We start from the raw sequence: 72089 nt of genomic DNA on the forward strand, positions 1-72089 counted from the left end.
TTAACGAAAATGAAATGAATTTATCACCTGAAACAATACATTTATCGGACTTTTTTTTTTAGTGTAATTATCCCTTTTAAGAATAAAATGATTGTTTAAATTAGATTTTCTATACATTGAGATAAATTTCAGAAGGTTTCCTTCATAATTAATGTGAAGTCTAATCACATAGTAAGGTGAGCAAAAGAATATACGACAAACTTCCAAAATATTATGAAAAAAATTAGCGTGTGATTTAAATCTATAGAATATAAACAAATCTAAATTAAATCTAATACATCAAAACAAGAAATGTTAAAAGATTTTACTGTTTGGATTACATAATAAGAAATAATTTCAAAAACAATTTGTTAACGTATATGAATATAACATAGTAAACCTAATACAATAACACAAAATCTAAATTGCATACTAAATTTTAATTTAACCTACATCCCGTTTAGAAACCATTTGGTTTTTTGTTTTTATTTTTTAAAATTAAATATTTTTCATCTATGTTTTTTATAATGATTTGCATCTTTCTTAAATTCGGTGATTGAACTCTTAATCAAATTTTAAAATAAAAACAAATTTTTGAAAGCTATTTTTTTTAGTTCTCAAATTTTAGTTTGGTTTTTAAAATTATTGGTAAAAATTAGATAACAAATGAATAAATTTATGGTGGAAGTAGTGTTTAAAAAAAAAAAAACAAAATTTACCTAATGGGACCTTAAAAATTAAAGTTTAGCCATTTAAAAAAAATGTGTAAATTGCAAAAATCAAACCGTGTATTTAGTATTTGTTCAAAAAATAAAGTATTTGACCTATAAAATGAACATAACTTAGCAATAAATTGATACCTACAAAAGTTCAAATTTATATACTTCCACTTATTGCATAACTTAGCAATAAAGTATTTCTATATTTTATTTAACAAAAAATTCCAAAATTTGACTTATAGATAAAGGATGAAAAGGGAAGGTTTAAATTCTATTTTAATTATTGAACTTTGAATATTTTTTATTTTAGTCCCTAAATTTTTAAAAGCATTTGTTTTATTCTCTAATTTTTTTAAAAAAATTATTTTAGTCCATACTATTAAAATTATGTTAACTATTCAAACAAAATATGAGGAAACTTGTGCTTTTTTTATGATTAGGCTCTTGGTATATTAAGTAGAATGAAGATGAAGTAAAATGTCAACAACCAACACGCCAAAATAATGAACAACCAAAATTTTGAATTAAAAATATTATTTAAATTCTTCCGCTTTGCTCCCTTATTCAAAATTGGAACTCTATATTTTTTAGCGTAATTAACTTGAATATAAGTCACCACGATAGTTAACAAAATCTTAATATAACTTTGACCAAAATAAGTACTTTTTAAAAGTCAATTGACCAAACACAAATAGTTTTAAAAGTTGATGGACCAAAAAAACGATAGGCAATGCTCAGGTTCTAATACAAATATTTTTAAAAATTTATGGATCAAAATAGAATATTATTCAAAGTTTAATAACTAAAATTATTTATTTATTTATTTATTTTTAAAAAAGATAGTATGGAAATGATCTTCCTAACAAATCATATATTTTGCCTTTATTACCGAAATAAATGGGAATAGTTTTAATAAATTAAGAAAACAAATTTGTTTTATATCTCCGTTGAAAATTGAGAAGCTAGAGGAGGGGGGACAAATGTCGCCGATGTTTTGGCGATGTTGGACATTTTAGGTGGCCGAATAAATCGGGAATCGGGACACTAAGTGGGCCCCATAGAGATTTGGGATAGCAACGAGCAAGTCATTCTGGACCACGAGTCCCCGATGACTCCACCTCCTCGTCTCTGTCCTCCTCGTTCTCGTACTTCTGTCGTTATGGGAAAAGAGAATTTCTAATATTATTTTAACTAAAATCGTTTCTTTTAGTTATGTTCCTACTCTACTAGATTTTCAAAATGTTCACAATGTTACATTCTTATCATTTATTTTCTAGTTTAATTTTTATTTGACCCTTAAATATTATTATTTTACACTTTAACTTGAGTTTAAATTTTATGACATGAAATTTTAAAATTAGACTTAATGGTAATGAAAAATTATTCGGAAAATTAATTACATTTTAAAAAAAATAAAATTAACTAATCAACGTTAACACTAGAGATTGAATATGTGTATTCAAAAAAATATCAAGGTTAAATGTGTAAATCGTGAAAGGTAGGAATCAAATAGAAATTAATTCAAAATTCAAGGATAAAAATGTAACATTTTAAGACATATAGACCAAATAGAAATTAAACTCAAAATTTAAATCGTAGAATGTAACATTGTGAAACTTATGGATAAAATGGAAATTATACTCAAAATCTAAGGACCATTAATATATTTTCTACTAAATCTTGTCTTAATGAGCTTTTTGTACTATAAAAAATGAAATGTTAGTGTTATGGTATAAATAACGTTCATACTTGTGTTTGATTTAATAGATTTGTTAATGTTAACAAACAATTGGACGTCTCGAAGATCTATTATAGACAACATTGTAATTTTGAAAAGGCACACAATATTTTTTTAACTTCAATAATTTACTACACACAAAATTTAAAACATAAGAGTATTGCTAGGTATTTTTAAGTAATTAGATTGATTTTGTCATTACATAATAAATGCATTAAAAATCAACCTAACATTTATCTCTCAACCAATACCCTAGTGTGACACATAAGTAGAGTTAACTATAATAATTCAATATATTGTAAATATGGGTATGACTTAGCAGTAATTGACACATACTCATTATGCAGCTGAAGATTCACATCTCCATACACCATGTTTGTTGTACTAAAAAAATAAACTAATATTAATACCACGATGATATATTAAATTATACTAAAAACTCGATAGCATGTTAAACACCTCGGGAAGGAACACATATTCAAATCTATGAGTTTTAAGCATAGTTTTATTTGGTCTATAAATTTTAAAATGTTATATTTTTACCAACAAGTTTTAAGTATAATCTTCTTTCAATTATCGTGTCTTAAAACATATATTTTGTCATTGAATTTTGAGTCAAGCTTTTATACTGTCTCTAGATTTTATATTAATACCTATGTATTTTTGTAAATGTTTATTTTTATCTTTGGAAGTTATGTTCTAGTTAATTAATTATAAAATTATGATATCCACGCTTTTGTTTAATTCGTTTCCTTGAAAAACTAATCAATTTCAGTTTTGATGAAAAAATAACGATAATTTATTTATTTTGTCGATTTAATTCGTAAAAAAATAATAAACAGAAGTGGAAATTTTATTACATATAACCAAACAGAAATTTAACTAATACAACCTTTTTGACATGTTTAATGTCCCAAAAACAGTATTTGTGTTGGGAGTTTAAAAGTAGGGAGTAAGGTGTATACGAATTGGATTAGGTTGGGTTGGAGAGATTTTCTTTGACCAACTTGAAAATTTGGGTTGGTTGATTTGCTATCCGAATTATCGGAATAGAGCTTCTAACCCAACCCAATACTTAAAATTTGGGTTGGGTTGTCGGGTTATTTATTTATTTTGTTTTATTTTTTATTACATTTTTATGAACTTAAAATTCTTAAATTTGTGTATAACATATACTAATAACTAAAATTTCATAAAACTTAGGAGTTGTTTGGGGCATTGAGATGATATAAGATGTGGGGAGTTCTGATCGAGTATATTCAAACATTGAGATGATATACTATACACGAAAGGAAAATGACGGTGAGATATGAAACACGTTCCAAAAATGGACCCACAAACAATTAAAATCGGTGAGACAAGATAATGAGTCTCAAAACACTGAAATGATATAAGATGTGGGGATATATCATCTCATGTTGGGCCCTCAAACGGCTCTTTAAAAGTTAAATATCAAAATCCAAGACGTCTATTACAAATTCCATACAAACATCATGAAAAATAATATATGAGTTACCATATTTATAAGTTAATACATATATATGTATAATAGGCCAACCCGAATTTTAAAAAATGTAACTCTAATCCAATCTAATCTGAAAAATATAAAAAATTCAAACTAAAACTGAAATTAATCTAACAATTTTTATAATTTGGATTTGATATCTGTACTATTCGAATTGCCGGGTCATTTTAGTAGAGAAGAAAATAATGATTGGATTTACACGCTGGACATTACGGTGACCACGAGATCCAACGGCTGAGATTTATGTACTTCCCAACTTGTTTTTTGGTGGTGCACATTTGATTTTGGGGTGGGGTGGGCCCAACGGCCAACTTTTTTTCCACACCCCTGCATTGGGAGACACGTGTCAAAACAACTCCCACATGTGAATTAATATTTGTTTTGTTTTTACTTTTTCCTGAAACGACAATTTACGTGCGGGGCGCGGCACCGGTGATCGGCAGCGGCGGATAGCTAACAAACAACGGCCAAAACGAACGGAGACGTAAGAGTGAAACACGAGTGGCTCGTGTTTTGCCAAACAAGGCAATGGGGTAGCCTCATTATTTGTCTTATTCCTTTTATTTCTTTTCCTTTTCTTTTCTTTTTCGTTTTTTCATTTTTAGTTAAATGTCCCCTTCGTTTTCTTTCTTTTGGAACAATGTCCCCTTCATTTTCTAGTGATTGATTACATTTTTTTTAATAGTAATTTAAAAATATTCTCAATAGAATTATATAAATTTCCAAGTTTAGTACACGTAGGTTGTTCAAAAAATCTATCAACTAAAATGGAGTGTTTTTTTTAGTACAATAAAGGTATGATGATTCAAACCACAGACCTCGTGGTTAGAGCACATTCGGATGCCAATTGAGCTACACTCAATTTGAGTTGTTAATCTTAATTCAATATATGAGAATAATTAAATCGAATTTTTATGTATTAATATTTTACTTATTTTCATAATAAAAATTTAAATAAATAACCTAATTAACCCGAACCAACACAATGGGTTTGTTGGATTTATTTTTTTAATAAAGATTATTCAGGTTACAATTGGGATAAATCTAAAAAGTCATTCAACCTAACTCAATCCAACCCCCAAACACTCCTAAAGACATGTTTGTTTGTTCAAAAGGATTTCAAACGGTCTTTGATTACTTAAAGTTAATTTAATATTCAAATTACATTTTTAAATGCAATGTTTATATCATAAAGATTGATTTTAAACGATTTAAACCATATTTTGAAGCGACTTTGAAACTGTTAAAAGTGATTTTAACCTTTTCAGCATGACTCCTAAACGTGCCTTCAGTCTCTGAACTTGAAGTTATGTGTTGATCTAATCCAACTACAAAAAGAATATCTAATACTCTAATTCTTTTTCACATATTATACTAGTTAAATTATGTTTACTTTGACAATTTTTCATCTAACCTGTATATGACATATACTATATTTTGTAAGCGTCACATACACAATAAACAAACGATTGGAACATTTAATCTCTTAGTTGATGACATATGTTGTCATCAATTGAACTATACTAGGATTGTTGCCAAACTTGTAATTTATCACTAGGTTTGAGTTATCAATTTAACTTTAAAGAGTGTTTAAATTTTTAATTTTATGCCTCCAATATGTTATTAAGTCTCAATTTTGCAATTAATATGACCGTAGAATTTTAAGATGTTAGAATATGATAGAAGTCTATTAAAAACAAAACTAAAAGTTAGGAGCATATAATTTTTTAAACTTCAACGACTGATTAAATACTATAACAAAAGTTCACTAACTTGTTAAATCCTTGCTTTATTTAAATTTAAATATTACTTTGATCCTTATACTTCTAATTTTGGTTCGTTATGGACCCTATATTGTTAACTTTGGTTGATTTCAATCGTGGTACTTTCTTATGAGTGTTTGAAAGGAAAAAAACAAATAAATACTCATACTTGTTTGATACTCTCTATTGGGAAAAACCTCCCACTAATAACTAACGTGAAAAAACTTCAGATCGTAAAAAAAATCACGAACAAAAAAATGTCACTATATGAAAAATTATTATAATCACATATAATAATTTAATTTCCTAATCCTAATCACAAGAGCACCACTTCAAAGTTGTTATATTAATCACACTTTTTTCCACTCTCAAACTAGATAATACATGGAGGAAATTTAACTAGAGTTAATTAGTATACCAAAATTTAAAGTGTTTGTAACTGGGACAAATTGACGTCAAAGACATATGCTCCTTTTATAGTGTTTGATACTCATCATTTTCTCGAACCTTTCCAACATGAAAAACCTGCATTTTTAATATTTTATCAAAACCTAACACTCTCATGTTCATTAAGGAAATAATAATAATAACCACACATATTGGCCTTAACGTACTACATAAATTCAAGATTTATAATAGATTGTTAGGACTAAAATGGAACTTTCATGAACCTATTTAATATACGGCTTTGAAAAGTATATCATAAAGTTTCAAAGTTAAATGGATGGGATGATACGATAATCGATCAATATATATATATATAAATGTCACAAAAATAGATATTACATTCATTTTGCACATGTGCTGATTTTTAATTCACAAGTTTGAAAGAATAAATTAAATATAATTGTTTGTTAAATTGAAATAAAGTGATTCATCTTATATTTAAATTTTATGAAATAAAAAAATGGACTAAATCAGCCATATTTGATAGAATTCAAACCATTTTAAAGTAAATTACTAAGGTTCCTTTGGTAATAGTTTGAGTTCCATTTGTTAAGTATTCAGTTTTTTTTTCTTATTTTTAAAAATTTATTCAATAGACATTATTTTTATCTTCAATTTTTTTTTGTTATCCACGTTTTACTAATAATTTAAAAACAAAAAACAAGTCAAATTTTGAAAACTAAAACTCCTTTTTGATAACAATTCAATGACTTTTTTGTTTTTTAAAATTTAATCTATAAACACTACTTCGACCTTCAAAATTCTTCATTTGTTATTTAATTTTTACTAATTGTTTAAAAATCAAGTTAAATTTTGAAAAAAAAAAGTAGCTTTTAAAAACTTGCCTTTGTTTTTTAAATTTAACAAGAATTGGACAATTATATTTAAGAATGATGCAAACCATTGTAAGGAATAAAAAGGACAAAATAGGCTTAATTTTCAAAAACCAAAACAAAAAACAAAATGGTTACCCAACTAGACTTAAAAAAAGTAGCTTTTAAATTTTTTGTTTTTATTTTTTGAACTTGGCTAAGAATCCAATAATTGTATTTAAGAAATATGCAAATCTTTGTAAAAAAAAAAAAATGAGCTTAATTTTCAAAAACCAAAAACAAAAAACGAAATAGTTACCAAATAGGGTCTTGATTTTCGTTTATGATTTGTGAAAATCGTACTTGATTTCATAGAATTTTTAATTCATAGTTTTTCATATTTCTAAAGTAAACATTCAAATTTTTAACCAACTTTCAAGTCACAAAATAAAGTTATGGAGATCTAAAAACCATACCAGCAAACCTTTCTTCTTTTTTTTTTTTTGTTTTTTTTTAAAATTTTCTCTTAACATCCAATGAATATATAAATGAATAATTTTAATTATATTTATTAGGCGTGATTTCAAACTAAATGGCATAATCGACAATTGATGAAGTTTGGAGATAATTGTACTAGAAAAGAAATGAGAAGCCAAAATCGAAACTTAGTATCCAAATGGGTTTGGAAAGGGGAGGGAGGCCCAAACCCCACGTGGATGGTAGCTTCATACCATATGGGGGCATGCCCAATGCATGCCTTACTCTAAGAGAACGAGCCAATGGCCCAAAAATCTCATGCTTGACCTCGACAAACCTATTGACCCATAGGTTGACTAGGGTTAATTTAAAAACTCATGTTTTCTAACGTCCTATGTACAAATGATCACGGTATATAAGTCTTTATAACACTAAGGCAACTAAATCTACTATCACCTCTAGACATCTAACTTATTATACTTATTCACTTCTTGATTCATCGGTATGTGTGTGACAAGTACCCACTAAAATGTAGGGTTTCCTTTCTACTCAAGTCATGTTTTTTCCCTTTAAACAAATTTACTGTTGTTGTCATGTAAAAACCATACTCTTTTCTCTGTTCCAATTTTGACATTAACGATATTAATTTCAGATTTTTCTAACAAATAATTTAAAATAATAGTCTATATTTCAAACTATGATATTTTATTTATTTATTTTTTAATATAAGGTGCGGTTTAACTTTTCAAGTGTTTAATTTTAAAAACAAGTCATTTTGGAAAAATAGAAGTATTTGACAACCACTCAAGTATAGTTACTAAAGCACTTTACAAGTGTATTTTAAATAAAAACATATTTTTTATAAAAAAAAATTCTCTAATCAATCCAGTTTGAGTAATCTATTTATTACTTCTTTTTATTGATTAAAAACACATTTTAAGACACCCTATTTATAATTAGTTGGGCCAGAAACTAACGAAGCTGGACGGACCGGCCCAATTCACCTCAGAAGCCCAAATTAGTTGACGTGGGATACAGAGGGCCCACAAAAGACGATGATTCGGATGACGTGGCAGATTCTGAGGCTTGCAAAGGTTCGCTGGGTACGAATATCAGAAGCAACGAACTGAGGGGGCCAGTGAAGTGAATCGGTGGATGCAGACCAGGGAACGAATTCTTGGTTTCAATCTGGAATTGGAATATTTGCGACGATGCTAATCGGAACCATAATCGCACCTCGTAGTTTTTTCTCGAGAAACAAACAGAAATCATCTTCGTCCTCATCGTCATCGTCTTCTTCTTCGCCGGTGATTCCTCTGTGCTCGGGGAGAAGGCCTAAAGATCCTCGAAAAGATGATGATAATGATGATCAGACACGTATGGAATCTGTATCCTTTTCTCTCTTTTACTGATTTTAAGTTTGATCGTGAGTTCTGCTTCGTTGATGATCTCTCTAGCTACTTTGGATTTCAGTTTGAGCTGTGAGGGAGAGAGGCAAGAATCAACTGGAAACTTTGTTTTAAGAAAGTACTCAAAATGGCTTAGAGGCTGAAAGTAATTTAATGTTAAGAAATGTTTTCCGTCCTTTTCCTGCCATTTTGAGTCTGATCGGATGTATTTAGAATGAAGTTACATTTTGGCGTTGAGAACTAAATTTCCGTTTCGTCTAAAATTAGGTTTAGAACTTGAGTTCATCGCCGATGAAGGTCTTTAAATAATTCTATTGTCGATAAAAGCATAAATGCGTCCAAATTACAGGGAAAACTCACTTAGTCTATAAAAGTTTGTAGAACAATTTCCTTCTCAATCTCTTGTCTACGGGTATCACAAGATGAATAGCTTTCCATCTCTGACTTGCTAAATCAAGCGAAGTATGATAATGCTCTCGATCAAATTGCTTTTCAATGCTTTAATATGCTTTAGCTTGATAACGCTCTTGATCGCTCAGATAAATGCATGTTACTTCCAATTTGCCTGCTCTAACTTTAGAGAAGCTGCCGATTCTCCTTCACATGTCTTAACAGGATGCACAACAGCATTTTTTTGTTTCCTTGATTCTGAACCGAGTGTCGGTCTACTCAATCATTAAGAGCTACATGTCCTAGCATCTCAAGCAAGATGAATAGATTCTCAAGAGAAGTGATAAAACCGGGTGTTATTTTCAGTATCATCAGCTCGCTTTTGATTTACTAGGTTCTCAAGAGTAGTTGAGGATTCAACTCTCAAAAGTTAGGAGTGCAAATAAAGTCCCACATTATGTTGGCTAAAAAAGGAAGAAATTCATGGGATCGAAGTGAGGACAATCATCTCGATTTAAGTATGAAACAAATCGGGAAAAATCAAAAGCAATGCCAGGAGGGTGTAAGTACCTAGATAAGAATATCAGTAAGGTATTATTAAGGGTATAAGGGTAATTAGGTAGGAAGTTAGTTACTGAATCTTGTTATAAATAGGAGGGGGAGTGAGTGCATGGAGGCAATTTTATGGAGTGATCTAGGACTTGGGTGTGTGCACTCAAGAGGGAGGTTCCAAGTGCCTATATACTTAGGTTATCTTGTAGTAATTCATTTATATTTCAATATATTCCATATCTTAATTCTAGTTATGAGGTATCCTAACAGAGGGCTAATGTTGAAAGTGGACAATATTGTACCATTGTGAATATATGTAGAGGCTCCGTTGTCTTTGGTGTAAGTTGGTTTATATAACCCAATGAACTTTGAACATTTTTCTTAAGAAAAAGGGTTCTTGGAGGCTTTGTCTTCTCTAAGTTTAATTTCAAGAGACAACAAGAGTTCTAATTATTTTAAGCTGTCAATTTAGAGAATTGAATTTGAGACTTGAAGGGTATGTTTGAACATCCAGAGCCCTTAGATTAGGACACCATTGGGAGTAAGTCGAGTGCATTGAGTTTATAAGCTAATTATTTGATTATTTCAATATCAAATGCTGTGGGATCAATTGATGTTTAGGATTGAGGGTATTTGAATTACAATTTGCTGAATTACCAATTATGTCAATCAGGTGATAAGCTCTCAACAGATTGGGACAAGGCTTGGTCCAAGTTCAGAAAGCGAGGAAAAAAGACGATCTTTTCTGATTTCTCTCCAAACAAATACGTAAGCTGGAATCCGCGAAGGTCAGATTATCCATTGTCTGAAGAAGTAGATCCCATAAAAAGAACAGAGAGATCAAACCTAATGCTATGGACTAGTCCAAGATTTACTCTAGCTGGTGCAATTGTAATCGTCACATTTCTGTTGGTCTACACCATTCTTGCACCAATTAATAAGTGATTTTTGCTGGTCTATTGAACTTTCTTCTTATATTCTTCTAATGATGTTAATGATTGTAGAAAGGGAGATTCAGTTGAGGAAGGTCTGTAAATTTGTATGGAAATTGAATGGAATCTGTGTTATCTGTTTTGCTTGCTTTCTCTGGGAAAATGCCTACCTTGCACTAGATTATGCATGTTATGATTTGCTTTCTAGTCTTCATAAATTAAATTTAATAACAATTAAATCCTTATTGTGAAACAGTCTAACAAAAATAAGTGTCAGTTTTTACTTTCATTGAAGTCTAGAGATGAAGAGTACTCTTTTTAAGATATAAATTTTAAATCATAGCATATTCCTGAATGTTCAAATTTATCACTTCTAAAATAAAACTACTTTATTCCATTTTTGTTATTAACTTTCAAGTTTGTTATGAAATTTTAAATTGTTCATTTTAGTTCCATTTTTTAAATTAAAAAGAAAACAATTAATTTAGCCCTCATCTGTATTTTAATTCTAATAGATTATCACATGATTTCGAGGATGTGTACAAGAACACTGGACAAATTGGATTTTCTTAGATAGTAAGGACTAAAATAGTAAAATGGTTGTTTCTTTCAGATTAAGACATACATTAGGTTTTGGACCAATGTCTATATTTCCAAGTTTGGAGAATAGAATAGCATTTTGGTCAAACTTCACTTGAATATTTAGTGATACTTTAATAAAACTTAAATTTAGTTACTACTGCTAAATATATACTCTATATATATATATATAGTAATCCATTGGCCCATGAATGTTTGAAACATATTCAAATGTTATATTTTTTTTTTTGATGAAATTTATTATTATTCTTATTTAACCAATTTTGATAAAAAAAATAATTTCAAATGACTAAATTTATTAAAAATTACTAGAATTGGATATGTGAAAACATAAAGAGTAAATTTTGATAAATTTTAAATTATAGATACTAAAATAATATTTTAAGAAAGTAAAAAGATATTAAAGATTTGAAAATATAAAATGGAAATTTGAACCAATGCAAAAGTAGAAGAAAATTCAAAATAAGTTTTAACCCAAGTTAACCATAACTTTATTGCTGAAAAGTTCTTAGTATCCCATCTGGGTATTATTGAAATAAATAAATCTGCAGGGTCTTACAAGCCATGCTGTAAACCTGGAAGCTCCACTTAACCAAAAATTTCATAATTGATTCTTCAGACTCTTTCCCTTCGCTGCAGCACGTGCATCGCCCAATTCAACTACCATTCTTCTCTGTAGAATTTCAGTTGGCGGGATTGGCGAGACGCTTCTCTTCCTCTTCGTCCCCACCCACAGGCCACAACTAACTAAAACCCCTCCAATAATCTCCCATACCTTCAATCTCTTCTTCTTCAATGATCAAAATGGCGACGACCCATTTTTCCTTCACTTGCCTCGGCTTTCTGTTCTTTGTCTTCTTGATCTTCGCTTACACTTGAGTGATTCTTTGAGCAAATGGGGTTTCTTCTCCTGTTTCGTTTTCCAATCTTCTGTTAGTGAAAACCCAATGGAAGTGAAGAATCGTCTTGGAGAATGAGTGGTTCGAGAATCCATAGATGGGATTGAAGCAATTTGGTTTGTCTTTGTCCTGCTTTTCTTCTTTCTGAAGTTTGAGTATTTTGATTAATTGTTCCCCATTTTCCCCCTCCTTCAAGGATTTGCAGATTGGTTGGAGTTGGAGTTTTACATTTTGATGACGTCATTTTAAAGTGGGTTTTAATGCATTTCTTTTAGTATGATTATAGAGGGTTATGTTCTGGTGCCTGAATTTTTCTGTTGTTTTAATGGTTCTTCATTGTGTATTTCAGTCAATGTATTTATTATAGTGTTTAAGGAACAGTTATTACTTGTTTGGCAAACTTGTTTCAAGTGTTGAGACATTCTTTGTTGGGAGTTTTGCACTGTTCTTGCAGTCTAGGAAACTTTCAGCAAGAGTTTTTACTTGGTGGTTTATGATCTTCCTCAATGAAAAGATCCAACCTGCAACAATTATCAAACTCTCTGCCATTACTAAGTTGGATGAGGATGATAAGCATCATAAGCTTTCTTGATTGAAATCAATTCGCTGCTTTATAAATCATTTTAGGTTACTAAGAAGCAAATGTTGGATGCCTAACACCAACATGTTTGTTAGGTGTCAACATAATCCTACATTGGGTTGAGGTGGAAAAATTGAAGTTACAAGACTACTTGGATAGAAATTAATAATAAATGTATGTGGACTTAGACCAGAAATGGACAATATGGTAATATTGCAGAGATATGGGTGGCCATTGTCCTAATAGATGATGATTAGAAATGAATATTTCTTATATTGTGATCTACCATGAATTCAATGGGATAACATTTTTTCACATCTTCAATTATGTGTCATCTTATATAAAAGTTCATATATTTTAGGCTTTGTTATGCTTTGTACAGTTCAACGACGAACCTCATAAATAGCGCACACCCGCTTTCATTTCTTTATGACCGATCAACCTTTTTTCATGGTATATAGTAGTAGTTAAATCATCAAATGTTTTTTCTTGTCTAGAGCTGAAAAAACTAGTGTCATTAATTTCAATTGTGAACATAAGACAATACAATTACATTTCTCTGTGTATCATAGGTATGCAGTCTCGTTTGACAGCAAACAATGAAGAAAAGCCATTGCTTAATCATCCAGTCATGATTGTCTATTGGGATCTTTCAAGCTCCTAACTCCAAATGCTATTGGATACAATATTCTGGGAAACAATTATTTGGTCATCAAAGTTATCTTGAATATTCATAGGTGTATCATTTCTGAGAAAAACATAACTTCTCGTACATAATGGACAATAAAGCAGCAGAGAGAGTTGTTATTGCCAGACCAGTTGCTTCAAGGCCAACATGTTCCAGTTTCAAGTCATTCTCTGATATCCTTGCATGTGCCTTCAATACTTCTTCACCTAATATGTCATCCGAAACCAAGGTTGCTGCCATTAGACCAAAGACGGTGAGGTTTAAGCTGAAGGATAATCCTGCTCCATCATCCAGGGTGATTTGTTCCTCTGATATTTACTTGTATGGTTCTTTTTCCTTTTTAGAACTTTGCACCTCATGATTTGACATTCAACATTTTCAGGCCAAAATATCAGAAACGGCCCCTGGAACGAACTCTCGTTGTTCATCTGATAATCTTGCTATATCAGACAGCAATACCACTGTTTTATTCAAACCTTTGGCAAAGCATGTATCAAAAAGGACCGTCTCTCAGCTGTCACTCATTGTAAGTGGCTTCATAATTAGATTTGTTTATACATGTACTTCTATTTCTTTGCTGGTACATACTTGGGAAAAGATGCTAGCACATTGAGTTTGGTTCAGTTTATGTATTTGATGCTCTTTAAATAATGGTATATAAAGAAAGAAAGAGAAGGCTTGAGCACTTGAGAATCTACTGACTTCGCTGGCTTATCTTTTACCAGGGGAACACCAATTTGCAAAACCGTTTACTGCATCCACCAGTGGAGGTCTGTATTCAATGTCCGAATCAAGATGAAGACAAATTCCAATCTGCACTGACTTCAAATCTCTGTATTCAATGCCCGAATCAAGATAAAGACAATTTCCAATCTGCACTGACCTCAAATCTTCCCCAGAACATCACATCCACCGTTGAAAACAGTCAATCTATCGAAAGCTCAAGAGTGACATTAAGTTATAGCAAAAAGGATCCAACATCGCTTCGTCCTCAAATTAGTTGTGCTCAGCCTTCTTATGACGGATATAATTGGCGGAAATATGGGCAAAAGCAAGTTAAAGGAAGCGAGTATCCACGGAGTTATTACAAGTGCACACATCCAAGTTGTCTTGTCAAAAAGAAGGTTGAAAGATCATTGGATGGGAAGGTTGCTGAAATAGTTTACAAAGGTGAGCACAACCACCCAAAGCCTCAGCCTCTAAAGCACAACTCATCCGGGACACAAAGGGAAGGGTCGATATCAAATGGAACTACACGAGATACTAATCCGGAGTTATGGCTCAATTATCTCAATGGACGTATAGAAGGTTGTGAAAGTAGGCTTGAGAATCACATTGAAAACACTTGTCAAGGCAGAGTTACATTACCCTTCGAACCGGTTGCAATTAGAGAAGTGAATGCTGGATGTGGAATCTCTGATAATTCATGTGGTCTAAGCATAGAATGTGAAGAAGGAAGCAAGGGACTTGATTCCATGGATGATAAATTGCGAAGTAAAAGAAGGTAAGAAAAAGCTATTTCAACTATGGTCATTTTATACAAAATTTGACTCTGCCTTTCTGCTCCTATAGTTGTGAGAAGAACTTTGCATCTTAAATAAGGAAATTTTTGCAAGGGATCTTAATAGAATCCAGCATCTGAGCCTGCTTGCACGTCTGTCTTATAATTTCTTTTCCTTTTCTTTTTCCGGGTTCTTATGACCTATATTATATGTTCAATTTCCAATAAAGGGGTGGCAAAAATCCAACAAATGAAGCTGATACATCAATTGAAGATGTTAATGATCATCACGCAATGGCTCGAGGGTCCACTGGCATCGAGTTCTCTGGCAAAAGCATTCGCTGGAGAAAATATGGGCAGAAAGTTGTGAAGGGTAATCTATATCCTCGGTACGGAGTTAAAAATCTGCATTGATGTGTTCTGCATAAACTCGATTTCATTTTGATTTTTTTCCATATTCGTTATTTCAGACGATTTGTTTCCATCCTTGCGAAGTTGCCTGATATCACTGTATGCATCCTCTAATGCTAGTTACAATGGAGATTCTTCTGATCTTTTCTTTTCTTGTTTCTATAGATTTTAGTTTTTAATAACTTCCCAATGAAATTTGCTAGTCAAAAGGAGTAATATATTTCCGAGTCGATCTCACGTAAGCTTTCACCTTGCAGAAGTTACTATAGATGTACTGGCCTCAAATGCAAAGCACGCAAGTATGTCGAACGAGCATCTGAGGATCCAGATTCCTTTATCACTACTTATGAAGGAAAACACAATCATGGTATTTCACTCGGAACTGAAAAGCCTGTAGCTCCTGAAATGGAATAAACCAAAAAGTAGAAGCAAATGAATTGATTCAGTTGTGGAGCAGACCAAAGCCAGCATGTGGAAGTTTAAAGGAGACGTTCAAGAGCTTTTACGAACATCTGCATTGGCCTGTCATGTCGTCTTCAACGAGCAGTTCCTTTGGACTACTCTTCATTGTGCTGCTTTTAGTTTTTATGCTTCAAACCAAGTCTTTCAAGTTCCAATTCATTTTTGTTCTTAATTAATACCTTCTGTCCATTGTGATATTCATACAAGAGTTTTGAGTAAATTTTCAAGCACTTTCATCGAGTATTTTTTTTTTTTTTTTATCATTTTGTAGACATCAAACCAACATAATAATTTTATTTTTTTCTCCTCTCCTTCAATTATAGAACTCTGTGTACTTCCTTTTGAGCTTTTTATGCATATACTATTATACTATATATGTTCTTGCTTATAAGAAAATAAAATAAGTCAACTAAATCATTGCTGACATCAACTTGTCTTGGCCAGCTTTTGAAATTTTGAATCTTTATCTCATAGGTCCTTTAAAAATCAATCAAAATAATACAAGTTCATCATGTTTTCTCTCTCATATGGTTGAAATTTGAATACTTCAATAAAGAAAGAAAGAAGACAAGAAAGCTAAATCCTTTCTGGGGGAATCTTCTTGATTTGAAGCAAGAATTCCTCTTTCTTTGAATCATGTCAAATACATTTTTTAACACGAAAAATGTCTAATCTTCACATGTATTCTTGAATACCGATATTACAAATAAATAACATTGAACATTTTAAAAGGGAGGATTTCATAAATAAAAAAATAAGGAAAATTATTTATACAATATAGTAAATTTTTTTTTTTCTTTATAGAGACCGGTAGAGGTCTGTTATTGTTTATCAGTAATAGAAATTGATGAAAATCTATCATTGATACTATGTGATAGATGCTGATAGAAGTCCAATGTTTTTTTCTTTGCTATTTCTATAAATACTTTGATATTTTTCTATGTGTGAAATTATCCATTTAAGAATTTATCTATAATGAAAATTGAAAATCATAATCATATTACAATGTATACTTTAATATTCACATCCACACGTTTTTTTTTTTTTTTTTTTTTTTTTTTTTTAATTTTAAAATTTTCAACCTTCTTTGGTCAAATATAAGACATTCAATAATAAGATACTGTTGCCATCCCCTCACATTGAAATACATGCCACGTTTGTTTCAAAAAGGCAAAAAAAAAAAAAAAATTTGGTCATGTATTTTTTCTAGAGTTATTCCATTTTAATCTATGTATTTTTAAATGTATGATTTTAGTTCTTCACTTTCAATAAATTTTAAATTTAATCCATATTACTAATTCATTTTTGATTTTTTCAAATCTTTGTATTATTCATTAACATTTTCATTATAAATTTTTAAAATATATTTACGTATTATTTTGTATTGTATAAAAAATTCAAAAATTAAGATTTAAGGTTCATGGAAAGTAAAGCAAACTCGAAAGTACGATATTTTAAATGAGAAATAAATACATGCCACGTAGGTTTGTCAAATGAAGCTTCTAAGCAATATTTTAATCCAACGTGATCTCAACTACTCCGACAAAACTGGAGATGACCCATACGACACGTCGGCTGATGTAATTCAGCCCAACAAAGTCCAAAACCGACCCAACAAAATAAGAAAAGCCCAATTGAGAATCAGATTAATACGACCTCGTTTTCAACGTCCGGATATCAGCCTATAACTAATAGGGAAATTAGCGTGTATAGCTTTAAAAAATTAAAAAAATGGGAAAAAAACTCAAAAAATGGGAAAAATTCCCCCCCAAATTTTATTTTAAAGAATACATGTGTTTTATCCCTAATTTTTTAACCTCTACATTTTTCAGTCTTCGAGTTTTGAAACATAAATGTAGGTGTAATCAATTTTTAAATTTTGAAAATGTAACTTTTTTAGTCTCCTAGATTTTAAGGATAGGTTAAAAAAAATTGAGTGATTGTTTATTATACTTTTAAATAATTATATGATATTTTCAAATTAGAGAAGTAATTTTAGCCATAGAAGATAATTTCTTACCATTAATTTTAAATGGTAAGAAAGATAATTTTAGGTATCTTTTAAACCTTCTCATAACAACTCAAAGACTATAAAGATATATATTGAGAAAATTCAAAAAGTGTTTGACCACCAACTTATTTCATAAGTCGGTGTTAAATAACTCGACTTGAATAATTAACGCTGAAGAAGTTTACATATTTAAAAGGAACTTCATCTTTTACTCTTTTTCTATTTTGTGTTTTTATTAAAAAACTTCTGCCCTCTATGGTAACCATTTCTTTTTTTGTTTTTATTTTTTAAAATTAAGCATATGGATACTACTTTAACTTCCAAATTTCTTTTTTTGTTATCTATTTTTCTCCAATTATTTAAAAAATAAGTCAAATTTTGAAAATTAAAAAAGGTAATTTTTGTTTTTGAAATTTGACTAAAAATTTAACTATTGAACTTAAAGAAAGATGCAAATCATTGATGAAAAATGTTTAATTTTAAAAAACAAAAACAAAAAACTAAATGATTATCAAACGAGAAGTTCATCTTATAATCTGTAATCTAAACATAGGCTTACTAATTCTAACATAGTAATTTCGTATGAACTAATTCTAACATAGTAATTTCGTACTTCATAACTTAATTTATCGGGAAATGAACTCAATTCTTTAAGACGAAAAGAAGGCATTTAAAAATATATTTAAAAAGTTGAGGACTAAATGTATATATATCTTGGAGGGATACTAAAGTAATTTTTAGAAGAAAATATTGACGAGAGAGAGAGAGAGAGAAAGTAAACGGGAAAAGACAAAGTAAACATTTCAAGGAGACAGCTGAAGGCCATTTCTGATTTCAAGTTCCTCGGAGCTTTCTAAAGAAACTGCTGCCTTTTAAATTGATTTTGGATTTTCGCAATTTTTTTTTCATACTTTTTTCCAATCTGTTTTCCCTCTTTTTGGTTTGATGCTGCTGCGGAAGTTCATCAAACACTGCGAAAAAGGAGATTGAATTCAGCATGATTTGGATTCCTTGTTCTGGAAATTCAAACAGGAAACTCAAGTCTAAGAAATTGAAGAAGTTGGAATCTCAGAAGACTCGAGTTGATCCGATCAACGGTACGCTTATGTCTTCTTCTATTCTTTGATTCAATTTGTTTGTTCTCTGCTTGTATTTGGAATTCACTTCGTTCGGATGGATTCGGTCGAGTTTTTCGATTTCTTTCTTTGACTTTAGTTTCCGTTGAATTTGGTTAGCGATGTATGTAGTTCGTTCTTTGATTTTCAAACGAACTGCGTTTCTCTAGAGTATAAAACTAAACCAGGTTCCTGTTTAGTACAAATCGTTGGACGTCTGATTTGCATTGAGGGATTTATGGTTGCTAAACGTCCTTTTAGTAATGGTATCAACGATCCAGTTAGGCGGTACTTCAATCAGCTATCTGGTTTTCGAAATCTACTTTGAATTTTGCTCTGCATTGAAGCTGTATACTAAAATTCTTCACTACAATGGCGATTTCAAGACTGACGATTTGAATATAGCTAAAAAACTATATCGCATTGATCCAGAAATACACAATCGGATCCTGACATACTTACTTATAGAGTCCGGTAGCGAGATGTTTATCTATTTGCTAAACTGGAGTACATCATGTCCGCGAGTTTCCTTGATTTCTGTTCTTCGCTGTCAACTGATCCTCACTTGTTTTCTATTCTGTCTTTAGATTAGTTTTACAGGAGAATTTAGGCTTACTGCCATCATGTGAACCAGACCCAGTGACTGTTCTAAAATTTTGGGAATTTTCTTGTCTGATCCGTTTTTCATTTTGTAGGGAAACTAAAGACAAGTTCCTCTTTCAGTGAAACTTCCAAAGGTGGAGGATCTGATCCTATCAAGGCACAGATATTTTCCTTCCGGGAGTTGGCAGCTGCTACCAGGAATTTTAGGGCAGACTGTCTTTTGGGAGAAGGAGGTTTTGGTAGAGTTTACAAAGGAAAATTGGAAAGCATCAATCAGGTTGGTCTTGTTTAGGGGAGAAAAAGAAGATTATTTGTATAATTATCAAGGACACATGCATGATTCAAAGGCTGAAAATTTTTTATTACCCAAATATTGAACCCATTTTAGTTTGTGGTACTTCGAAAGGAAGTTGGACATTCGACTTAAAATCACTCTTTTCATTCATTGTAGGCCGTGGCAATCAAACAACTTGATCGCAATGGATTACAAGGGAACAGAGAGTTTCTTGTTGAAGTGTTGATGTTAAGCCTACTTCATCACCCAAATCTAGTTAATCTGATTGGTTATTGTGCCGATGGAGATCAAAGGCTTCTGATATATGAATATATGCCTCTAGGATCTTTAGATGACCATTTACATGGTATAGAAATTTCTACATGCCATGTATACTTCTAGTGCATAGAAAAATTCCTCTGCTTAGTCTTTGTTATCTTTTATCTGCAGACATTTCACCTGGTACAAAAGTTCTAGATTGGAATACAAGAATGAAAATAGCTGCTGGGGCAGCACGAGGATTGGAATATTTGCATGACAAAGCTAGCCCGCCGGTTATTTATCGAGATTTAAAAAGTTCCAACATTCTGCTTGATAAAGGTTATCATCCCAAACTGTCTGATTTTGGATTGGCCAAACTTGGGCCTGTTGGGGATAATACACATGTATCTACCAGAGTTATGGGTACTTACGGATATTGCGCTCCCGAATATGCAATGACCGGTCAGTTAACTCTCAAATCAGATGTTTATAGCTTTGGCGTTGTCCTTCTAGAAATCATAACAGGCAGGAAAGCAATTGATGATTCAAGAGCTGCAGGGGAGCAGAATCTTGTTTCTTGGGTACGAGATCTTACATTTACTTACCCATATCTACATATCTACATCACTCTTTGGCTTAAATAGTCTGATAATACTAGGACTCATTGTTTTTCGTTTTTATATAACTTTAGAGGTAACAGTAGTTGAAAGAATCTATCATCTTTCATATCTGGAGAAAGTTGTCCCAGAAAGTAGAAGGTATAAATAGGTTGTGTGTTTGATAACCTCTTTAGTTTAATATTTTTATCATTTTGGCCCCTATACTTTTATCTATTTTGTTTAAGTAGCAGTATAATTATCTATATTAATTATCCAGATAAATAATAAAGAGCAAGTTGAAATGAACATGACACCACAAGAAAATTAATATGACACTTTAATATATGGTTGCATAATGCCTAAATTGAACTGCCGAGATGTTAGTTTCCATGGTTCATCACATCAGGTTTTTCATATAATTTAACCATAATATCATGAACATTCACAAAAGTAACAAAATATAACAAAACAAATTACATAGACTATATCGTTAGGAACTATATCTATACATTTATATAACATTGATACCGATTAGGACACTAATCTTGTAGCACCATTACAAATGTGTTCAGTATGTGATAAATTTTAATATGTTGAAGCTTATGTTCTAATAGATTAATCATATCTGTTATAAAATTTCTCTTATTGCAGGCAAGACCATTATTTAAAGACCGTCTGAGATTTGCTCGAATGGCAGATCCAATGCTTAGAGGCCAATACCCTTCAAGGGGTTTATACCAGGCTCTTGCAATTGCAGCAATGTGTGTTCAAGAGCAGCCAAATATGCGACCTGTGATTGCCGACGTCGTCACAGCTTTATCTTATCTTGCGTCTCAGAGATATGACCCTGGTACGAACATACCCCACGACTCCCCTGGATCTACCTGTACTCCTCCAAGAACCAACAGAGATTCTGATAGGAAGCTTAATGGGGGTAGAAGATACGACAGAAATCCAACTAAACGACTATAATGATGCTCATCTTCGCTCTGTGACAAGCTTTCCAGCCATACCCGTTGGATATACTACAACGAGGAGTACCGAAGGTGATTCAAAAGCTCGATTGAATGCACTGGATGGTGCCTGCTCGATTATTTACACAAACATCATCAAGTCAGGTGCATTTCTATGCTCCATTTTGCATTTGTTTATAGAATATAGATAGAGTATATATATTTTTACTTGGTTTTTGTAAGAAAAATGTGGATTGTTATATATATAAATTCTTCCCTTCGATATTAAGTTAGGTATAATTACTTGATAAATGGACCGAATTCACGATGCGTGGTTTTTTTTTTTTTTTTTTTTTTTTTTTTTTTTCCTTCTTTAATTGAAGAGTTATTTTGTGTATTGGTACGAGAGATCTGTAAAAGTGAAGTGTTGAACTAAAACAAAATTACGTATTGGGCTGGTTTATATGGTTTGGTGCTTTATTTTATATGTTGCATTTGTTCTATCTCCCCACGTAATTGTTCCATTCAAAACAAAAGAGTTGATGGAATCAGTCGATTGCGGATTAAATATGAAATTGAAGATATAAATAAATGAGTGATATTTCATAGCTCACCTGAAATTCAAAATTTAGTTATAACTAATTCTTTTCGTCCTCTAAGAAAAAAGGACCGGCAAAACCTTTCTTCTACAAATACTTTGGATTTAGTTTCCAAAAAAAGGAAAAAAAAAAAAAAAAAAGAGAAGTATTTTGGATTTATATGTAATTCAAGACTCTGAGGCGGTACCCAAGGAGTGAAGATTTTATGATAAATCATTTTTCGGTCAACATGATATAGTAATAACATTTACTCATTTCATAAAATGAATTGCGGACTAACATTTTCACAATTAACGGGTTTGATTCGTTTCAAAATCATGTTTCAACAGAGTTATAATTGCATATACAAAACATGATTTTATTAAATGTACCTTGATATAATCAAAAGCCGTAAAAAGAAAAAAACTTGATATAATAAAAAAAAAAAAAAAACAAACAAACAAGAAAATAACATTTCAAACAATTTTCAAAATAGAAAACAATCGAAAATAAAAATGTCAGTCCAGGCAGAATTTTTTAAACAAAGCCCCCAAACCCCTCTAAAGATTTTTAAAACTTGTTTTCTCATCGTTTATCTTTTAATTAAATATAAATTTAAATACTACTTTTATTATTATTCTTTCAACTTTAGTTTATTATGATCACTACCAAAATATCTATTTTGGTCCTTATACTTCTAAAAGTGATCATTTTGATCACTTCATTTTTCATACTTATCTCATTTTCAAAGGACTAATATTGACTAAAATGAACAAAAGATGAAAGTAGACCAAAATAAATAATTTGAAAGTGAAAGTTGAAAATCCAAAGTTCAAAATGAATATTTTAAAAGCAAAGACCAAAATAAACTTAAATAAAAAAAAAGCATATGGTTCAAAGTAGTACTTAAACCTTAAAAATAAAATATTTATTATATACTAAAATGCCCGTTTTTTCAAAAACAAATTTGACGAAATAATTTTCACAAAAGGCGGGGGGGAGAGAGAAGGAAGTGAGTGTTAATAGAAGTAAAAGTACTTGTACTTGGACTGATGAAGGTTAATGGGATATTTAAGGTGAATGTTCACACAGTTGAATCCAGTATCTTTTAGTGGGTCTCCTGTGTAAAAGGTATATTTGTTCATCAAACATTAATAAAAACTTATAATTGAAAATAAATAATTTACATCGTTACATTAAATCCCCGCCTGTCCACAACACTAAAAAAAGAGGGAAAAAAAACCCTACCATATTATAATTTAAAACTACCTGAACGGGTCACTGTGTTGTTGAACTTCACTTTGAAATGAGGTTCTTCACCTAAAGAAAAAGCCTTTCCCTTCTGCTAATGTGAAGAAAACTAAAACAAAGATCCTCAAAGCTACGCCTGTCGACCCATCTGAGAATAGAAATTCAAGCTGGAAAACAAACCCGAGTTTGCTTCAGTATAGAACTAACAAGGTTGGAATTTCTGACCACTTAGTTGAGGATATACATATTAATTAGATGAGCCATACTTATGTCGACAAAATACGAAACTAAAATATCGCTAGCCACTGGTTGGTTTGATTTTCAAAAAGTTGATTTCAACTACAAAGTTGGTCAAAATCCAAACTGAACCTTCCCACTTAACACGGATTTGGGAATGACACACGTCCATTTTGAGCCAAAATTCAAGGATGAACAGCTAATAAATAATTTCGATTGAAGTATAGTCAGATTTTAACAGCATTTTATAGAAGGAAAAGATCGAAAAGTGAAAAAGTGAAGAAAATATATGTTTCTTTTAACGATGTGATACAAATGGGTGGTGTTCTGTTAACACTACTGTGTATGCATAAACGATGAGTTTCATGGCTTGGAAACTACCTTTATTTGCTTTTGATTCCATTGTGTGCCACCGTCTTCTATTCAGAAGGTTCTTCGGTCGATTTACCCTGCCAAATACAATGTAATCCATACTTAGCGGAAAATGATTTGTAATCAATACTACAAGTAGCGGAAAAACACAAACAGCGTTCGTCGTTAGTTCATTATTTTGCTTGAGTATATATGGTGTTGTGTAATTCTATGGTTAAACTAAAATTATACCTTGTTTCGATCTCGCCAGCCTAGTGCAAATGGCAGCAAACCAACCTTTCTTTGATTTTCCTGTGCAGATCCTTGATTACGCGACCTACAGAGCAGGCAAACCTTCATAAAAATGAAATCCTTAAGGGGAAGTTTGGCGTGCACAAAATGAAACATTCATAGCATTTATAAATTCTTAGTACACTATCCAGAAAACATAATATCAAGGAAAACTGATCTAGATTTTGAAAGCTTTTCCATCCCTAGTTTTTAGCATAAACAAATGCAAGACTATAAGAATTAAGAATCAATCTCATGCATGTAACATCAAATATTCTTTTAAATATCTTTCATACCCGGGAGATGCCATTGCTTTAACTTGGCCAGATTCATATTGTAATGTAGCTTCCAACATGGATTCGGCCATCACCACCCTTTTCTCCATCTCAGCAAGTGAAGCCATAGCTTTCTCGTATTTATCCTGTATTTAAATTATAGAGAAAGATAATCACAGGAAAAAAAATTCTCGACATGATTATGGTGATGACTGGATGAGCTTCAGAATTTATCAGATTAGTATTTGTTTGTATCTTGTAGTATCTACAGATAACAATCAGCACAAACCAGTAGCATGTACTTTATCAATTAAACAAACTCAAGCAATCGAGGATTCTAGGGTGCCAAAAAAAATTTGAACTTTGCTATATCAGACTCCAGCCAGTAATATCAGAGAACAAAAGATAATCTGAATAAAGACCAAACCTGAAGCATATGAACAGCATATTTCTGAGCTGCTACGTCTTGCTCGGCATTTATTCTAGCTTCCTCAGTTACTCTTTGCTCTTGTTCAACACGCATCAACAACTACAATGTAGAATGATCGAAATCAATTGTTTACAGAAGTAGTTCAACTGGTGGTTAAAATTTAAGACACAGTTAATTATTGGTTTAGGATCAGGCTTCCCCATCAGAAAGTGAATATGATGTCAGGTAACACACACCTGAAGCATTGCAACTTCTTGCTCTTTCTTCTCTGCTAGAGTTTTCTTTAGCTCAGCTACCTCTATCTCCAGTTGTTCAACCTGGAGAATATAAGCAAAATTGTAAGTATGGACAAGAAACCTAACGGAGAGTTATAGAAGCAAGTCCACTATTCACACTTCAATAAACCGAGCCTCCACTTGTGTACCTAAAAGATTATAAGTCAAAAGATAAAAGGTTCTCCATGATAAAGGGTGCAGGAGGAATCACTTTTTGCTTGGTTCTGATGAAGAAATCACTGATTTCATGGGTAACCCCTGGGGATCTAGAACATTGCAAATTAAAGAATGCAGTAGTTATTGAAGTATATCATCAGGAGAGATGCAACTTTTAGGTTAGAGCTTTTATTTAATATTTTGGGACGTCAAAAATTCTTGCAGAAAGAAAAAACGCCTATATTCAAAATTTAGACACAAGATGACTCAGGTTTTCTTTTTCATTGTAACTAGAATTGGTTCATCTTGATTGTAGTTTTCAAAATGCAATCACGACAACAACAAGCATTAGGAAGCTTTCCTCACAAACAAGAAATTTATACCCTGGCACTTAATAGTCGTCGATTATCTTGGGTAACCATTTCCATGAGTGCCGTTTCTAGCTCCTCAGCTCTGGGAAAGATTAGCAAAAGAAACAGAAGCTTCAATAACCATCTTCTTTAAAAAATCATATATAGAGTTAGTTCTACAGAAGAGGTAGGCTTGTTTTGCTAATAAGCCATAATCCATGCAATACACATTAAAAATGGAAAATATCTTGAAAAGCCCTCAAGGAAGCAATATTGAAGTAATCGTGCTGATCGGATATAATGAGTAGGAGGCGAATAAACATGGCTGGAACTCAATAAGAGAAGGTGATGCAAACTCTCAAGAAATCAGAATCATTGGATCTTTTTTCTTTTTTTTTTTTACATATTTTTTCCTAAAGTGAATATCGGTCACTCCCTCATGGAATCTGTGGTGATCACCCAGGAACCAATATAAATCCTCAGATAAGAAGAAAAGCCAAGTCCAATAAACATAGTATTATAACCTTAGAACCGCAGATCTTTTCTCCTCGAGCAACCTGCACAACTCAACCTTCAACCATACTACCTGCACAAAAGCCGCTTGTGATTAAAATTAACTCAAACGAGGGAAACCCTTAAATTTCTAGTACCATTTTATAAGCATTGCAATTGGAAATTACACTCAGTGAATTAAACGCAATAAACGATGATGAACTTCTTGGTTTATGATTATAGGNGGGGGGGAAATTAAAGAAGGCCTTCCAAATTGAAAAATACACCTATAACATGGACTTGAAGCAGACCATATGTGATGGGTGTAGATTATTAGTCAATTGGCAAATAACCTCCAGATAAATATAAATCCTACATGGAAAGGAGATGCACCAAAGATAAATGGATAACATTTTAACTTGACAAGTCCTTGTGAAATAAATATCATGACACAAGAAATATCAAATCTCTAAGAGCTCCTACAAATGTTCCTAAAGGATCCACATTCTAAAATTACAAGGGACGAGACTCTCCTCAAGTGCAGATTGAAGCTAATCGCTAACAATCACAATCAAGTTATTTATTGAAGCACACATCCTTTTTGTTGTATCATTAACCTTCAGAATGAAGGAAGCTTGAAATAAATATCAGCAAACAGATATTTGGGGACACCAAATTACCAATGAGAAAGATAGTTACTTGTTCTTGAAGGTCTGGGACTGACTCTGTTTCTGAATCACCGGCTAATCCATTAAGGAAGTCATCAAGATTAGGGGTGCAGGGTTCTACATCGGCTCCTGCAGCTGTCTTTTTCCTCTCTACAGGTGATCCAGGATCATGCTTGAAACTATAAAGCTTGGAAGCTAGCCCTTTGGAGTCCTTCCAAACCCGACCCTTCTTTGTTCTTTCTTCAATTACAGCTAGTACAGATGGCCGGAGCTTTTCTCTCAACTCTACTAGTCTTACTTCAGTTACAGTCAGAAAGCCCATGCAAGCAGTCAACACAAGCTGGCTACTATCGAATGTGGAACCAGCAAGGGATTGTAACAGAGTTATGGCATCCCCCGCATCTTTTGTAGTAACTAGTGCAGGACCTGAAGGAAGAGAAATATAATAGAAGTATTATACTACACCCTCTTCTCATGCATCTGCGAATTGATAAAAATTGCAGTCAATATTTTTTTACAATACCAAAGTACCATATAATTCCATCAATGCAAGTGCTGTCCGGAACAGCATGACCCTGTTGCCTTCAAACAGAAGCACATCCCAAACTCGGAGTACTGTCAAGAGCAACACTTTGAAAATAAGTTATGCAAAACCATGAAATCATCTGGTCAACCTAGAATCCAAATATTAATAGAAAATAAACAGCAATCTCAAAAACAATAATAAAAGAAACCCACCACTCTCCCACGGAAGCATATTTACAAAAATGGAAAGGAACCAAGGTCCTGTGATCCATGCCACTTGAACTCCCAAGTAATCCAAATGTTTAACTGCATCAGAAATATCAACAAATGAGCAAACTGACCCTGACGTCTCGTAGTGAAAATACATGCCAGAGAAAAATGAAAGATGTGGAAAAAGATAAAATGCATGACCCAATTTAGGAAATCTTTCACGCATTAATTCCTCGAAAACAAGCTGGTCCACCTGACAAGAGAAACAATATTGAAGAGATTAATATAAAAACCAAGTAGGCCAGCACAATTCAAATGAGGTACAAATTAGCAGAGCAGATTTTCTACACGTGAAATGAAGATCTTGGCTATTTTATTTCAATTGTAACCTACATAGGAAGCACGAGCTTGGATATAGGATATATTACAGAAAAAAAAAATGTAGCTTCTTAAAAAAAGTAGAATATATGTCGGGTTATATTGTATATGTATAAATTTTAGATTACCAAACTATAACGCCATGCCTTATATACTACATAAGTACATGATTAAATGAAGTTAAAAACCACATAATTATGTATGAAGTAAAAGTCTGGAAAACAGTAGAAGATGCCTTTGGTTGGGTGCCATAATGTTACTCTTATTTTTATAACATCAAAACTCTGAACTCCCAAATGTTTATTGAAACTTGTGAAATATTTAAAATTCAACCATTCTGGCCACCGAGGTGTTTTCAACACACGGCCTTTTCTTTCTTAAGTTCAACAAGAATTGCCTGTGGGAGGCTTCAAATCTAAGCTCTTGATTCAGGCAATATGCCTAAACTTAAGTAGCAAAACACGAACACAACACGTCATAGACACAACTGCATGCCATTTTCTGAAAATGTAGGACAGAGTCACGTTGAGGAAACATTATTTTTTTTGTTTTATTAGATAATATTAAAAGACCAAACACAAAATACTTGATCTTTTATTACCAACTATTGAAAATAATTAAAATAAAAAAAAAACGTGAATAAAGATTTAAATAGCTATTGAATTTAGTTTAAAATTTAAATGGTACACATAAAACCCAGTAAGCCACATGAGCCTAAACCCCCAAAAACAGAAGTCAAACACACGAAAAAATGAAACTTTCATTGATGTAATGAAAACTGAAAAAAGACTAAGCTCAACCCCCCAATTCTCCTTTCCCTCCACCTCTCCCTTCATTCGATTCCCTCCCTATACCTCCAATAGACTTTGCCACCACCAACTGATTGAAGGATTTGAGTTTTTGATGTACCATTTAAATGTTACTATGACATATGTCGTGTCCATAGCGTGTCCACCACGTGTTTGAGACTAAATAATAATAATGAAAAAAGGTGACACGTAATTCACGTGTTAGACATGAGTCTGGAGAATGTTCAAAGGTATCCGTGTCCAACACATGTCTATGTTTTCTTGAACCTGTTAAAGTAAGCTTAGGTTGGCAACCCATGACCCGATTTTACCACTGAGCATAGAAGATTTGAGAATATTTCAAGGTTACAATGAAATGCTAACATCTAATTTCGTGTGTGAGATGAGGATGAATCTCTTGTCAAATACATGAATTGCCAACTTCATGATCCATATTCAAATACATTGGCTCAATCACGTTTATACTTATTGTCCCCAAAACTAAGTGAAAAACACACACAAAAAAAGGTTTCACTCTACACTTAAGTCACGTATTAAACAACTGAAAATTATAGCTGATAATCACACCAATGCTAACTAAAGCCTAAAGACTTCGAAGCAATAGCTTAAAAAAGCAAAATAATGAAACAATTATGAATTCTTAAGCAATACCTGTGATTCTATCATTTCCTCGGTGTAATATCCATCAAAATAGTCATCTATTATTCCAACCAGAGTCCTGAAAATTTTTTGTAATTAGTTCACCCATGATATCTTTAGGCACCAAATCACATTAGCATGTAAATGAAGAGATGATCTTAGAGGGACACAGACATTCAATTGTAGTTGCCTCCTAAAATCAGATTGAGAACTTGTGCTTTTGCTTAAAACTACCTCTCAGGTGCATTCATTTGCAACTTGCAAGTTCCATGTAATAAAAGAACATATATAATATCGGATTTACATTTAAAAAGCATTGGTTTACATCAGTTGATTAAGAACTCTAGAGTCTACCTAACAAAAATAAGTAAATAAAGTTATAAACAGAGAAGAATAAAGATTATGCATCTGAAACACCTCAAACAAGTACGCTCAAACAGGTAAACGAGAATCTATTTAGAGCACATCATTTAAAAAGTAATGTGAGAAGAAAGTTTCTGGTATCAATTACCAAAAGGCATTCTCCTCGGGCATGAGAAGTAGTAATATGCCCGCAAAGAAATTCATTGCCTGCATCATTTTGGAAAGAAGAAAATATTAAGTAAAAAAAAATTAATCATAATGCTAACACCTACTACTACTAATAATAAAATAATAATAGTAAAGGAATAAAATAAGGCTACAAACAAATTTCATTCAAGAAATAAAAAATTAAAGAATAAACTTCCCAATATATACAGCAATAGAAAAATGTACAAACAAACATCCAAAACACCTAAATTGGTCAAACAATATATAATGTCAACAGAATGCAAATTGTTTCGGTTATTGCTTAACATTTTTCTATCGTGTTCAAGCATTGCAATGTGTCACCAAAAGCTTAATGATAACACTCACAAAGACTAGTCGTATCTTGTGGATATTTTTTATTTTATTTCATAAACGTACACTGATGAATATCAATATGTTAAGTTTCTCTTTGCTTGCCAAGTGGGACTTGTAACACATGAATTACCTGACAGTAACCAACAGAGGGATTGTGAAGAGCGTATGCTAAAAGTAAACGCCTCAAGGAGTCTCTACCATTCTCATCCAGGGCAGGATGACCAGGAAATGTTCGTGGTATATCCTGCAAGCAAAAAGCAAGAATTACAGCACCGTCTTTGCCAAAATGCAAAATAAGGAAAAAGAAGTAGCACCTACAAATTAAAAAGATTGAATGATAAAGTCCAAGGCGCATGCATCTAATGACCTTCTCAATCTGTTTTTTCAATTTTATTGGTACACCAGATGGGATATTGTTCTCATTATCTGCACTACAATTAGTTTCTTGATCCAACAAATCCTGGTAATATTTCTCGATTCGACGGGTCTTTACACCTACAAAGGCTTGCCACACCTGTAAGGTATTATTAGAGCTACAAAAATCTTTCTAAGAAAGGAGCTTGAGATAAGTCAAAATTCCAACTTTACCTCTCCCCTCAGATCTTTAGGCAACCCCCCACGAACAAGGCATTCTAATTCTTCCTTCCATGTAAACAAGTGAGCTTGTGAAACTCCATCACCCACAATGCCATCTCTCCGGGAGGGCTTCATGCTGTTAGAAATGCATTCATCCACCCTACTTTCTGCCCCAGTAGCAGATGGGCTACGATTCAGTGATCCACTAAAGCAAGCTTCCTCATCTTCAGAGTTTGCCACAGATGTTCCTTCTAAAGATTCTGCCTCCTCTAGCGGTGGAAGATGATCTCCACCATTAATTGTCTTTTCATCTTTCATAATCTTCTTTTTAACACGAGAGCTCATCATAATCTCAATGGCATTTAGAGATGGCCTAGTTTGACACCAAGTCTGAACAACACGTTTTTGTGTTTCAATTGGAGGCTCTAATAGTTTTGTAGGACCACTATCTGTTGTGTCAACAGAATCAGATTTTGAGCCAGTTGAGTCATTCCCTGTGCTACTCCTCCCCGATTTGGTTTCTTCTTGATGCTCGGTAGGTTCAGACTGCAGTGTATTTTCCTCGAGAGGACAAACTTGAAATGATATAGCTACTCGATCAAGAAAGTTCTTCCACTTATCACACCTTTCCTCTTCCTCCTCCTGATACCATAAATGTTAAAATTGCGAGCTTAGATAAAATTATTGGAGAACTTCTTGAGCTTAGGTTGTGTCCACCATAAAAGATATATATACATATATAGATAGATAGATAGATAGATAAATATTTTAAAAAAGGGTAAACTTTCTAGCACATGTTAGTCTCCCAGACCCAAACAAGACATGGATTTAGCTAGCTGCCTATTACTGCATCCCCAAACTCAATTTCGTAGACCATAACTTCTTGTATACATATATATATATATAAAGGGTAAACTTTCTAGCACGTGCTGCAGTCTCCCAGACCCAAACAAGACATGGATTTAGCTAGCTGCCTATTACTACATCCCCAAACTCAATTTCGTAGACCATGACTTCTTGTATACATATATATATACATATATAAAGGGTAAACTTTCTAGCACATGCTGCAGTCTCCCAGACCCAAACAAGACATGGATTTAGCTAGCTGCCTATTGCTGCATTCCCAAACTCAATTTCGTAGACCATAACTTCTTGCAGAAACCAATTAATCATAATAATAAGTCCTTTAATATCAAAATTTACATACCACATGCCTCTTTTAACCAAAAGATCAAAGGAAAGAACTAAGATGTTAAAACAATACCTTGTAAATGTTAGCATACTCTCTATATCTATGAGTGTGTTGAGGTCTCAGAGCAAATCCATAGGCATCCCTGCTCCCATAGAAAATTTGTTGATTACGAGTGAGCAGATGTAAATAATACACCCGATTCAAATCTCAAGGAATACAGACAACTTTTTTTTTCAAAAAAGAAAAATAGAAAATTAAAGATCGCCGAAACTGAATTTGTAAAATATTTACAAAATGCACAATTAAGTCTGAAGGATCGTTACCAAAAGCCTACCCAATATACCGACCCACCTGGAATCTACCTCCAATAAGCGCTTGCTCAACAAGGACAACAACATGCTTCAAAAAAACTTGCAGTTCTACTACCCATAGTTATAGGATGCATCACGCCGGACTCAGAATCATTCTATTCCATTCCTCAGTGCATCCCTAACACTAGCATTTACTCAACAATGTGCATTCTCGCTGAATCTAACGTCACTAGTAACTACTCCTAACTGAAGTATCAATAAATTCGAACCAGAAAACACACACAATCCTAATCCATCTTTACCAGCAATGTCATTGAACATAAACAATAGAATCTAAGACGGTAAGAACTAGAATTCGTCAAAGTTCAATTGTACGAAACTTCAGCAATCGAGGACACGTAGAGGCAGAGCATGAAAATGAAAGGAATTAAACCGTCGACAAGTAACATATTCGCTTCATTTTTTCTTTCTTTTTTAATTTAATTTCAATATTACCTTCTCGGCTCGAGAATGTGGAGCATGTGAATGCTCCTCTCCGCCATTAGCGGGTGGAGAAGGTCGGCAAGATTTCGGGATTTTCTCTACGAATATGGAGGATCCTCAAATGGAACTTGATCTTCGCTAACAGATCGGTTTCTTCGGTCTCTTCTTCTTTCTCTCTCTAAAGCTCTGAAAAAAATTCATGGCGCGAAGATGGAAATGGACGGCGTTACAGCGTTCATCAGGAGATGCGTTACTGTACGGAGGGTTTTGCTAACGTTACACTGTGCCCTTATACGAGACATAAAACAGACAAATCAAAAGCTTGAACTTTTATAGAATGCCACGTGTCGGGTTCTAGTGCCTTGAAAATCTTTGACCGAATAATAGTATATGTTTAATTAATTAACCGGTTTAAACTTTATTTCGATATCTGGGCATTAATTATGGATGTTATATGAAAAGGGTAGGTTATAAATCCTTTTATCATAAATATTACGATAATAAATACCTGTTATATGTTCATACTTAGCATTCATATATCATGTGCCATATCTTCATTTTTGCAAGTGTTATCTACGTGTATCAAGATTATACACGGTTAATGTGATCCACCTCTTACTTGTCAAATTATCCGTATTTAGTAGGTTTTATAAGACACGCATATTGCTAAGAAATCCAAAAGGCTGGAAGGAAATTTCCATATTTTCACATTTCATATCATTTCTTTATTTAATTTAATTATTTAGTTATTTATTTTATTTTAAATATATTATATTTTCTCCATATCTGGATTTTCATTGTGCTCCTCAAATTCACAACACGTTATCAACACGAGCTCTTGTCGTTTCCCCGTTGAAGGTAGGTCCTAAAGGTATGTTGTTTTTCTCCTCTTCATTATAATTAATGTTTAATGTTATTTTGCATATTTAATATTTATTAAATTTTTAATATAAATACAATATTTTGTGACAAAATTACTATAACAAACCTTACAAAATTAGGATTCGTAGTCCTTGACATTAATGACAATAGTTATTTGTCATGGGTGCTCGATACCAAAATTCACCTAGATGCTATGAACTTAAGGAAACAATTAAAGAAGGAAATATGACATCTAGTCAGGACAAAGCAAAAGCTATGATTTCCCTTCGTCATCATCTTCACGAGGAATTGAAAATTGAGTATTTTACAATAAAATATCCATATATCTTGTGAAAAAATTTGAAAGAAAGATATAATCATCAAAAAGTAGTTATTCTTCCCAAAGCTCGTTATGAGTGAATGCATTTGAGGCTACAATATTTTAAATCAGGCGTGTTTGGGACTAAATACTAATTCAAAACCTCCAATTAACTACAGTCAACACTATTTCAAAACATCCATTTGCTACCGTATTTACTATTTAATGTAGTTTTTACTATTTAACATTCATAATTTTTTTTTATTCTTTGCTACAACGTTTACTATTTTATTATCAACTAAAATAGTTTACACCTAAAACATATACTATTATAACCTAAACTAAAATAATATACGCACCAAACACAAATTATTATAATCCAACTATAATAACCCAAGACTGTAATAACAATTTTTTTGCCCTAAACGCCTCCTAAGTTATTACAATTCTACATAATTTAAAATCAGATCGAAATTATTGTTATGCGAGAGAAAATTATTGATGTTGATATGTTAGATGAGACATTTTCAACATTTCATGTCTCGAATATGCTCACGCAGCAGCAATATCGAGAGAAAGGTTTTAAACAATATTCTAAACTAATTTCATGTCTTCTCGTGGTCGAACAAAATAATGAGTTATTGATGAAGAACTACGAACCTCGACCAATTGAAACAATACCATTCTTTCAAGTGAATGCTACGAATGTTAATAATCGTGGTTGAGGTCGTGGTCGTGGCAGAGGAAGAAATAATTATTATTTTCATGGTAGTTGTTATAATCATTCAAATTTCAAAAGAACCACACAAAATGATGATCATAAAGGAAAAATTCCACAAGATAAGAGTTCAAAAAATGTTAAAAACAAATGCTTCTGATGCGGAATGACTAAGCATTGGTCATATACTTGTTATACATCAAAACACTTAGTTGATCTCTATCAAGCCTCCCCGAAGGAAAAAGGGAAAAATATGGAAGCAAATTTTGCATTTCAAGATAATGACATATTTGACTCATCTCATATGATAAATTTGGTTGTGACGAACTTCTTTGAATCTCCTGAAGAGAAAATCGACACAGTTGATGGAACATTAAGTGTTTCTTTTGATTTTGAAAATATGACTTGATGTTGTTGTTTTTCTTATCCATATTAATGTTTTTTTCCTCTTAATAAATATTAATTTTTGTATAATCCAAATATTGTTTTTCTTATTGTAATTTTTTTTAATGAAGAAACCTATATCATTTTCATATGTTGGGTGATTAAAAAATAAGCAAAGTAGATCTATGTTTTGCAAACAGTGGAACTACACACACCATACTTCTAAGTAAAAAATATTTTTTTCAAATTAACAATGCTGAAAGCAAAAGTAAATACAAAATTAGGTTATGCAAACGTGGTTGAAGAATTTGGAAAAACAAATAATTTTTTGCCCAAAAAAACAAAATTTACAATTGACAGTACATTGTTCTTTAGTCAATCAAAGATAAATCTATTTGGTTTTAAAGATATACTTTGCAATGGTTATCATATCGAGACTGATAATAAAAATAATGTGGAATATCTATATATTATCTCTACTGTCTCAAATGAAAAACATATATTAGAAAAGTTGCATGTTTTATCTTCTGGATTATATTATACTCATATACGAGTAATTGAAATATATGCAACAATGAATTTGAAGTTCATGAATCCAGAAATATTTACAATTTGGAATGACCGATTAGGTCATCTATGATCTATAATGATGAGGAGAATTATTGAGAATTCACATGGATATCCATTGAAAAGCCAGAAGATTCTTCAATCTAATTAATTATAATATGATGCTTGTGAAAGAACCTTAAGGTCCACTATAGAAGCGAGGATTGGTCCCAAAAATATTTTCACAGAATAGCAAATTTTATAAAACCAAAATTATGCAGCACAACAAAAAATAATTTACAACATGCATAGAAAAAACAAGGAGAAGGGTTAAAACCGTGACTTACCCTCACTACAAGAAAAATAGCTTTCAGTGGCGAGTAAAACGTGTTGCTAAAAGTAGAAAAAAAAATGTCGCTAAAAGTATTAGAAACGCATAGAGGCATGTCGCTGTGAATGTCGCGGTAGCCGTGTAGTCGAAAGTTTCAGTGACATACTTACTACGCGCCGCTAAAACGTGACTTTTACTAATGTTATCGCATTACTAAAAGCGTACTTTTAGCAACACTCGTTTTGTCGCTATTTGTGTTATACAACGATATTGAAAATTCATCTTTAAAAGTTAAGTTTTAGCAACATATAAGATTGTTGCTAAATGTGGATCAATGGTCATTGCAAGTATATTTTGCAACATATGTAAATGTCGTTAAAGGTATTTTTTTAATTTAAAAAATAATATTCAATTTAATATAAGATATTTATATACACAACTTTCAACAAATATAATAATTAACTAATTTACTTTAACAAAAGTAATATAATTATTCGTCCCATCACAAACTATATTCAACTTATAAAGATAAACAAAATTGGTAACTATAATAAGCACAAGACTCTAAAACCTTAAAATTAACCATAAATAATTATCTTTTTGAGCTTAAATACTTCATGAAGTCTCATCGTCAGTTTCACCACACTTAGTTTTTTTCCAAGGAAGGCGTTAGCATCACCACACCCAACTTGAACTCAAGTGTCTTCTTCCTTCCATCCTAAATGTTTTCAAAATAAGAGGAAAGACTAATAAATCCCAAATTCATTTGACAAAATGCATAAACATAAACATAAACACAACAATACACATAAATGATTCAACATAAACTCAATAAGTTAATGATACTCATGAACTTAATAGAAAACACAACAAACTAGAATTTGGCAAAATATATAAACATAAACAAAAAAGACTTATAAACACATACAACTCAATGGAAACCACAAACAAACTTAACAACAAATTTACTTGGAAAACTTACCAAAAATGATTTGAGACCTTGCTAAAAAGTATGAATAAGTTTGAAATGAATCCAAAGTTTGGAACTAGACTGCACCTACAGCAAAGATTTTCAAATTTTTGGGACAATTTAAAATATTTTAAACAAGTTGGAATGAGTTCCAAATGAACTGATACTTATTAAGCATAACCAAATAGCCCTGATACCATTATGGTAGTTGTGAGAATAAACTTACTCCTACAAACTTGAAGGCATTAAAGTGATTTTAACAAACAATTATAAAAGCATACACTAAATATCAATGTTAACCATAACATAACATGTTTTGGTTGATCACAATCCAATCAATTGAACCCTTCTAGTTTCCACAATTTTTTAATTAGATCCTACGACAATAACCAAAATTAATTTTAATCTTTGGGTTCAAACTCCTAGATACTCAATCATGCATGCCAAAAATCACCAACAAAACTTAATAACTTAATTTGTAGAAATTACTCTCAACTCGTAAGAGTTGTAAAGCCTTAAATCTTACCAAAATCCATGGAAGTTAACCTTTACAGGTGTCGGACAACCCGCTTCTGTGCCCAAAAATCTCCTGAAAATTAGTGGTGGATCCAAATTCAACTCCAAACTTGAAATAAGCTTCCAATCTAAACATAACCATAATTAAAGGTTCCAAAGCTAAATTTCTAGCAACCAAATTGAATCTAAAGAGTTTCAAAATTTTAAATACTTACTAGGAACGTGCCAAAACACTTCGAGTCTTGTTAGACAGCGACCTAAAACACCCTTAAAACCCCATTTTACAAATCGAAATTCAATGGGTAATAACCAAGTAATGCCAAAATTCCATGGGCATCCAAGATTTTCCAAAGAAATCCTTAAAACTCACCTAAAACAACCATACCTTACTTAAAAACCCATAGATCAACGACAACACATGATGAAAACAGCGATGATGTGACTAGATCTGGGCGTGAACAGAGTGGCGAGAGTAATCACAAATAGATTAACAGTGGCATGATCTGCAACAGCCATCATGAAGACCAACAAATTTTCTTCCATGCCTGAATGTCGGTGACCAACGATGATTGGCGGAGCTTCAACTGGACGGTCATGGCGGTTGCGACAATCAGAGGCGGTGGTTGGCACTTGATAACGGGTAGAAATGCACGTTATCATAGTGCTAAGTTCTTAAACAATATTGGATTGCGTTGATGAAATATGCTAAATTGCGTCCATTAAGCATAAATTCTATAATATTGCGGTCGCGTGCGTTCAACGCATTAAAACAATTTATTTTTGTATTTTTGTGCAGAATATGCGTTAACGCAATGCAAAGATTGTGATCATAGGAATTCATTGGTCGAGCGCAACTTCAACGCAAAGCCCGTGCTCGCAAACATTTGCCCGAGAAGGATCGCCGCAACTTGTTCAGCGCAACATGGTGGGCGCATCCGGGTGAAAGGATAATTAAGAGCGATGAGACAGAAAGCTGATGACAGTCGAATTCAAATTAAGTTGACAGTCGATAACGGTCACAAAATACATTCAGCTTTATCGGTAACAATTATCCGGCGCATCAGTCAGGAATTAAAGTTGTCCCATCAATACAACCAGGAGAGAAAAGTCGCCTTTCACCATGGATACTCTATAAATACCAAGGGCATTCTTCAGAGAAGGGGTTGGCGAGTTAACCAGTTGATTAGTTCACGCCTCTGTCCATAGTTTTCCTTTCTATTTTAAGGTGGAGCAAGAGAAGAGTGGTGGTGCCGGAGATCGTTCAGGGCAACTCGAGAGAGAACCTTGGGGCGTAAGAGCAGAGAGCGAGATTATCTTTAGAGCACGAGTAGAAACAGTATAAACGCCTGACAGCAAGAAATTGCTACCAGGCTCTTTATTATACTTGCATTGTTATTTTGTACTTCATCTTCATATCTATTCAATGGAAGTTCTATTTCTACATCTGCTCACTCTCGTAATACGCATGAGTAGCTAAACTAGTCGAATGGGTTGAGAAGAACTAAGCTAACATGACCTAGGAAGTTCTTTGCTTGCGATTTTCTTGTTTTATGTTGTGCAAAATACCCTTTAGAGCTACTCGAGAGAGAGCCTAAAGAAAGAACCTAATGTCTCGAGAGAGCTAGGTTAGAATCTGGATTCGAGAGAGAGCAAGATTATGCTTAATAAACAAGAGATGGGGACTTAGAGATAAACTCTGTTTGTCAACTTGCATTGCATGCATTCTAGAGATGGGAATGATATTATGTGGTCGCATATTTGTGTGGACGTCATGTTGTCATCGCATAAATAGAAACAGAGGTTTATGTGAAAACCCTGTAGACTTATCGCATATATCGCATGCGTTCTAGCCTTAGAAGCCATGGTATTCGCACCGAGAGGTGGTTTACTATTGTATGCATGTTGCATGATCGCAAGCATGAACGCATTCTAGGGAGTGTTAGCCGAAACCCTTCTCAACCCGTTCATCGCATATTCATCACATTTCCTGTTTACCAACTCTTTTCAAACTCCGTCGCATTTGTTATTTATTTTTCATCAACGCAAACAACAAATCCAACAATTTATTTATTTAACCGGTTACCGCAAAATCTTCATAAAAATCACCAACGCAATTTATTTTCACAAGCTCATGTGTTCAACCCTGAACTTATCAGGAAACTCAGAGGAATTTACACTTGAATTCCGTTGGGGAACTTGAGTGCACAATGCAAATCCATCAACGCATATCATCCATATTTCCACTTCATAAATACGAGCATTAAGTTTTTGCCGTCGTTGCCGGGGACTTCGGCAAGATAGTTTGCTAACGGTAATTTTTTTTATTTCTTTGCAGAACTCTCAATCTCTGGCGAATTACGACCCAACAGCAACCACAATCAGACAAAGAAGAGATGGCGGAGCAGCCTGGAAATGGAGCACCAAATGATAATAATATCATGGTGAATCCGATTCTGTAGGAAAACGATCGCAATAGGCTCATTAGGGACTATGCATTGCCAAACCTCTATGATTTCTCTCTGGGAATCATGAGGCCTGCCCTCGACGGAAGCAGATTCGAAATGAAACTGATGATACTATAGATGATCCAAACTGCAGGTCAATTTAGAGGAAGGCGTAGCGAGGACCCGCACGCTCACCTCCGAAGTTTTATTGAAATTTGCAATACTTTTGTGTTCCCGAACATCTCTGCTGAAGAAGTTCGTTTAATGTTGTTCCCATTTTCTCTCTGTGATTAGGCTAGGAAATGGGCATATTCACTCGAACCAGAAGAGATCACTTCTTGGGAGCAGGTAGTGGAGAAATTTATGAAGAAGTATTTTCCACCTACCGAGAACGCAAGACGAAGGAAACTGATTACAAATTTTGAACAAGATATGGGCGAATCGCTAAGCGATGCTTAGACGAGGTTTAAAAGGTTGGTCCAGGATTGTCCGTATAATGGGTTACCAGACTGCCTTCAAATGGAGATTTTCTATCATGGTTTGAATCCCGCTTCGCAGACCACTACCAACAGGGTAGCCGTTGGTGGTCTGCTAGACAAAACTTATGATGAGGCGAAGAATATCCTGAATCGCATCTCCAAGAACCATGAAGACTGAGAGAGAGTGACCAGATATTGAGACTTAAAGACTCTGACGCAAAGAATGGTATTATTACTTCATTATAAAACCAAATGACCGCAATGATGAATTTGATCCAAGGAATGGCGATCAGCAGCCCAACACTGCAAGGTGGGCAAATCAACACAATCGGTTAGAACACTGCAAGGCGTGCGACTTGTGGTGATGGGCATGCGATGGAAGATTGCCCACAAAATCCAATATTTGTCTACTTTGTGAAAAATAATCCCTTTTCAAATACCTACAACCCCAGGTGGAGAAACCACCCCAATTTTGCTTAGAAGAATCAATAATAAAATTTTCAACCTGTTGCGCAAAAAGAAGGGCCATCAGGATTCTTTCAACGCAACAATGGTCAACCAAGCAATCAAGCAAGTAGCTCACAACAACCACCGCAATCTTCTTCTTTGGAGAGCCTATTGAAGCAATATATAGAGAAAAACGAGACGGTGCTTCAAAGTTAGGCCACCTCCATCCACAATCTTGAATTACAGATGGGCCAAATTGCGAATAAGCTGAAAAGTAGACCGCAAGGGTGTTGCCAAGTTCAACCGAACTTCCACGCAACTCGGGGGGATAAGGAAGGAGCAATGCCAGGTTGTGACATTGCGCAGTGGAAAGATTGTGGAGGGAGAAAAGAAGGAGCATAGTAGAACAACTTCCATTACAGCTGAACCTGAGATTGCGGTAACACGAAAAGAAGAAAAAGAAGAATAAGTAGTAGAACCGGAGGTTGCATCGACCTTGAAGCCTAATGAAACAGGAACCGTGAAAGTTCAGTTATCACCTTTCCTTCATAGACTAAGGAAGGAGAAAAACGAAGAGGTACAGTACCAACACTTCTTATCTATGTTAAAACAATTACATGTTAACATTCCTTTCAGTGAAACGATTGAGGAAATGTCTGCCTATGCCAAGTTTCTAAAGGATATGGTAACTAAGAAGAGGAGAGCTGGAAAATTTGCCACGGTGGCATTAACGCAAAGTTCCAAATCCATAATTCCACCGGAGATGAGCGATCCTGGGAGCTTTACTATTCCTTGCTCCATAGGATGACTTTATATTGGGCAAGCCCTGTGTGATTTGGGAGCCAGCATAAATTTGATGTCGCTATCAATTTTTAGACAATCACCACTATTGTGTGCATGTTGCATGATCGCAAGCATGAACGCATTCTAGGGAGTATTAAACCCTTCTCAACCCGTTCACCGCATATTCATCGTATTTCCCGTTTATCAACTCTTTTCAAACTCCGCCGCATTTGTTATTTATTTTTCATCAACGTAAACAACAAACCCAACAATTTATTTATTTAACTGGTTACCGACATAAAAATCACCAACGCAATCTATTTTCACAATTCCCTGTGTTCGACCCTGGACTTACGAGGAAACTTAGAGGAATTTACACTTGAATTCCACTGGGGAAACTTGAGTGCACAACAAAAATCCATCAGTGCATATCATCCATATTTTCCCTTCATAAATACGAGCATCACCACTCGAGAATGGAAAGGGGGAGATGGGTTCGGAGGTGGCCATGGTGGTTCCCAGGCAATGATGGGTTCCCACGTGAAAACAGAAGGAGATGGGTTCGGAGGGGAGCCTGCATGCGCTAAGCGAGGGAGGAGGTTGGAGAAAATGGAAAGGGGAAAGGTTTCAAGGAAGGGGAAAATGAAAAGGGAGAGGGGAGAACAAAATGGGAAAGAGAGGGAGCTAAAAAATAGGGGGTGAACGGTGGAGGGAAACAAAAGGGCTGAAAATTTGCCCTAGTTTATAAAATTTTGTGCATTTTTAGTAACACTATACTATGTTGCTAAAAGTTATAAATATTTAATGGCATGAATTGACACGTTGCAGAATCTTTTAGTGACACAATTTTAAGTCGCGTCGCCGATAATAATATTTTGTGGCATTTTTTTAATACGTCGCTATAAATCAACTTTTACCAATGAAAATTGTTATGTCACTAAAAAAAATGTCACTATTTTTTTTTTCCTTGTAGTGCCTTGAAGAACTGTTCTTCACGAAAGCCTCATGTCTAGCCAAAATGATCACGAACAATCACGATCCAAGATGGCCACAACCACAAAATCTTCCTCAATATTCTCAATAGGGAAGAGAATTCTCAAGAGTTGTGTGGACTCTGAGTTTTGGGAGAGGGAGGAAAGATTATAAAGGGGAAATTTTCTTCTATGTGAATGTTGGTTAATACAAAGAGATCGATTACTTTTGTAAAATCTTCCTTGTGAAGAAGATGATAGGTCTACTAAAAAAAACCACCCATACCACCCACATAATACTGAGAGAGAACAGAGGGGGATGGAACTCCCTCCCATATTGATTTTAAAAAATTAATGTAACAATATAAAAAACAATTTAATAAATAACAAATTATTTAATAAATTATTATATATATCTATATATGTTATACCAAATATAATACATAACTTGTAGTTTTTATATTGTATTAAATACAATATAACCTATAGTTTTAACTCTCTCAATCATTTGTGGTATTTAATATAGATCACATTTATATTAAATTGATTACATGAATCTCATCCATATAACTCGTATTTGAATCATATTCAAATATTTATTTCCTCTAAAAATAAACTTTATATTATAATGTATCAATACATTATATTAATTTTATCATATATAATTAAGTTAAATTGATTATATCACATATAATTAATTCCCTCAATTAATTTGAACAATTCAAATTAGTCCAAAATTGATTCTCAATAATTCATGTTGAGTTACAAAGGGGACCTTATGAACATGTAGATTGAAGCTCCAATGGTACTTGAATAATTAATTAAACTCCTTTAATTAAATGATCCAACATTTATTAACTGTTGGTTACTCCACTAAAGACCGACAACTACACTCTTCGTACTACAGATATATTTCTGTGTCTATTGAATATAACCAGTCAACAGTTCAATGACCCTTCACAAATTGCTCGTAAGTACAATTAGGCCAAAATTACCATTTTGCCCCTATAGTTACATCTAACTCCTTAAGTACCACTGATCCCTCTAATGAACAATAAGTCATAGTCCCACTATGACCAAATCCCTCTCGGACCAAGAGAGGGTGTAGTGCCACATTGTTCAAGCCATGAAATCAACCCTTAAGGGAGCAATCTATCTACTTACTTTAACATTGGGGAAGGAGTGAATTTATCTTGTGTAGTTGTGTTTTCGGCTCCCCAATCAGACGAATCCTCAAAATGGTAGGCTTATTGAGTCGACGATCTGGCCACTATCACTCATACAAATTAAATTACTACCTTCATAGGCAGAAGTTCACAACTCACTCAGGATTCAGGGTCATGTCACCTATGGTCATCTTGGTGAAATGTAAGTTTCTATTATTAAAGGTGTTATATAATGAGACTAGTCATTTCGTGGTCCGATCTTATATAAACTTCTTTGTATAGAACACCCTCATTCATATGTCTCTACATGAATGATCATGATCAGATCATCTGTAGCACTTACAATAATTGTAACATCTACAAAGCTACTCGTATTCACAGTATCACTAGAATAAGACATCCAACCTTATCCATCTACTACAGTTTATTTAGATTATCACTTAAACATGATCCACCTGTATGTCTTTACCTACATGTTTAAGCTACAGAAGATAACCTTGGATGTTAGTTTATTGGTTTGTGGATTAATGCTACTGGATGTCGAATAAAACATCTCATATTTTATTAAATAAATAAATTGTTTGTACATTACAATTACAAACTACAGGACCTACGAGATTTAGGGCATCAACCTCAACAACTTGCTTTCAAGGCAAATTAATAGTTAGACCATCACTAGCCAAAATGGGAATTGAACCCTCCGCATTATTGGAACAAATTCATGGTTATATGTGAACCTATTGACCTACTAAGTAGACCATTTAGATATTTTATGGTATTAATAGACGCTTCCAACAGATGGTCATACGTGTGCTTATTATCATGTCGAAATCTTGCATTTGTAAGATTATTTGCTCAAATAATTAAGTTAAAACACATTTTTTTGATTATATAATTAAGACCATTCATCTTGATATTGCTGGTGAATTTACATCCCAAGCTTTTGGTAATTATTGTATATCAATTGGGATAAGTTTTGAACATCTTATAGCTCATATTTATACACAAAATGGTTTAGCAGAATCATTCATAAAACATTTGCAGTTAATTGCTAGACCATTGCTTATGAGAGCTAAGCTTCCTATATCTATATGAGGGACGTGCTATTTTGCATCTGCGTCACTTGTACGCATTAGATTAGTAGCTTATCATAAGTATTCGCCATCACAATTAGCTTATGGCCACGAGGAAAATATTTTCCATCTAAGAATTTTTTAGATGTTGAATATATATTCCAATTGAAGGAACTTTATGGGGAAGAGAACCTTGAGCGGAAGCGAATCGACCAAATTCCATTTTCATTGAATATCAAATTTTACAGTAAACAATAAACAAGATATGCATTTTGTTGGGATTGGTGTCCTAATTCTCCCAGAGTCTCGTTTTTTGTAAAGATACACATTGTTTAATAAATAAAATAAGTGTTATTTAATTCTGGCATTTACTCATATCCAATAAACAAAGCTCCTCGGTTATCTTATATGAACTTAAGCATGTATATGTGATTCATGCCTTAAGTGATAACCTAAATAGGTCTGTAGTATAAGGATTAAGGTGGGATACCTGATCCTGGTGACTCTACGGATACAGCCCGCTTTGTAAAGGTTTGCAAGTATTGTAAACTACTACAGATGGTAGGTCCTGACCATTCATGTGGAGACGTGCGAGCGGGATGTCCTATACAAAGAATTTGTATAAGACCTGAACCACGAGATGATTAGACTCTGTATATAACGTCGTTGATACTAGAGACTTACATCTCACCTAAACGACCATAGATGACATGACCTCAATCCTAAGTGTTTTCGGAACTCCTGCCTTTGAGGGCAGTCCTTTGATTAGTATGGGTGAAAGTGACCAGATTTCCAACTCAACATGCCTACCTTTTTGGGGACTTGTCTGATCTGGAAGCTGGGAACTCAATCCACAAGATGGAATTCACTCATTTCCCGAAGCAGGGATAAGTAAAGAGATTACTCCCTTAAGGGCTTATTCAGGGGATTGAACATAGTGGCTACAACTTCTCTTTAGAAGAGAGGACTTAGTCATAGTAGGACTATGACTTATGTTCATTAGAGGGATCAGTGGTACTTAAAGAGTTAGATATAACTATAGGGATATAACGGTTATTGGCCCAACTGTACTTACGAACGATCTGTAAAGAGTTGTCGTACTTCTGATTGGTTAAGATGGATACATAATATATCTGTGGTAAGGAGATTTCAACTGTCGGTCTTTAGTGGAGTACCTGGTAGTTAACGGATGGTGGATCTCGTGACTAAAGAGTTTAGTCAGTTATTCACGTACCGTTGGAGATTCAAGCTACAGGTTCATGAGGTCCCCTTTGTAGCTCAATGGATTCAGTTGAGGATTAGTTCTTGGTGTTGATTTGAAATGTTCAAATTGACAAGAGATATTTTGATTGTATATGATATAATCGGTATGATGTATGAGATACATCTAGTAGAGGATTGATGTAAATGAGATTTACATTAAGTACCATGGAATAGAAAAAGAATTATGGTTTATATGTTTCATGAGATGAAATATTAAAACTATAGGTTATAAATATAATATGATAAGTTGGTTTCATTTATATTCATAATAATAATTATTATTGGATAATTAATTCTTTTTCTTTAATAACCAATTAAGTGGGTGGTTATTGATAATTCATGGTAACCGTAAGTTAAAAGAAAAATTGTTTTTCCTAATTTTAGTAAGTTTTTACAAAATGTTGAAAATTGATTTTGAGTTTTTTTTTCCTCTCTCGCAAAAAGAAACTCACGGGCACTTGTCAAGTAAATACCAATTTACTAAGCAGCAATGTGTTTTAGTAAACGATCGTGTAGTGTTTTATAGGGGACAGACACTGAGCTAAACGATGAGCTAAACGATTGGGCATCGACCTATGCGATATATTTTTATCTTCTCCTACTTGCCTAATCATGTACATGATTGTTGAATCCTATTTCGTCTGCCTCATACCAAGTCCACACAGAGCCCACCCTTTGGATTCTCACACCGAGAATACCAAGGTAACCTTTGTGGTGGTGTCATACTTAACTTGACACCGTTGAGGTTCTGTGGAGACCGTTCATATTGCTGGGGAGTTCGTGACCAAGACGATTGCTGAGGACGAGTGCGAAGTGTTCGTGCAGCATTGCAGTCGTTTTTTTTTAGCGTTCGAGGTTGCTGTGTTCGAGAGCAAAGAGCGTAGAGACAAGTCTACAAATGTTTGTAGCTTTCGCCTTGTTTATTTATAGTTGTTCAAGCTGTAACTTCTGTATTGATTACATAACTGTATGTTTTGTGTACGACTGTAATTTGTAATGTTCATTCATGATTATAATTTGAAGATCTATTTTCCGCTGCTCATGGAAATCTCGAGTTTAATTTCCTTCACATTTAACTATAAAATACAACATGCTTTAAAATGGGTTTCAAGAAACCTCACATTTGAAAACCTTTTTTCACGTTTTCCCTCGAACAGATCACAAACAACTTGAAGACTTTCTTCAAGATTAACCTTGAACAAGATTGAACAATACCACAAATGTTTCCTCGATATTCTCAGGGTGAGAATCCAGGAGTGATGGGCTCTGGCTATTTTGGTTATGAGTGAAAACTTAACGGGGATGGAGGAAAGATTAAGAACTCTCTACAACAAAAAAAAAAAAAAAAAACCACTAGAATACTTATGTTGTTTCTCTTCACTATTTCAATTGTTCAACAACACTTGCAAGAAGAAGAAGAAACTTTTTCTTTTTCTACTTGCCAAAAATAACCACCACTTGGGTGGAGAGAAAATAAGGGGAAGGAAGTTGTAACTCCCTTCCTTATTATTAAAATAATAATAATATAAATATAAATACGATAAGTTATTATATATATATTATTATATATATATATTATATATATATATTAAATTATATGTTATATCAAATATAACATATATCCTATAGTTTTAATATTGTATCACATACAATATAAGCTATAATTTCTTTTCTCTATTATATAACATTTAATATAAATTATATTTATGTTAAATTTAACAACTATGAATCCAATTCATAGAGAATATATTTAAATTTCATTCAAATATTTATTTCCTCCTATTAAGCTATAATGTATCAAACACATTATAACAATTATATCACATATAATCGAATCAACTTAATTATATCATATATAATTAAATCTCTCTATTAATTTGAATAATTTAAATTAATCCAAAAATTAGTTCTCAATTAATCATATTGAGCTACTAAGGGAACCTCATGGACCTGTAACTTGAAGCTCCAGCGGTACATGAATAATTAATTAAATTCTTTAATTACATTATTCACCATTCATTAACTGTCGGACACTCCACTAAAGACCGATAGCTGCACTCTTCACATTACATATATATTTTTGTGTCCATTGGATATAACTAATCAATAGTACGATAACTCTTCACAAATTTCTCGTAAGTATAACTAGGCGAAATTACCATTCTGCCCCTATAGTTACATCTAACTTCTTAAATACCACTAATCCCTCTAATGAATAATAGATCATAGTCAGATTATGACTAAACCCCTCTCGGGCCAGGAGGGGGTGTGGTGTCTATTATTCAAGACCCAGAATCAGCCCTTGAGGGAGCAATTTATCTACTTACCCCAGCCTCGGGGAAGAAATGAATTTCATCTTGTGTAGCTGTGTTCCCATCTCCCTAATCAAAAGAATCCCCAAAATGGTAGACTTGTCGAGTCAGCGATCTGGCCACTCTCACCCATACAAATCAAAGGACTGTTCTTATAGGCAGGACTTCACAACTCACTCGGGATTTAGTTCATGTTATCTATGGTCATCCTGGTGAAATGTAAATCTCTATTATGAACGACGTTATATAATGAGATTAAACATTTCATGGTCCAGTCTTATACAAACTTCTTTGTATAAAATATTCCCGCTCACATGTTTATATATAAATGATCAGGATCAGAACATTTGTAGCACTTTACAACAATTGTAACATCTACAAAGCGGGCCATACTCATAGTGTTACCAGGATAAGGTACAACCTTATCTATCTACTATAGACCATTTAGGTTATCATATATTTTATAGACAATGAATAAAATATCATATATTTTATTAAAACAGTACGAGTTTGTTCAACAAATGTTTACAAACTATAATTCCCTACGAGATTTAGGGCATCAACCCCAACAAAAACAGACAACTTAGGTTTTTGTTGAAGAATGTCAACATAGAAAAGCTTCAGTGGAAAGAAGAAATCGAGGCAAAATTAAATTCATTTTCAAAATATTAGGTTTTTGAACCGTAGTCCGAACATCAGAAGGTGTCAAACCTGTGGGATACAAGTGGGTATTTGTGAGGAAAAGAAATGAAAATAATGGGGTCATAAGATACAAAGCAAGACTAGTTGCACAAGGTTTTTCGTAAAAACCTGGTGTTGATTATGAGGAGACGTATTCTCCGGTGGTGGATGCAATTATATCAAGATATTTAATTGGTATGATCGTGTATGAAAATATGGACATGCATCTTATGGGTGTAGTAAGAACATATTTATATGAATCTTTTGATAATTATATTTATATGAGAATCCCATAAGGATTTAAGGTACCTGAAACATATAAATTCCCGAAAATTGTATTCAATAAAGTTACAGAGATCATTATATGGTGGTACAATCTCTTGAGTGGATATTTGTTGAAAAAAGGATATCAAAATAATCTAATATGTCCGTGTGTTTTTATAAAGAAATCACAGTCAGAATTTGCTATTATAACTGTATATGTTGATGATTTAAATATTATTGGAACTCCTAAAGAACTTTCAAAGCAATGAAATATCTTAAGAAATAATTTGAGATGAAAAATCTCGGAAAAACAAAATTTTGCCTTGGCTTGCAAATTGAGCATTCAGCAGATGAGATATTTGTTCACCAGTCTACTTATACAGAAAAAATTTTGAAAAATATTTTATATGGACAAAGCACATCCATTGAATATTCCCATGGAAATTCGTTCACTAGATGTGAATAAAGATATATTTCAACTTTAAGATAATAACGAAGAACTTCTTGGTTCTGAAGTACCCTATTTTAGTTCAATTGGTCCACTTATGTATCTTGCTAATAATACAAGACCATATATTGCATATTTGGTAAAGTTATTAGCTAGATATAGTTCTTCTCCAACAAAAAGATATGGGAACGGAACTAAGCATATACTCCATTGTCTCCAAGGAACGATTGATATAAGTTTATTTTATTTATAAATCTAATTTTGATCTAGTTGGTTATGAAAATTCTGGATATTTATCTGATCCACACAAAGCTATATCTCAAGCATGTTATCTATTCACATGTGGAAGAACTGCTATATCATGGCGATCGGTGAAACATACCATAACAGTCACTTCCTTAAATCATGCTGAAATTTTTGCAATTCACGAGGCTAGTCGAGATTGTGTATGATTAAGATCACTCACTCAACATATTCGTGAAACATGTGACTTGTCTTCTAATAAAAATCTTCCAACAATATTATACGAAGACAATATAGCCTGCATAGCTCAAATCAAAGAAGGATATATTAAAGGAGATAGAACAAAACATAAATATATAGAACTAAGTATATTTCACCGAAGCTTTTCTACACTCATGATCTTGAAGAAAATGGCGACATTACTGTACAACAAATTATTCGAAGGATAAACTGACAGACTTATTTACAAAATCATTATCAACCACACCTTTGAAAAATCGGTGTATAATATTGGAATGCGACGACTCAAAGATCTTAAGTGATGTTTTCATGAGGGGGAGTAAATATATTGTATTTTTTTTTGGAGTATATATTATATGAAATATGTACTCTTTTTCCTTCACCAGAGTTTTTTCCCATTGGGTTTTTCTAGTAAGGTTTTAAGGAGACATATTTCATATACATAATGGACATCTAAAGGGGTATTATAAATATTATGATAATAGATGCCCATTAGATATTCATGCTTAGTGTCCATTAGTCATGTGTCATACCCCCATTTCCCGAGTGTTTTCCATGTGTCTCAAGATTAAACACTATTAGTGTCCATGTAATCCACCTTCTACTTGTCAAATTGCCTATAAATAGTGGCATTTGGTAGGTTTTGTAAGACACATATTAGTAAAAAATCCAAAAGGCTTGGAGGAAATTTCCATACTTTTCCACTTCCTATAATTTTCTTTATTTAATTTAATTAGTTAGTTATTTTATTTTAGTTTAAATATATTTTATTATTATATTATATTTTCTTTATATCCAGGTTCCGTTGTACTCCTCAAATTCATAACATCCTTAAATATAATGGAAAACGTTACTACTTTCTCATTCTTCCATTTCTCTCTAATTTAAACTAATATTTGCATTAAAAAAAATCTCTTTTTTTTTTTCAATGAATAAAAACATCTTATACCAAAGTTATGGATTAACTATTTTAATTTTGATGAACAATCTATACTGATTCACTTAAAAAAGTTTATTGGTTAGGTTAATATTATTAGGCCAAAATAAGCATAACTTAACTAACATACAAGCAGTTAAGTGTGCTTGGACGAGAGTAGTACTAAATTGGGTGACCACTTGGGAAGTCCTCGTGTTGCTCCCCTTTTTATCATTATTCTTTCTTCTTCTTTTAACAAAGCCGTTTTTATTAATTTATAAAATTAATAATATAAAGAGAAGGAAGAAAGAGCCAACAAAAGCGTAGCTCAACTGGTATAGTGTTCATATTATCAACCTCGTAGTTTACTAAGTATATGATTTGAATAGAAAAAAATGATAGTATTATTTTGAAGTTTTAATTATAAAGTTTATAGATATATAATGCCCGTATTATAAGTTCAGAGTTAGAGGTTCGACTCCTCACCTTAAAAAAATGGTTTAGAGGTATAAATGATTTTTTTTTCTAGAAAGTAGTTAATATATATATATATATATATATATTGGATGAGTTTTAGTTTCATTGGTTGATTTATTTTGGCATGTCTACTCCTAGTTTTATTTTTAGACCTCTAATCTAACATATTTTTTTTTAAGGAACAGAGACGAAACAACCAAAGCCAAACAAATTATACAAGTATATCACGAGACATAGCCAATGAAAACCATTCAGGATAAGGAGTAGAGAGGATTGAAGACTTCTGATCCTCTAACGCTTTATGTACAATGTAGATGTTTTTAGCTACCAGGTGTTTTTTATTGCCATTTTTTTGTTCAACCAATTTGATTAGACTATGAGGGGGTATTTGGCTCACTGACATGAGTTGAGTTGAGTTGAGTTAGTATAATATACGAACTCAATTTCGACCCACCAATTTAAAAATATTGGTGGAGTTGAGTTGGTATATTTTACCAACTCACCCCAACTCTCCCTACTTCCAATGACTCTACCCATCGACCACTGTTGTTGACTATCGCTTCTACACTCCAAGAACTAACTTTGGGCTTTGACAACCACCTTCGACGATAACTCCAACGACCAACTCTGACCACCAAGTCTAGACTTCGATAGCCACTACCGATGATAACCCGGTGACCCAACTCCAACGATCACCTTGTGTGACCAACTTCGAAAATCCATTCTGGGCTTCAACAACCACATCTGACAACAAAATCCGATGACTAACTTCGACAACTACCTTCGTAGGCTCCGACAATCACTTTCGACTACAAAAATCTAACAAAAATCATCTTCAATGACCATCTTCGACGACCAATTCTGGGCTTCGACAACTACCTCTAGCAACAAAACTCTAACAATCAATTCCAATACCACCTTCATGTGACCAATTCAAGTTTCGACAACCACCTCTGACTACAAATGTCTAGCAAAAATCATCTTCAATGATCAACTTCAATGACCACCTTCGCGTGACCAACTCCGACAACCAACTTCAGGCTCTACAAACCACCTCCAACTACAAAACTCTAGCTACCAACTTCAATACTACTGATCAACTTCAAGCTCCAACAATCACCTCCAACTACAAACTCCAACGAATATCATCTTGGACAATCAACTTCGACAAACACTTTCGACTATTATAAGACCGATGACTATTAAAGTATGTTATAGGGTGGTTGATGTCTACAATAAGTGAAACATTTATATGTAAAAATTTGTAAAGTATATTTTTATTTAATTAAATTCATGTGTCAAATGAGTGTTAATAATATTTGGAAAAGTATGTATGTAGTTAATAATATTTGGAAAAGTATGTATGTAGTTGAATAATATATAATACATAACCAAAAAAACCCCATAAAATAAAGATTTTTTTTCCTGAAAAAATTTATGGTAAGAAATAGAAAAAAACGGAGATTTGTTCTCTGATGATCCTCCAAATTTAGAGTAATTAAAAGTAAAATTGTTGAAGAAATGTGGTGACATTCCATTGGTTGCTAAGATGATGGGAGAGATTCAATTAAAAAATTCATGACAAAATAGAAATACTAAGTAACAATAGAAAAAGAAGAATGAGAAGAAGATAATAATAAAATTAATGTTTAAAAATTAAGAATAAAAAATTTTGATTTATCTTTGATTTCCATTTTATTTAACTATATTCATGCAAAAAAATGTAGTGGGTTAATTGTTGTTCATCATATATATATAAAAAAAAAAAAAAAAAAGAAAGAAAGAAAGAAAGAAAGAAAGAAAAACTTTAAAAATTAAAACAACAAAAATTACAATCTATATTTAATTCAACACAAAGACAAGTAGAATTATTGAATAAAAAAAATTTCAAAACAAAAATAGTGATAATAAAAACATATTATTTAAAATTGAAAAAACTATATAAGATATTTCAAACAAATGAACTCAACTATACACCCAAAACACAAATATATAAACTCAGACCAAATAACTCTACACCCTAAACATAGATATATGAACTCCACAAATATATGAACTTCAGATATCATATCTCAACTCAGCATCTCAAACAACCCCTTAATACATTTAAATTTGCAAATAATTAAAAAAAGGTATACAATTATTAATTTGTGTTGATATATATATGGGACCATTTCCCCCCCTCTTTTGCACCTATTTTTTAAAATAACTTTATATTTTGCCCTTTCTAGATGGGACATAACTCTTTTGTAGGTATTTATTAAGTCTAATAAATGCAACCGATGCAACTCTGCAAGATGAGGTGTGATTATTTAAATGTATGTGTATTGAGTTTAATAGATACAACTAATAGCAATGAGTTGCTTTTCAGGTGAAGGTGATTAAACATCGAATGTGCATTCTTTTACTTATGAATGAGATGCATGTATGATAATAATAATTAAAAAAAAAAGCATACGGTTATTTACAATCTTAAAATATTCATATGATCCAAGTTTAAAGAAAACAACCAAAGTTTAAGGGAGCCAAAACTTTAAAGGTAAAGTTTAAATTCAGTAGAACAAATAAGAATTGAGTTTTCGAATTCATTTTTTAAGTTATAAGTAAATTTCTAAAATACAATTTAGAAATTGTTAGCACAAATTTTTTTACATTATATTATATCTGCAAATATTTTAAGTCTGATTTTTATATTTGCAATTGTCCCTAAAATCATGATAAGTATATTGCATGTGATCATTTTACTATGTTCATTACTAATAAACAGAAAGGAACGAAGTCAAAAGAATGATATTGAGTATTAACAACGAGTAGAAATATGAATGAACATTTTGAACTAATGGCCCTCAAATCTTATTCATAAGACATAAACTTACACGAACTAGTCACATTTAGATTCTACCAAAATACATAGAAAGGAGATGAGAAGTACAAACATCAAAACTTCTGTGTCAACATGTTGCACTGCTTATTTGTCAAGGCAATACACGACCTCTCCAGCATTCATTCTTTTAACTCTGATAAGAAAATTCACACAAATATATAAAATTAACAAAAGAGCATATACAATAAAACGATAAATTGCCAAAACCATTCATGAAGTATGGTCGTAGTTCCAATTACACCTTCACGCTGTCAATTGTAAAAATTAAGTCTTCAAACTTCCACGAGTGTTAAAATTGGATTTTCAAACTTACAATAATTGTGGTAGAAATTGAATCCCCAAATGATAAAAATTAAACCCTCAAATTTGGACAATGGTTACTTTTTATACAATTATATAAATTTGAGAGTCTAATATCAACACTTGTAGAAATTGGAGGGCTCAATTTTTGTAATTGAAAGTTTGAAGACATAATTGCAACTACCACATACTTAAAAATGGTTTTTGCAATTTGCCCTACAATAAATTGTTTTAGAAAATGGCATTTATATGCAAGATAGATACGTTGTAAATCAAATCTTCCCAAGAATCGCATTGTATAAATTTCAACGACCAGCTTGGGATCGACTTTTGTTTGCTTGTACGCTTCAATTTTATTGAACTCCTGCAGCAAAGTATTTTTACAACCATGACAATGTCTGAGTTTTGAAAGATAAACAACCAAGTAGAAGCAAATATATGACTACTTTGTTTATTATGTGACCAACATGAACCAAACTAGATATGATTTATTTGAAAGAGTTGGAAAAAATAATTATGCAAGAGAATACAAGACTCATGACGCCATTAAAGTTTAATATAGTAATATGTTCGGAAGTACATACACTGACACATGACACGACGCATGTCAATTTACAAAAAAGTAAAACATGACACGTTGGGGCATAATATTCATTATTATTATTTTAAACAAAAATAAATATATGAGTGCATAATTTGACACATTGTGAACTATGGTATAAAGAAGAATTAGGTAGCATGGTGGTTTTTTTTTTTTTTTTTTTTTTTTTTTTTTTCTCTCTCTCTCTCTTGAAACAGGCGGTGAGTTAAGTCTTGAAGGTGAAATGTGTGTTAGGTAGGGAGAAGGTGTGGAAAAACTCTAGAATTTTGAAAAAATTGAGCTGAATAGTTAATTTTAATCAACTGCTTAAATAGGCTGTCTATAATAGGTCTTGTTTCATTATTTTGGTTCTTTTTTCTGCATATTGAGTGTCCTTGGCACGTCGTTGGGGTGTCCTGACGTCTTAGAAAGCAAATAATAATAATGGACATGTCAGCTAACTTGTTGGCTGACAGTTCGCCAGTTTAAAAGTGTCGATACTTTAAAGGTAATATGAAAGATGTGTTACAGCAGACAACACTAACTATTCTAGAAGCTTCTTAAAGTAACAATAATAGACTTCTCTAAAATTACGTTGAAGATGTAGACAAATATCTATCAAGAAAGACCTAGAAATATCTTAGTCTCTATTTATATTCCAAGGAATTATGAAATTCCATTAGATAAGGATAATCTCATATAAATATCTAAAATAGTTTAGATCCAAGAAAAGCCTAAAAAAATCTTCTTGTTTGATGTCCAAACATCTCACACCTATAAATAGGACTTGTGTCCCCAACTGTAGGTTAAAATGTGAGTATTATCTTAAAAGTGTCCATCTTTATACTTTTTTAATAAAAGTTTCTTTCTTCCGCAAGATGTTCAAGTTTTTTGAAGAGAAAGTGCGGTAATAGAGCAAATATAAGATGAAAGAGTACAAATTTTAGAATACTTATGGTATACCTTCTTTAAAAAAATATTTTTTTTCTTAAACCATTTTTTTAAAAAAGGTTCAATTAAAACACTTGATGTTTGTTCGATTTGTTATTTTTGCGATTTTAATCATAAGTAAGTTGGTTCACGACATAGCTTATCAGAGATTCAGAATTATCGACAGCGAGCTAAAATGCAAAATGAACATACAACGCACCTCAATCCATGCAACTAATTTAGGCCTTCCTTCTGTGATGTCAATCTTTAGAGCCTCTAATAAGAAAATGTGGAACCTTTCAACAAATGGAATGTATGCTATATCCACCTGAAGAACAGAAAATCCCGTCATGAACTTATTCACAACTTGCTTAAAAGTGAAAACACAGCAAACAAACTAATTTACATAAAATTCATAGGGCATGATGACTTTTTAGATTGAAAATACAAAAAAAAAAAAAAAAAAAAAAAAAAAAAAAAAAAAAAAGAAAAACAGTACCAAGAAATGGCTTATGAAAGGTCGAGTTACCTGACTGATTTCTCCAAGAAGGAACGGGCCATCAAATTTTCCCAAAGCATTTTCCAAGTAATCGAATTGAGCACCTAACAGAATTTGTGAACTAATCAGCCGATATTCATAACCAAAATTATGTTTGAAGAGAGCGATCAAGTTGAAAAGTCTTACCTGCTTCCTTTGCGGTGTCACCTCTAAGCGAATAGATTATTGCGCCGTTAAACGTTTCGCTATAGGATAGCAACTCTTCGGCATACTCTCTTTTAGCAGAATCCTACATTTTGATTGGGATAACCCAAAATGATAAATAGAGTAATTAGAGCACCAAGCAGATGCTCGATGACAAAATGAGCCAACAAAACTGTCTTCTTACAGCTGGGAGAAGAGAAGGTCCTTCAAAGTTGCTATCAATATATTTGAGCAGATCAAGACTTTCTCCAATGACTTTCCCATTATGTTCCAGAGATGGCACCTACAGATTACCAGAAACCCAACTGTGATCTTTAACCAACAAAGAATGGACAAATGAGACAAAGGAACCAGAATATGATTTTCTTCAAATTAATCACCTTGTTTAAAGGGTATACTTTCTCCTTATACCAGTCAGGCCTATTATGAAGATCGAGAGGAACTAGCTTAATTTTAAGTTGTAGTCCCTGCACCCAATAAAGAATCAGAAAATGACAATTGATGGCAGCAAATTACATAAAATACAAAAACGAATGCCTGTGAATAGTAGATCCATGGGAAGGGGGAAACAAAAAAGCTGAAATGGAAGATGAATATTAAAGCACTACCAAAAATAATAATATTTCATCAAATAACGTGTCAAATATTGAATGGAAGACGTATGTACAACCATAGTGCTATAATTTTTCCAATGATGAATCATGGTATATTTACTAATTTATACATACACCAACTCTTCCCTCAATCTTAGAATTTCCATGGAACTCCAAATTGATCTAATATTGACATTGGAATCGATGTTAATTTGGATAATCACATTAAGCGGATAGATTATGGTATACTTAACCTATTATGCATATTCCTACGATCCTCATTCCAAAGTATAATTAAGAAAAGATAATGAAACAGGCATGGCAATTAGGCAAGAGTATAAAAGCTTCGCAACCAAAAAATGAATATGCAACAACCTTGTAATTCCGGATGATCCAAACACGGTGTGCATAAGGGCAAATGTAAGCAGTATACAACCTTCAAACAACAGAGAAGAAAAAAAAGAACAATTAGAATTAAAGAAAGAAAAGTTGAATCAAGAAGCAAAATCGTAAGCGCGAGTGAAATCCTAGATCATTAGCGCAAAACAATACAAACCTGGTAGTTCCATCAAACAGGGGAGGTTGTTCGGCGGTGGCATCCAACGACGGAGGTGGAATTTCTTCCACGCTGAAACGAAACGAAAATCAAATTGAGAATATGAAAGAGGAGAAGAACGAGCGAGGTAAGAAATTTTCACTTCCAGAATCAAAATCACTCACTGGGCGGACGCCATAGCTGTTCTTCGAAAGCGATAATGTGCAGGGAGATTCTACAGTGAGACTATGGCCGGATATATAGAGGGAATCGGAGGAATCAAAAGCAAGCAGCGACATATACAAAGCTTCGCTCTCGGTCTCAAGCTCTGAACCACTTCAGAGAAGGCGGCAGGAAGTTTTCTTCGGACAGGAAGCGCCATTGAATCACAATCAAAAGATACTGAAGGCCGGACGCTGGACGGTTGGGACCGTTTTGACTTTAATATTAACAAGAATTAGAAAACAAGTTTCGTGCTAAACTTTCATCATCGTGACCTTATTTTATTTTTTAAAAATAAATAATATTTATAAAATAGGACCGTGTTCAAATCTAGAAAGATAAATTAAAATATTTATAAAATATAACAAAATTTTATTGTCTATCTAACACGTGATAGATAGACTATATATATTTATATGTGCACAGTCCATTATTTATAAATATTTTCATTATTTTCAATAATTTTATTATTTAAAATAATGGAAGAAAAGTAAGCAATAAGCATATATTAGGTTTAGCCTATTGCCCAATTTTAAAAATAATGTTTTATTTATTTAATTTTATCTCTCCTTCTCTCTCATCTTCATCCTTCTCTCCACCATGACCAACCTCGTTGTTGGCGTCGCTATCACCATCGTTTGTATCATCGTCTCATCATCGTCTCCTTCCATTCTTTGGCTTCATTTTAAATTTGAAGCAAGGAAGATCGAACAAGTGAGAAATCTAAAAATTGAAGGTGTTTTAATGGGCGACAACGTTGGGTATTGGCGATGGCGACCGCAACGACCAACGTCAAGATTGCTCGGTGGAAGATGAGAAAGAAACTTGAAGAGTGGAGATGAGAGAGAAAGAAGAGACAATAAATAAATAAAAAATTATACTGAATTTTTTTTTTTAATAGTTTGAAAATATTTATTAATAAAGAAATGTTACGTTAGCTTTAGGGGAAAAAAACCAACCAACTTTCTGTTGACTAAAACATACACAAAGATTGAAAGAACTATCTTATCAAAATGTCAAGTTTAAAAAGTAAGATTCAATTATTTTGTACCCGTTTAGTGATGATTTTGTTTTTAAAAATTAAGTATATGGATATTATTTTCGCTTTCAATTTTTTTTTTTTTATTATCTACTTCTCATTAATGGTTTTGAAAAATCAAATCAAATTTGGAAGAAAAAAAGTAACTTTCAAAAAGTTATTTTTATTTTTGAAATTTGGTTAAGAATTCAACAATTGTAGTCAAGAAAGATGCAAATTATTGTAAAAAATGTGAATGAAATAAACTTAATTTTAAAAACCAAAAACAAAAAAACTGAATGGTTGCAAACAGGGCTTTGTTTTTTTTTTTTGTTTTTTCTTTTTATAGTTTTTCTCTACTTTCACTTAAATATCTATGTTGTGTAGGTTATTTTTTATTCATATTTTCAAAAACCAAACCAAAATTTAAAAACGGAAAGAGAGTTATTTTTGAAAACGTCTTTAATTCTTAGATTTTAAATAAGAGTTCAAATGTTTCATTAAGAAAAGTGAAAATCATAGAAAAGAAAACTAGAAACAAAATGGTTACTATATACGACTTAATTAAGAGACTCAAATGCAATTAAACTCAAATTTGAGATCAAAAGTGTATTTTTTTTTGTAAATTTATTTTCTAATATACAATTCATACATTATCATAATTATAACAATTTACTTTCTCAAAACTTTAGCATGTAACAACTTAGTTCAAAAACATTTTTTTTTTTTGAAAAAAAAAAGACTCGGTTCAATTACTTCTAGTTTTGTAACAATGATTATGGTATAACGAAAATATCAATTTATCCTTTAGGAAGATTTTAAATTCATGAACATGTAAAAAGGTCAATGAAAATGTCTAACCTGTTAACAAAAATTTATATTTGCATGTCAAATTATAATTAAACGTAGGAAAACTATATCTTTTTTTTTTTATATAGTACACAAAATGAAAAGATGTGACAATTGAAAGAATTAAGCAATAGAAGCATCAAATATCGGAGTATTAAAACCTCGAGGAGGGGGTTATCTATTTAAACTTCTTTCAATACGTTTCTTCGAGTTGGAATGGTCTAACTCATTCACAATAGTATTCAATTCTAGAGTATGAGCACAAATCTCATAATGAGACGATATTTGTCTCTAATAGCATCAATAAAGAATTCAAATTCATCTACAAATTTATGATCCATTTGATAACGTTTTTTTTTTTTTCTGTTTTCTATTTTTGTTTTTCATTTTTTAAGAAACGAACTTGTTTGATAATTGTTTCCATTTCTTATTTCTATATTGTGAGAGACAATTAAATTGTTTCTCACTTGTATATTTATATTTTATATATAACAGTTCCAAAAATGTTTGGAATTCTAGCCTTGCACTAATGGTACTGGTGCTTCTACTTCATGGCTGTGAGTTCAATTTATCTCAAATAACTCAAATCACTTAAATCACTTTGGCTTTTTCCTTTTCTTTTATTTTCATCTATTCTCTCTACTAAATTTGCTTCATTATTTTCTTGATTAACTTTTTTATATTTATATGCTAGTTTAATTTTGAAATTTGAAATTTTCTATATTTAGATTTATATTAATTTAATTTTCAATATGTGTAGTTAAATATTTTTTGAATTTTGTATTGTAAATTTTACAGTATTCATGGTTATATATTATTTTAAAATTTAGATTTTACTTTTAGTATATTGAAATTGGTTAAAATTTTATAGTATTTAAATTTTGTTTAGTAAGACTTTCATTTAGCTCCACTTTTTAATATATTTTTTTATCACACACTCGATCAAATATTATCAAAAAATGCCTCCTTGCTCATTCAACACATAAAAATTATACCAATAACATATTGCATGATTTACAATTACTACAGATTTAATGATCGTCAAGGTAATCTATTCACTTACTTTAGTAATTAATTAATAATCAGTGAAAATACACAAAGTTTGTCAGACAATTTGCATAGTATAATTGAGTTAGATGTGAGTAAAAAATACTTTAAGACATTACTATTATTTTTAATCAAAATAATTTACAAATGGCTTGAGTGAAAGTTAACTTTGACGATCAAATTTGGAAAACATTTGAAGGATATAGTTATGCACCGAGACTTATTTGTAATAGATAATATAAACTTTTGATAATTTTTTTTTGAATGTTTAATGTATGACATATATTTTTTTATGTTATATTATTATTAAAAAAAAAAAAGAAACCGAGAATAGTTATCAAACATGTTCCTGTTTCTAGTTCTTACAAAGCAGGAAACAAGAAACAAGAAACAGAAAACATGAAATAGAAAACAGAAAATGAGAACGTTATCAAATGTTGCTCACTCAACAAACAAAAATTATACCAATAACATGTTGCACAATTTACAATTACTATAGATTTCATGATCGTCAAGATAATTTATTTACTTACTTTAGTAATAAATCAATAATCGATGAAGATACACAAAATTTGCCGGACATTTTGTATAGTATAATTGAGTTAGATATGGGTCAAAATACTTTAAGACATTACTATTATTTTTAATTAAAATAATTTACAAATGGATTGAGTGAAAGTTACGTTGACGATCAAATTTGGACAACATTTGAAGGATGTAGTTATGCATCGAGACTTATTGGTATTAGATAATATAAACTTTTGATAATTTTTTTTAGATGTTTAATGTATGACATATTTTTTTTTTATGTTATATTATTACAAAAAAAAAAATAGTTATCAAACATATTCTTGTTTCTAGTTCTTACAAATGCCTCCTTACTCACCCAATACACAAAAATTATACCAATAACATGTCACACGATTTACAATTACTATAGACTTCATGAACGTCAAGTTAATCTATTCACACCGATTAATACAAATTTTACCAGACAATTTGTATAGTATAATTGAGCTAGATGTGAGTCAAAATACTTTAAGACATTACTATTATTTTTAATCAAAATAATTTACAAATGGCTTGAGTGAAAGTTAACGTTGACGATCAAATTTGGACAATATTTGAAGAATATAGTTGTGCATCAAGATTTATTTGTATTAGATAATATAAACTTTTGATATTTTTTTTCGATGTTTAATGTATGACATAAATTTTTTATATTATATTATTACAAAACAAAGAAAAAAAAATAGTTATCAAACATGTTTTTGTTTCTAGTTCTTACAAAACAGGAAACAAGAAACAGAAACATGAAATAGAAATAGAAAATAGAAAATGAGAACATTATCAAATGGACTTTTAGTTATCCAACAAACAAGACTCAAAAGTAACTAAAGAATCCATCTTTGTCCATAGGGAGTGTAGCCGAGCTTCAACGATTTTGAAAAAACTCTCGAGTTATACTAATCTTTGTAGACCAATTATGATTCAACTAAGAACAAATGTTCTTTCGTTAATCTTTTCTCTCCTTGTATTCTCATGTATGGTACTAAAAATGTATATATATCAAATAATAATAATAACAAGAATAATAGTAATAATAATAATTGAAGAGGAAAATAGTTCATAACTTAACATTTTGAGAACTCAAATTTTATTCCTAAGACATGGACTAACGCAACTTATACAAACTAGTCGCTTCAAACACCAACATAATACATAGAAAGGAAATAGAAACTACAAGACATCGAAAAATTCTCGTCCACATATTGAGTTGTTTATTCACATCACTTCAAACACTACCAAAATACATAGAAAGGAAATAGAAAGTAGTTGTTTATTCGTATCATCTCTTCAACCTTCCTCTTTAACCCTGATTATGTGTAGATAGTTAACAAAAAAGCATAGATAATAAATGCCAAGGAAAATGGGATTTATATGCAAGATGTGGAAAGCAAATCTTACCAAAAATCGCTTTGTATAAGCTTCAACAATTAGCTTGGGATCTGTTTTTGTTTGCTTGTACGCATCAATCTTATTGAGCTCCTACAACAAAGTATTTTTACAACCATGACGATGTTTGAATTTTGAAAAAGAAAAAAAAAAAACAAGTAGAAGCAATGGTACATTGGCCACTTTGTTTAGTACGTGATCAACAGACCATATTAGATATGATTTGCTTGGAAGAGCTACAAAGCATCCAATTTCATTTCTTAAAATATATTTCGATATCGTCTACCTTTTCATAGTTGACATCGACGAGAATGAAAGTGTGTACAAATATATATGTGAGAGAATATGAAATTTTTTTTAAAAAAATCAAGGTTTAGTATGATAATATGAAAATAGAGTTAGAGCATTCGCCATTAACATAAAACTGTGAATTTGATAATAGAGCAAATAAAATACATGAGACAACAGGGTTAGACACACTTTTAGTTTAAGTAAAGTGCATTTAGGGGAAAAAAACAATCTTAAAACATTTTCTAGGAAAATGTGGTTCAATTAAAAGGAATATGTTTATTTTATTATATTTTCTTAAAAGTGACTTTAATTATAGGTTCATTTAATTACACACTACATCTCAAAGTTATTCTACGACGGTTGATGGTTTTTAATTCAATTTAATTTTTTATTTTTCAAAAAGGGGTGTCAAACACACTCTCTGTGAAACAGAGAACTGATATAGCAAACAAATACTGGAAAACATGCCTTTTGGAGCCGAGGAGCTATGGCAACTTGTGGGAAAATTTCCTATACCAGAGGAGTATGAAAAATTTTCTATACTCCCTCCATTTATTGTGTGCTACGTCAACATGATTTTAAAAATAGAGTGGAATCCTTTGACATTAATATGGGATCCGCTAATATTTATGAATGTAAAATTTATAATGTGAACAAAGGGAGTATGTACTCTTATAGTATTGGAAAATATTAGAAATTTTCCAGCAACATACCAACTTAGGTGGAGTATTGCTCAGACTTCAAGAAGTGACCAAAGAATAAATACGGAAGTATGAAAGAAACCATTTATCTTCACAACAAAGTTTTATCAGAACTACCGACGGTGAGCTACTGGTATATACTATTAGAATGCAAAATGCACATACAAAGTACCTCAATCCATGCAGCTAGTTTAGGCCTTCCTTCTGTGATGTCAATCTTGAAAGCCTCAAATAAGAAAACGTGGAACCTTTCAACAAATGGAATATATGCTATATCCACCTAAAGAACATAAAATTTAGTCATAAATTTAAGCATAACTTTACTTAAAACAGAACAACTGGGCTTAGCTTTCCTAAAATTCCTACGACATCATGACTCTTTTGATTGGAAATACAAAAGAAACAGAACCTGAAAGTTCATGTTACCTGACTGATCTCTCCAAGGAAGAAGGGGCCATCAAATTTGTGCAAAGCATTTTCCAAGTAATCAAATTGAGCACCTTGAATTTCGTAGTATAATAAGCCCATTTTCATAACTAAAAGGCTGTATGAAGAGAGTGCTTGAGTTGAAAACTGAAGAGTTTTACCTGCTTCCTTTGCGGTGTCGCCTTTAAATGAAAAGACTATTGCGCTGTTAAACGTATCGCTGTAGGATAGCAACTCTTCAGCATACTCTCTTTTAGCAGGATCCTATATTTCGTTTGGATAACCAAAATGAGCAATTCGAGCAGCAAACGGAATAAAACATCGTTTTCAACTTACATCTGGGAGAAGAGAAGGTCCTTCAAAGTTGCTATCGACATATTTGATCAGATCAAGACTTTCTCCAATAACTTTCCCATTATGTTCCAGAGATGGCACCTGCAGACAAGAAGAAACTCATTAAATCACCAATCCAACCCAAAAACTTAAGCTTACAGTAAATTATATTGTTTCAACGTTTTAACACTTCCCATCACATGCAAACTTGGAAATTTATAAAAGGTTCAACAAGTTAAAATCAATATTAATTGGGATTCGGACAGAAGACCTTCTCGATTGATACATGAAAAATCATCAATTCCCTTAAAAATTAAGCCGATGGTTTATGGTAAATTTAGTTATTTTAATGCCTTAACACTACGAACTTCAATGACCCAGGAACAGGCAAATGGAACAAGGATCAAGAATATGATAATTTTCTTCAACATGAATCACCTTGTTTGTAGGGTATACTTTCTCCTTATACCAGTCAGGCCTGTGATAAAGGTTGAGAGGAACTAGCTTTATTTTATCTTGTAGTCCCTGCACCCAATGAAGAAGAGCAGAAAATGACAATTGGTGCAATAAATGATACAAAATACAAAAACAAAAACAGAACCAAGAACCAAAAAAATTCACCTAATTAAGAGTACTTCAGAGTGGAATTAGATCCATGAATTAATTAGCGTTGAAATTAATTAAGTGTTGTAAAGCATAGTCAGCTACCATTAAATCCAAAACAATTAAGTCGATACCATATTTAATATTTAATTTTATATGCATGTAGATGAAATTGAAAGGATACAGCCACCGCAACTGCAAATAACAAGACGGTGCATAGACCGACAAATAATAAATTAACCTCATTCTTCTAAATCGAGTTGTTGAATACCTTTAAAAAATTTCGAAACTCAAAGACTCGCTGTTTTCCAATTGAGAACCAAAATCCTTAATCATAAACTAAATTTCCCATGTGACTGATTACAAATTTACAAATGAACCCAAAACCTATTTTAATAGAAAAGAAGTCGATTCCAACCATTTTTTAACACTCCTCTGACCTGTGGATTGAGAACTTACCATAAGAATCAGGACTCCACATGTGATCACCTCTATTCTGATACTAATTAAACTATCACTAAACCATAAAACTTTAAGCACATTTAATGTTTCTAGTTTATCTTTAAACTTTAAAAAATATTTAGTAAACCCCGACTTTTAATTTTGCATCTAATAAGTACGTATATATTCAATATTTTAAAAAATAACAAATCTATAATACATAAATTATATTTTATATCTGATAAATCGTCAAAGTCTCGATTTCGTGTCCGATAAATTAGTAAATTAAAAAAAATATAGAAAAAATTGAAATTTTAAAAATCTATTAGAAACATTCTGAAATTTAGAGACTTATTTGACATAAATCTGAAACTCCAAACTAAACTTATAATTTAACCATTTTTTTTTAGTACATTCTTAAAAAGTATAATTAAACAAAAATAATAATAACGATCGTAAAGCAGCCATGACAAATAGGCAAGAAAATAGAATAAGACCTCGCAACCCAAAAATGAACAAGCAAACCTTGTAGTTCCGGGTGATCCACACACGTTGAGCATATGGGCAAATGTAAGCAGTATACAGCCTTCAAATAGCAGAGGAAGAAGAAGTCTCAAATGCGAGTGAATTTAGGGTTAAAAAGGAACTCAATCAGCGAGAATCAGAGATCTCAACAGATAAAAAGGGCAAAAAAAAAGCGAACCTAGTAGTTCCGTCGAACAAAGGAGGTTGTTCGGCGGTGGCATTCAACGACGGAGGTAGAACTTCTTCCACGCTGCAACAAGAATTAAATTCATGAACGGAAAAAAAAAAGAGTGAAAAATCATTTACTGAACTCGCAATACTCACACAGCAGCCATGGGTGTTCTTCGAGAGATGATTGTAGAAAACTTCACTCTCGGAAATGCAAAACTTGGAGAAGATGCTCTGAGACAGACAGGACTATGAACGATTTCAGTAAAATGAAGATTATTTATAGGGAATCGAAGAACGCGGGTAGTGAAATTCACAAGGCTTCGGTCTCAGTATTATCCACTGGGAGAAGGTTATGGGACTTTTTTGGGGCTTTGATAACTGACCGACTAACTACGTCTGAAGAAAAATAATAAAAAAAAACGCAAGCACTGACGTGTGGTCTGCAAGGATATCCCGAAATTTCCATTTTAGCGAAAAGTACTTTTAGGATTCTCAAATTAATAAAAGAGTATGACATTTGAGATTCTTGACCCACAATTTTATTCCAATTATAAATATGTTAAATTAAGTATCAATGTAGATGTCAATTCTTAGTGTTAATTAGCTATATGTCACTTATTCATTATCCTGTCTATGTGTCCAAAGATTGCATATTATTAGTGTCCATATAATACATTTACTTATCAAATTATCTATAAATGGTAATATTTGGTGGGTTTTGGAAGATACATATTAGACAAAGTCCATGAAAATTGGAGAGAGTGTAGAATTTAGAGAAATTCCTTACTTTATATTTTGCTATTTTATTTTATTTTATTTATTTATATATTTTAATATTATATTTTATTGATATCCGTGTTTCCGTTGTGTTCTTCAATTTCACAACACGCTAAAAGTGTGGGGATGAAAACCCTAAAGTCATAACATACAGAACCCAAAACGTATTTCAAATTGCCATTTAAAATCAAAACAATTTTTTGGAATAAAAACTACATATCAAAATAGATTAAACATATAATTTTAGAAACAAAACCTACAAAGAGAAGAAACCTTACCTTGCAAACCTTTAGGAATTATGTGAAATTCAACGGGCACTACCACTTGGACTCCTCCATATTTTTGTAGGAAAATTGAGGATTTGAGAATGGTGGGATTCTCTTTAGAAATTGGGAGGATTTTGGGAAAAACACATAGAGTTTTTTGCTTCTACAAAAAAAAAAAAAGAAAAGAAAAAGAAAGGGAGAGAGATAAAGAAAAAATGTTCTTCCTTCTGCATTTTTTTTTATACAGAAAAAATGAGAGAGAAGTAAGGAGACGTGGGATGTAACTCGCCTACGTGGGGAGTTACATTTTTATTTAATTAAAATTGAATAAAACCATCTATTTAATTTAACTAAATAAATAAAAGCCAATAGTCATTTAAATCTGATTTAAATGGTTCCCTTTCACATAACCTATAATTTTAATGCGCATCTATTGTGCATTAAATTTAACCTATAGTAGAGACATACAAGTGAATCATGTTTGAGTGATAACTTAAATGACTGTAGTAGATGGATAAAGTTGGATACCTTATCCTGGTGACACTACAAATATGACCCATTTTTTAGATGTTACAGTTTTTATAAAGTGCTACAAATGATCTGATCCTGATCATTCATGTGTTGATATGTGAGCGGGAGTATTCTTGTAATGACCCGACATTTTGAGTACTCTGACAAAGGCCGTTATGACTAAATACACATTTAAAACCCATATATTTTGTTAAAAGAAAATTCATTAAAACAATAAGGATAGTTTTTCTAAAACTCGAAAACAAATAAATAATAAATAAATAAATAAATAAAACATTTATTCGGGGTCCCTTAAAAAATAATATTCACAAAGAAAACATTTAAAATGTTAAAATTTGCTGTCTTACATTAAATTCGAATTTCAAAGCATTCAAATGACAAAAATATAGACTGGGCGGAAGTGATTTCTATTGTCCCCATATGGCTCTGTCACAGATCCTGTCTGTCACTCGCCAACATGTTTCTGTCATTCCCTGAAAAACATAAAGGAATAAAGGATGAGTATAACAATACCCAGTAAGTAATCCCATTACCGGGATCAGGTTGGAATGCTTGTGGTTAGTGGAACTTTCATGGTGAAGATGTTCCTGAATGGCTAACTAAGGGGATAACCTGACTCGCCTTAACTTAGTGGCACACCGTCAATCATGGAAAAATAAACATAATCATGTACCTATCGCATCACACATGTCTAGTGGCCTGAAGGCACACCGTCAATCATGGGAAAAGAAACATAAACGTGTACCTGTTGGTTCACACATGTCTAGTGGCATGAAGGCACACTGTCAATCATGGAAAAAGAAACATAAACGTGTATCTGTCGGTTCATGCATGTCTAGTGGTCTGAAGACACACCGTCAATCATGGGAAAAGAAACATAAACGTGTACCTGTCGGTTCACGCATGTCTAATGGCCTGAAGGCACACCACCAAACATGGAAAAAATAACATGAACATGAACCTGTCAATTAATGCATGTCTAGCAGCCCGAAGGCTCACCGTCAAATATGAAATTGGACTCATCGGTCCCCTGTAAATATACATGTATCGAGATGAGATGGTATATCGCCCCTACTAGTCTAATCATGCATCATATACAAATATTTCATGGGTAGTTCCACAGCTCATATGATGACATAACAAGTAGTCTCAAACATGCTCAAACTCCAAAAAAACATACATATACAATAAGGTATAACTTCCAAGTCTAGCTTCTAGATCCCAATAAGTAACTTGATAAACCTAAATTAGGGTGCCAGACATGGAAACTCCGGTAATAGATTCACTTACCTCAAATTAAGTTAAGGACAGTTATCTCGACAACCAACTCCAACAATTTACTTGAACTAAAACCAACGAAAGGACCAAACTAAATCCTGCTAGAAAGCACGCCATTGATCTCCAAACTTCGAATATGTTCAAAAACTCGTTTCCCTTATTGGATAGTGACCAGAAACGCTCCCAAACTTCAATCGAAAAGTGAAACGCAAAGGATATCAACCAATTTGGGCCAAAAGCTAACAGGTGGTCAAGAACCTCCAAGAATTCTAAAACTTACCCAAAATATCAATTTCGGTGACAATAGCATCAGCAAGGGTGGCAACCATAGATAGACAGCGGATGTTGCTGTCAGACGACATAAATTGTTTAGGCTAGTGGCTGGTAGTGAGGGTCTTGCATGAGGATGGTTTGTGAGAGTGAGAGAGAAGGGGAATTTCTAGTTTTATAGATTTTATTCAACAACAATTACGAACAAACAAGAGCTTCAAACAACAATCCAATCGTTCAAAATGAAACTTTACATGTCTCGAATAGACTGACCAAATTTGAGCACGATTCGACAGTTCAAACTCCGAAAATCGACAATTTTGTGGAAGCTATCGCTGAAAAATCAAATTGCTTTCTCCTGGATTTTTGGTCTCTATTCACTCTCATTTAAGTTCGAAAAATCTCAATTCTTTTATTTTTTTTCAAATTTTGAAAAATAAATAAAATATTTTATCACAATATCTCCAAAATATCGAAAGATTCTGTTAATTTAATAAATCAATTAACTTTTCAAATTATCTTAATTTAGGTTTCAAAAACCAAAATTAAATGGCATAATATCCATCAACTTGATACAAATTAAATCCTTCCAAATATTTAAATCAATTCAAAACCACATGAAATTAATTATCTCCTTGATTTTTTTTAAGTTGGCCCTAAAATCCAAAATCAAAAGAAAGCAAAATTCAATATTTTCAAGATAATTAGTTCGAATATCTAATCAATTAAATTCAATTTAACCAATAAAAGTTTTTCAATTATTTCAATTTAATTTCAATTTCCCAAATAAGAGGGAAATTTAAACTCAATAATTTTAGATAATTAACTTAAACTTTTTTAAAATTTGGGATGTTACATTCTTCCCTCCTTATGAGACTTTTGTCCTTGAAAGTTCAAGTCCTTAAAGGCTCATGATACTTAGTACTTGTCTCATCCTCATGTTTCCAAATCGCTTCTTCAGACTGATAATTCTGCCAAAGTACTTATAACTAGCACTGTCTCCAAGTTTCAGAAAGCCTTCACCACTCTAGCAAGAATTTTCCCTAGATTGCTCCTCGTAACTCATGTTCTCATTCAAATGCAAGCACTCATAGTCCAACACATGAGATCGATTTTTCATATACCTCCTTAACATACAAAACTTATGCCTAAGACAAACATTAGGCATATGAAAATTCCCTTTTTGTTCATGTATCTGTGCCTTGGCTACTTCAACTCTCGTATCACTTGTATTTTACTTGGAGCTAAAATACTTTCACCTTTAAAGGTCAAATTAATGGCATCATTTGTTTCTCGTTCTAATTTTGTGCCCAAAATCAGGATCACCTAAACCTTGATAACACTAGCAATGATGTACATTTTAACTAATAAAGCCTTATGATTTCATGTCAATAGTTCTCGAACAACTATTGCTACTAATATCTCCACTTACAATATTTCCTAGAACTCTACAATAATCTAAAGAAGCTTGTCAAGTACTCTTCCAATGCGTGATTATCTAGCTTAATCAAATTCTCATTCTAAAACTGAGTTCAAGGAACAATAGCTTAGGTAGGATATCCATTCAACCAACAAATATGAAGATCAAAGTTCCATGTAGTAACAGGATTGTTCATACCAATTCCAAAGATTTGCAAACAAATATACCTATCTTAAACACCTATGTTTTCAATCTTAAAACATTAATTCTCTTACCTTCTCAAAACCAAAAAAATATTTCTCAAATACTTTCATTTTCCTTCACCCTTATATTTTTCGAGACCAATAAATCTAAGATGCTCTTTTCTACTTTCCTAGTGAAATATATCTATATCAAATCATATGACTGTTCGAATCCCTTTCCATAGTCTACAATCCAAAACCCTAAGCAAGCTATATATTTTTTTGAATAATGCCTACTGCAGTCCAAAGTTCCAAATGGTAATAAGAGATTCCTCCCTTA

At 32.4% G+C, this 72089-nt stretch overlaps 6 protein-coding genes across 22 annotated transcripts; 3 read left to right on the plus strand and 3 right to left on the minus strand.

Moving 5' to 3' along the window:
• Nucleotides 1-8581: 8581 nt before the first annotated feature.
• Nucleotides 8582-10898, plus strand: LOC120092168. The gene is made up of 2 exons (XM_039050398.1): nt 8582-8837; nt 10485-10898. Exons 1-2 carry the CDS (start codon nt 8672-8674, stop codon nt 10754-10756), a joined length of 438 nt encoding a protein of 145 aa, XP_038906326.1. The 5' UTR covers nt 8582-8671; the 3' UTR covers nt 10757-10898.
• A 985-nt stretch (nt 10899-11883) lies between these two features.
• Nucleotides 11884-16190, plus strand: LOC120090000 (WRKY transcription factor 44). Of its 10 annotated transcripts, none has more exons than XM_039047466.1 (8): nt 11885-12358; nt 12439-12492; nt 13395-13805; nt 13893-14036; nt 14236-15014; nt 15242-15384; nt 15482-15521; nt 15680-16190. In XM_039047466.1, the coding sequence occupies exons 3-8, from the start codon at nt 13599-13601 to the stop codon at nt 15834-15836; spliced, it is 1470 nt and encodes a 489-aa protein (XP_038903394.1). In that variant the 5' UTR covers nt 11885-12358; nt 12439-12492; nt 13395-13598; the 3' UTR covers nt 15837-16190. The 10 variants fall into 10 exon arrangements, with proteins under 10 accessions (XP_038903396.1, XP_038903394.1, XP_038903393.1 ...); XM_039047465.1 differs by having other exon boundaries at nt 12448-12492; XM_039047464.1 differs by lacking the exon at nt 12439-12492 and adding an exon at nt 13205-13275.
• A 2455-nt stretch (nt 16191-18645) lies between these two features.
• Nucleotides 18646-22180, plus strand: LOC120091065 (probable serine/threonine-protein kinase PBL7). Its single transcript, XM_039048874.1, has 5 exons — nt 18646-18992; nt 19706-19890; nt 20065-20254; nt 20338-20729; nt 21399-22180. Exons 1-5 carry the CDS (start codon nt 18893-18895, stop codon nt 21717-21719), a joined length of 1188 nt encoding a protein of 395 aa, XP_038904802.1. The 5' UTR covers nt 18646-18892; the 3' UTR covers nt 21720-22180.
• LOC120091064 (ecotropic viral integration site 5 protein homolog) lies at nt 21695-33313 on the minus strand. 6 transcript variants are annotated; one of them, XR_005485642.1, is made up of 20 exons: nt 33078-33312; nt 32344-32413; nt 31089-31718; nt 30868-31014; nt 30631-30744; nt 30127-30185; nt 29628-29694; nt 27793-28042; nt 27586-27669; nt 27086-27480; nt 26419-26480; nt 25928-25997; nt 25350-25430; nt 25111-25212; nt 24705-24829; nt 24370-24454; nt 24148-24215; nt 23548-23696; nt 23317-23398; nt 21695-21830 (listed from the first exon to the last, which is right to left on the minus strand). XR_005485642.1 is itself a non-coding variant. In XM_039048872.1 (19 exons), the coding sequence occupies exons 1-18, from the start codon at nt 33122-33124 to the stop codon at nt 24186-24188; spliced, it is 2313 nt and encodes a 770-aa protein (XP_038904800.1). In that variant the 5' UTR covers nt 33125-33310; the 3' UTR covers nt 23416-23696; nt 24148-24185. The 6 variants fall into 6 exon arrangements, 3 of the variants coding, with proteins under 3 accessions (XP_038904798.1, XP_038904801.1, XP_038904800.1); XR_005485643.1 differs by lacking the exon at nt 23317-23398; XM_039048872.1 differs by lacking the exons at nt 21695-21830; nt 23317-23398 and having other exon boundaries at nt 23416-23696; nt 27793-27885; nt 27991-28042; nt 33078-33310.
• Nucleotides 33314-54746: 21433 nt separating this feature from the next.
• Nucleotides 54747-59021, minus strand: LOC120090213 (glutathione S-transferase L3-like). 3 transcript variants are annotated; one of them, XM_039047758.1, is made up of 10 exons: nt 58628-58931; nt 58464-58535; nt 58283-58343; nt 57695-57781; nt 57499-57597; nt 57297-57399; nt 57141-57214; nt 56832-56939; nt 55366-55465; nt 54747-54934 (listed from the first exon to the last, which is right to left on the minus strand). In XM_039047758.1, the coding sequence occupies exons 1-10, from the start codon at nt 58639-58641 to the stop codon at nt 54921-54923; spliced, it is 732 nt and encodes a 243-aa protein (XP_038903686.1). In that variant the 5' UTR covers nt 58642-58931; the 3' UTR covers nt 54747-54920. The 3 variants fall into 3 exon arrangements, with proteins under 3 accessions (XP_038903686.1, XP_038903687.1, XP_038903685.1); XM_039047759.1 differs by lacking the exon at nt 55366-55465 and having other exon boundaries at nt 58628-58936; XM_039047757.1 differs by lacking the exon at nt 54747-54934 and having other exon boundaries at nt 54954-55465; nt 58628-59021.
• A 4140-nt stretch (nt 59022-63161) lies between these two features.
• Nucleotides 63162-67396, minus strand: LOC120091650 (glutathione S-transferase L3-like). The gene is made up of 10 exons (XM_039049752.1): nt 67179-67396; nt 67033-67104; nt 66855-66915; nt 65724-65810; nt 65289-65387; nt 65114-65216; nt 64953-65026; nt 64699-64806; nt 63547-63627; nt 63162-63454 (listed from the first exon to the last, which is right to left on the minus strand). The coding sequence occupies exons 1-10, from the start codon at nt 67187-67189 to the stop codon at nt 63449-63451; spliced, it is 702 nt and encodes a 233-aa protein (XP_038905680.1). The 5' UTR covers nt 67190-67396; the 3' UTR covers nt 63162-63448.
• Nucleotides 67397-72089: the final 4693 nt, after the last annotated feature.

This window comes from Benincasa hispida, chromosome 11 (assembly GCF_009727055.1).
Source record: "Benincasa hispida cultivar B227 chromosome 11, ASM972705v1, whole genome shotgun sequence".
NCBI lineage: Eukaryota > Viridiplantae > Streptophyta > Magnoliopsida > Cucurbitales > Cucurbitaceae > Benincasa > Benincasa hispida.

Bases quoted from the DNA above. Each gene is read 5' to 3' on its own strand.
- LOC120092168 (XM_039050398.1), top strand. From the start codon at position 8,672: ATGCTAATCGGAACCATAATCGCACCTCGTAGTTTTTTCTCGAGAAAC. The intron at 8,838-10,484 runs GTATGGAATCTG...TATGTCAATCAG, and splicing joins TGATAATGATGATCAGACAC to GTGATAAGCTCTCAACAGAT.
- LOC120090000 (XM_039047462.1), top strand. From the start codon at position 13,599: ATGGACAATAAAGCAGCAGAGAGAGTTGTTATTGCCAGACCAGTTGCT. The intron at 13,806-13,892 runs GTGATTTGTTCC...CAACATTTTCAG, and splicing joins ATCCTGCTCCATCATCCAGG to GCCAAAATATCAGAAACGGC. The intron at 15,385-15,481 runs GTAATCTATATC...TCGTTATTTCAG, and splicing joins TGGGCAGAAAGTTGTGAAGG to ACGATTTGTTTCCATCCTTG.
- LOC120091065 (XM_039048874.1), top strand. From the start codon at position 18,893: ATGATTTGGATTCCTTGTTCTGGAAATTCAAACAGGAAACTCAAGTCT. The intron at 18,993-19,705 runs GTACGCTTATGT...TTCATTTTGTAG, and splicing joins TCGAGTTGATCCGATCAACG to GGAAACTAAAGACAAGTTCC. The intron at 20,255-20,337 runs GTATAGAAATTT...TTTTATCTGCAG, and splicing joins TTTAGATGACCATTTACATG to ACATTTCACCTGGTACAAAA.
- LOC120091064 (XM_039048870.1), bottom strand. From the start codon at position 33,124: ATGGCGGAGAGGAGCATTCACATGCTCCACATTCTCGAGCCGAGAAG. The intron at 32,414-33,077 runs GTAATATTGAAA...CTATGGGAGCAG, and splicing joins CACATTCTCGAGCCGAGAAG to GGATGCCTATGGATTTGCTC. The intron at 31,719-32,343 runs GTATTGTTTTAA...TTATGGTATCAG, and splicing joins AGTATGCTAACATTTACAAG to GAGGAGGAAGAGGAAAGGTG.
- LOC120090213 (XM_039047757.1), bottom strand. The intron at 57,215-57,296 runs GTAAGACTTTTC...AAATTCTGTTAG, and splicing joins TGACACCGCAAAGGAAGCAG to GTGCTCAATTCGATTACTTG. The intron at 56,940-57,140 runs GTAACTCGACCT...TCTGTTCTTCAG, and splicing joins TTCTTGGAGAAATCAGTCAG to GTGGATATAGCATACATTCC.
- LOC120091650 (XM_039049752.1), bottom strand. The intron at 65,811-66,854 runs GTTTGCTTGTTC...CATTGGGTGCAG, and splicing joins GGATCACCCGGAACTACAAG to GGACTACAAGATAAAATAAA. The intron at 65,217-65,288 runs GTAAGTTGAAAA...AACGAAATATAG, and splicing joins GACCTTCTCTTCTCCCAGAT to GATCCTGCTAAAAGAGAGTA.